Genomic DNA, 72,089 nt, shown 5'->3' on the forward strand with positions numbered 1-72,089 from the left:
CACTATAGGTGTGTAGGGATACTAGCTTGACTCTTATACCAAATGTTGAGATACCACTCATATGGACCAACTAGCGCTCGAACCTAGGGAGTTCCATTTATTGTTGAAGTTCTCTTCCAATGAAGTTGGTGGCTCCTCTTTGTCCAACCCATGTCAATCCAAGTGTGGCTTATTTTGAATAACCTCCTCTCGTTAAGTCATGTTGCAAGTTCTTGGGACTCCTAGCCTAGCTTTGATACCACATGTTGAGCTATAATCATATGGACCAGTTAGTACTCAACCTAGGACCTTCTATTTGTGCTAGAGTGTTCTACCAAATTGAGCTAGTTGCCCCTTTGTGGCTAGTACATCATCAATTCAAGTGTGGATTATTTCCAACAATAGATGAATGCTCAACTAGAGATGACTTGATGAGATGGTCATTTTTAATGTTGCTATTATGCTCCTTGATTCTAGTTTTGAAGGGTTGTCCTATATCATTAATATAAGGAAGGCCACATGTGCAAAAAAAATTATACACACTTGAGTTAAGGAGGAATTCAACAAGGTCTATTGGAGATGGGATGTAATCATGGAGGGGGAAATTAGTTTGAATGCATAATTAATGCCTCTTGAAATGATAATCTTAGAGATTTTCTAGGAGAGATAGTAAATATCATTGAAATTGTTGTTTGCCCATTTCAAAAACAAACTCACCATCCCTATTAACTACTTCCTACCTTGTGTCCTCTTTTCTTTCTTCTTCCTCTAAATTTTCTTATTCCTCATTCTGGTTGTGTGCTAATTCTTGTTTGTTTCCCTTGTTGTCAATTATTTTCTCTCCTCTATCAGATCCCTCTCCCTTTTGGTATGCTTTAGTTTTGGTTATTTATCTGATTTTCCTTGCTACCCTTTTCATCTTGTTACTTCATCTTTGATATGTATATAGATAGATATATTCTTCGTCTCTATATATACTCCCTCTCACATGTTTTGTTGTATGGTTGCTTAAATTATTTATTTAATTTACTAGTTCTTTTTTACTTTCTATCAATTTTTCCTTTTTTATGTTTTTGCTTTCTTTTTCAATATTATTTTCAATTTTCCCTTTTTTTTAGTATTTCATCTTCTTGTTACATAATGATATATAATCTCTATGATTATCTATACTATTATGCATTTTTTTTTTAACTTTTACTATTATTATCTTTACTTTGTTAATTTATTTATTATTTTTTAAGTTTCCAACCTTATTTTTATTGACATATAGATTCACAACATCTTTAATTTTATTTATTTTATTTTTCAATTGAGTTTTTAAGTTTATTCTTTTTTAATCTGTTAGGATCCTTTTTCTTATGTCCCTATTTCCTTTTTATTTTTTATCTTCTCAGTCAATCTGTGTTCTGCTTGTTTTGTATATATACTCGAGTCTTCCAATTTTCCAATATTATTCAAATCTTGATGATGGATTATGTAGTATGATCTAAAAATTCCAATTCTTAAACGATTTGATATACTTTTATCTAGAAAAAAAATTAAAACCATTTTGGGTTGTGGAAACATCATTTTTTTGATGAGACGGTTTATTTTTTATTATGGGTAAAATGGGTTTTAAAGGGGCCTCAAAAATCTTTACAACAAAAGACATCCAACATAGTAAACAAACAACAAGAAGTAGCCAAAAAGATAGATTACCTCAAAACAACAAGCAAGCTTTCACAAACTAGAAGCAACCAACAATAAATACAATTTCAACCAAGTTGCCAACAAAACAAGGATGACCAACTACACCACCTTTAAACCGTTCCTAAGGCTCCCAAAACTCAATACTTGGGTGTGGGAGGCACAAGCATGTTTAGGACGACCTCTTTTCCTTCTTTGGACAATCATCCATGGTATATTATTCTCCAAAGATTCATATCAAGGTGAGAGGGGAGGGCTATCCTTTACTACCCCCAAAGGTGATGAAGTGGTTTGTTTTTATTTTTCTCTATTTGGATTAACTCTACGTTGTGTCATTTTCATTCACAACTTTGTTTTGTGGATGGTATTTGCAAGTTTTGTTAATACCTTTCAAGGGAAGCCTAGTTGGAATATACCATATAGTGGTGTTGTGTTTGATCTCAAGTTCAATCACGCTTTCCATATTAGATATTATGCTTCTCAAAGATTTTTCGAAGAAATTCTAGCTGTGAACAAGAGTAGAAATTCTAGTGTATTTTGCATGAGGGTGTTGATGGGAAAATACTTAATCTCAATCTTGAGGCATGTGTATCACAACTTATGGTGCATGAATAGACTCTTTGTGCCCATTCCTTCTCTTCAATAATGTTTTGTGTGCATGTGATTTCAAACAATGATTATATTTTGTTGGGTGTTGTTGTACACAAATTGTTAAGTCCTCTATTTTTCCTTAGGCTGCTTCTTTCTTTCACTATGATTATTTATTACATTTTGTCAATCTATTGTTCAATATGTAGAAAACCTTATGTTCAATATTAGGAATGATAACCCAAGAATTATTGTCGAATAATTATATTAAGTTTTTATTTCTATTTATATTTAATAAAATAAATTTCAACTTATAACCTAAATTTAAAGTTTAGAGAGAGAGAAACTAACTTTTGATTACTCATTTCATGCCAACAATTTAAGGATATCATGTGTTCTTGGGGAGTTATGCTTAGGGCTTAGCATGTCATTTGATTATTATCTCCATCTTTATATGTCTTCCCTATCTACATCTCCTCACCTCTCCCTGTATCTCCTCTCTTCTCCATCTATCCTTCCCATTGTATCTATCTCTATCTCTCCTTATTTCTATCCCTCTCTCTCCCTATCACTCCCTCTCTCCCCATCACTCTTATTTTGTATCTATGTACTTCTCCACACACTCTCTCTAACTCATACACACACTCACATACTCCTTATTTCTCCCTCCCTATCTCTTTCTCTATATCTTTATCTTTCCCTCTCTTTATCTCTCTCTCTAAATCTCTCTATTACTTGTCTTTGTCACTTTTTTCTCTCACTCTTGCCCTCTCTCTCTCTCTCTCTCTCTCTCTATATATATATATCTCTCTCTCTCTCTCTCTCTCTCTCTCTCTCTCTCTCTCTCTCTCTCTCTCTCTCTCTCTCTCTCTCTCTCTCTCTCTATATATATATATATATATATATATATCTTCTTCTATCTCCCCCTATTTCTCTCACCCTCTCTCCATCTCTAGTTCTCTATTTTTCTATCTCTAGTTCTTTCTATTTATCTCTCTCCCTCTCCACCTCTCTCTATATCTCCTTTTATCTCTATCTCTATCATTATATCTCACCATCTATATATTTATCCCTCTTCCTCTATAGACCTCTTTATCTTTTGCTCTCTATCTCTCCCTCTATATCCCCCTAAATTTATATCTTTATCACTCCCTCTATGTCTCTTTATCTCTCTATTTATTTTTTCCCTCTTCCTCTCTCCTCCTCTATCTCTAGACATGTCTCCCTCTATACATCCATCTCTCTCCCTCTCTTTCTTCCTCTCCCTATTTTTAGAACTCTATATTGATAGCTCTTTTCTTCTCTATATGTATCTCTCCATATTTCTTCTTTTGCCTATCCCTCTATCTCTATCTAGTTATCTCTCTATCTCTCTCTACCACACACACTCTTTCTCTATTTATTTTCTCTGCCACATCTATGTAATACTCTCTCCTCTCTCTTTTTATCTCTCTACATCTCTCTTGCTCTTCCCCACTCTATATATCCCTCTTTTTATCCCTATCTTGACATCTCTCTCCCTCTCACCCTATTGTAAACATAACATGAGCCTGTTGGTAATGGAACTTGGTTATCTTCCTACTTCAAAGGTTTTATTTTAGTTATGATTAGATCCATGTAAGTGGATGCAAAGTGAACTTGAAGCTATCTCTTCTCCATTGACACCTTTTGTTGCACAAACAACATCATTTTCTAAATGGCCATTTAATTGATCTCTTGTACTACACAAATTTATGCAAAAAAAAAACCATTTTTTTCCAAATTGACCTTCCACACCTCTTTGGTATACCCATTGCACACCAAGGTGCAATTGCTAGTATTAATATTATGATGAATATAAACAAATATTAGTTTACTAATCATACAATTGTGTATACTTAAAATATAGATTATAGATGATTGTTGTTTTGTCAAATTACTTATACGTGTTTATAATTCATTTAAATATTATATTAACGACTAATTTTTTTTCCACGTTCTATTCGTATCAATCATTTACACTTATTTCTATGGTTGAATTAAATCTCAATTTAAATAATGAAAGTTTATATTTAACGATTATAATTTTTTATATCTATATGATAAAGTCTCCAAGATATCATCAAAGCAAACAGAGACCTACAAAATGATCTCTCAACATTTTTGACATAAATATCTCAAAATATAAATATGATAGTTTAAATATATTAAAAAATGTTGTATAAAATTTTTAGTCTTTTAAATTTATCAACAACAAAAAGATAAACCATTAGAAGGATGAGATATTTGTGCAATGTATAAATGAAAATTGGAAGAATTTGTTATAAGGATGAGATATTTGTGTAGTGTATAAATGAAAATTGAAAGAATGTGATTTTGATGGATGAGACTTTTACACATAGTTGTTTAAACTGAGACGATTTGTTGATTTATTATGCCGAGAGGCATCTACAATGACATACAAATATTCGTAAACAAAAAATTGATTTTGGATGAATTTGACGTGTAGATGAGAGGTAAATGCATGCATGTTCCAATTTCTCTATAAGTATTATTTTATTATTCTGAATAAAAAAGAATCATTGCCACTTGTCTCTAAGTATATGAAACTGTTACATCTTTGATGAGAGTGAAAGATTGCATCATTATTCAGCCCCATGTCCTTGACAACTAATAAACATGCAAGACAATTATGTGATATCTCTCGGCATTATTTTAAATATATGTTCTTTAGAATATAGATATACTAGTATGTACCCTTATTCAAAAAGGCAATGACTATTCTCCATATAAAAACTGTACAATTGTTAAAACACAAATTTTGTATGGAAAATAGACAGCTCCATTCAAAAATAAAAACATAAATCTTTTTTCCATAAAATAAAGTGAAAAACTGAAAAAGAACTCTCGGGAATAAACTGTAATTTTTAGCGAAAAAAGGGAATTGAATCAAAACCCAAACGCGGGTTACCATCAATCGACATGATGTCGCTTCCAACGACCATTCATACACGTAATGACTGTTAGTTGGATTCACTCGAATTCTCAAACCTAACGTTACTCTTCACACGTGTGTACCAGTATACATCCAAATATTAAAGCTCTCTTCCTTTAAGCGACACAAATCTCGTTTATATATTCACCAGATTCTGGTCAGGCAATTACGCTACCTCACAACAAAACAATAGTAAATGCTAGATCCTACACCTTATCTTAGCAGTATTGTCAACAAGGTATAATCCCAAATGCTAAAAATATTCCTACACTCTTTCTGAAATATAAATAGCAAAATCAATTTTAAAAGAATTCGCAAAATCAAATTTACATGAAAAATTATGTAGAAAACTCTTGGATATTCCCCTTCGAAGAAAAACTCCGGATCTTAATCGCTTATCCTCCTCCTCCTGTTGTCTTTACTTCAATTCAGCTCAGGGGTATTCTAAATATTTTGAAAATTTTCAGTATAGCGAACTGGGTAGAGAGAAAAGAAGAATTAAAGAGTTGGGTATTGAGTACCTTTCGGAAATTTTCATTACAGTAGCGTGGGTATAAAAGTGAAGAAGAATTAAATATGTGGGCAGCTACTTGCTGTTGTGGTGCGTGCACGTCTATTGCAGGAGGCATCTCAAAAAGATCTGCGCGGCTTGCCTATTGTGGGTTATTTGCACTTTCACTCATACTTGCATGGATTTTGAGGGAGGTTGCTGCTCCTCTCCTGAAGAAAATCCCATGTAAGATTTTTAACCATTTTTTCCCAAATGCATATTTTGCAATTTTTTGTTTTTCAGTTTTTTCATATCGGTTCAATTGCATATATTCTGGTTTATCGCTTTTTCTACTTAAAAGCTTATCCTAATCGCTCACCTACAATCTCCCAAAGTTTTCATCGTATTGAAATTTAGCTTTTGTTCATAAAGCTGAGCAGTTCAACATCATCTTAATTTTCTAATTATCTCATGTAAATTTTTTTATACAGTAGTATGTACTTTTATAGGTTCAATACGACCTTGCCTGTCGGAGGGTTTTTCTTCGAGAGCAAGCTGGTTCATGTCTAAGGTTTTTGAACTGTGTGGGGGTTGAAGGGGGTGTTCTGGGTTCACCCGCACCCTCACAAGGTCCAAACCTCTGGAGGGCTGGTGACTGGTAGAGTGTCCATCAGTGCTCAAGCGATGCCTGTAGGCTTGAGACCTAGTTGGTACATGAGTTGCAACATAGTGCCAATATAAGCAATCAGATATGCTTAGCCATATTGCGAATCTGAGAATGGGAGTTGAAGGTCTAATGCAACTCTATTAAGGTTCCTTGTAAAAGGAGAATCGATCAATGATAGAATTCCCAACATTGCCAATGAGAGATTTTAGACATCATTGCAGGAAATGTGATAGCACCAGACAGGATCAGTGCAGTGCACCCGAACACACTAATGAAGGAGCATCTGGTTCCATGAGCGATCTTCCATCACCAAAATTTAAAATAAAACATACAAATAAGTTCCAGAGCAATAGTTTTCAGTAGTTGCACAAAGGTTTGTAGTGGCTGCACAACTGTTCTTGGTTGCATAATTTCATTTGACTTTTTGTCAAACACTTGGCATACAAATTCCTCAAGCCATTTCAATTAGAATGAAGTAAATGGAGTGCAAGCGTTTTTTTCAAGATTATGTGGCAAGATTCGTTTGGAATAAAATGGGAGTTTCAAACTCAAGTAATAATAGTCCCAACATGAAGACAAATCCACTTGGAAGATGAATGGTCAGTCTTTGATGATTGGAGATCATTACCCATTCATTCATGAGGACATATGCAGAGACATGTGCAGGTCATTCTTGAACGAAAATGTGCCCTAAATCATGGTAGAAGGGAATATGCTGGCAACAAAGGAAAAGCAATAGAGTAGGGGTGTAACAGAGGAAGAGGTTGACCGTCTAGAATATGAGAGACATTAGGGCAAAACAAAGATTAAACAAAAGAAGAAAATGATCTGTTTATCATCCTTCTTGAGGCGTAGAATGGTCCTATGTCATTTTCCTTCTTTTTGTAAAAGTTTTAGTTCTTGTCAACATGACTGTAAGCCAAATAGAAAGGCTAAAAGTAATTTCAAATCTGTTCTGGCATCCTCCATTCCAAAGAACGGCAACCGGTAAAAAGCAAGGAGTCACAACAGAGTAGAGCAACACCAAATAGAGCAAAGAGCTAGGCAGTCACCATATATTTGATCTACTTCTTGGTTTTTCTAAAACATTTTCCAGACCTTTGTTTTTTCTTCACACAAATAGAATCTAATTAGCCCTCTGCCTTAAAGAAAATCTTTCTAAGGTAATAGAGTTTTCTTCTTTCTGTTCATCCATGCAATTCTTTTGTTCTAATTAATTCTAATATAAAAGGAAACTGTACACTGCTCTAAGATACATTTTACCTAGTTTGCAAATATGAAATGCATTTGGATGGGTAGGTAGTTACAGTTATGTTTTACGGCATGGAAGTGAAAGTGAAAGTTTTTGGTGGAGTCATTGTATCAAATGGCTAGCATGTCTTGACTTGCAACCCGTAGATGCATACACCCTAATCAATAATCCTATTTAGCGTATAGTAGAAGGACATTGGAACATTTTGGAAGCTAAACCTGCATTTGCTTTGGTTTGAAATTGTCCAAAGCCTTAAGTAGATTTAGCTATGCATTCCATCTGGTTGTAGACATCCCCAAAAGTCTTTTTTCAAGGGACAATTTATTAAAGACATTTTGTCAAATAGTTGAAATCCGTGTTGATTTTCTTATACCCACCCACTAGACCAGTACGGCTACTTGTAGCTAAAACACAAGCAAATCTCACATTATCAAGGTATGTTCTGGGGAACCTCAAGCTCAAAAAGTTAGAGACATCCTTGCCTCAGTCATACATTGTACAATGCCCACCGTGCAATATACACATTCATTGACACTACAGTTGATTTGGGTTTTTTATGCGCCCAGATTGTAACGCTTTGAATCTATTATTTTTGTTGCTAGATTTATGTTTAATTTAACATTTTAAATTTTATTTGCATGGAAAAAACTTGATGAATCTCAAGAAAACAAAAGATAATAACAGACATATATATGTGTGTGTGTGGAAATTTCGTTTCTTATCTGCAACCCCTTGGACACTATTCTCCCCAACAATACTATTGCATTTGCTGTTTCTGATTCTCCTGTAAGGGCCTTGCTGGTGAAGGTGAGGGTTGTTCCTTCTTGCATTAGGATGACACCCAGTCCACTTCCCAAATCATCACTTTCAGTGACAAATGACTTGGAGAAGTTAGGCATAGAAAGAACCGGTGTAGTGCACATAGCTTGCTTGAGAATTTCAAAGGCCTTTTCCACCACTTCTGATCACTGAAAGGCATCCTTTTTCAACATGGCTGTAAGTGGAGCTGCAATTTTCCCTAAGTCCTTGACAAATTTTCATATCTTACAGCATGGTGTCAAAGCTAGGAGATAGGCATGTTCATTCCATATGTGTCTTGGCAGGTCATGTTGGAAGTTCATTCCGCATTCTATAGAAGTTCAAAGCTGTGAAAGGCCAGTGACTCAGTGGTGGAACACTTAGGAGTGCCAATAGGGGCTCCTAGTTTTGCATATAGCCGGTTGATGTCTCATGACATCTTCTCCTATCTGTTATCTTCCCAATTTCATATTCTTTCCAAATCTATATGCTTTATGATCAGGGTAGTAATGTCACAGCTAGAATTAAAGAATTTGTTTTATAAAAATTGGGTGTACAAACTATTTAAAAGTTTTGACCCAAATGCAACCCTTCTACACAGACCTTCTAATTCATGTTCTTTTGGGGCTATGCCACAGAGATCAAACAATTGGCTGGACTTAAGTCAGTTGCAGATTTGTATGGTACAAATACAGCAGAGTAAGAAAATCCATGGTGTGGGTTGCAACCTTATGTCTACATGTTGGCAAACCCAGAACTATGCTAAGTTTGACTTAAAAAACAATCAATGCCTTATTCTGAGGTCAATTATTTCCTCCAGGCCTGGTCCCTAAATAAGTAATGTTGTTATTAGACTTAATATTGTGGTCTGTAATATTGAAATTTCTTTCAAAGGCTGAGAGCAACCTCCCACAAGATTTAATTATAATGCTCAATATGTTGCAGTTAATTTTTAGGAATTTGTTTGATTTCACACCATTGACGTGTTGATACCAGTAAGTAAACTTTGAGACTCAAGGACTATCTAGATCAGTCAATCCTTGCATGAGTATTAAATAATTTTTTAGTTGGCTTCAGAAGACAAAACTGAACTCTCTCTGCCATAAAGAAGCAATAATATTGAATTATTTATTTTTGTTAAGATTCTAATATTATTTATGAGGTATGTATTTACTTATGGAGCAACCAAAACTCGCTTTTTCCATTCCAATCCTTCCTATTTAATCCCTACCATTTTATTTGGCTTTCTGTTTGGTATTTCAAGGTGGTCTTGTGAGAACTTCCGCTATAAGAAAAGGAAAGGTTAATTGACAATTTGCATTCCTTGCAGGGATCAACAATTTTACCAACACGCCTTCAACGGAATGGTTTCAGACAGATGCTGTGTTGCGTGTGAGTCTGGGAACTTTTTTGTTTTTTGCAATATTTTCCCTCATAATGATTGGGATTAAGACCCAGAATGATGTTCGAGATGGCTGGCATCATGGTGGATGGATTGTGAAGATGATTTGTTGGTTTGTGCTGGTAGTCTTGATGTTTTTCCTTCCCAATCTCGTCATAAGTGTCTATGGTAAATACTAAATACCATACTTAAATCACATTTTAAATGTCAGTGTTAATGAAATCAAGTTGCATTGTGGAAATCTAATAATTTTAATCAAGTTGCATTGTTAATTTTATCATCATGGATTGTGGAAATCTAATAATTTTAATCAAGTTGCATTGTTGTTAATTTTATGAATAGATACAAGGAAATTATAATTCATTTTAGTAGATGACAGTATACTACATGTTAGTATTGTCTATATGAGTTTCAGTAGTTTTTCCCCCTTAATGAAGATTTATAAAGCTAACGGGTATAAGTTATTCAATGGCAGCGACATTGTCAATTTTTGGTTCTGGCTTCTTCTTGCTGATTCAAGTGATAATGTTGCTTGATTTCACACATACGTGGAATGATGCATGGGTTGCTAAGGATGAACAATTTTGGTACACACTTGTTTTTCAATTATTTAAACATCTGAAGTTTGCAGTCTTCCTATCTTCTTGTTAATAGCTATAACTCTTGTATTTCAACATAACTACTGAGAAGCAGTTGCTATCCTAATCGTACTCAGAGATTCCAGAATCTTTGTAATTTATGTTTTAGATTGGACTGTGTAAACCAGTTCTTTTCTAGTTGTAATCATATATTTACTTGCAGGTACATAGCATTGCTTGTTGTATCACTTGTCTGCTACATTGCAACATTTGCATTTTCTGGGCTACTATTCTACTGGTTCAATCCCTCAGGAAATGACTGCAGTCTCAATATTTTCTTCATTGTAATGGCATTGATTCTTGCATTTGCATTTGCAGTCATTGCATTGCATCCTAAGGTACAGTGACTCTTGCTATTGATTTTACAAGTATTTAAAGTTTCAATATGTCTGAACAAAAGATTTCCAAATCAAGAACTATGCTCTGTTTGAACAAAATATGGCAAATAGGATTTGTTTTTTCTTATTGATGCCAAGAGTACTTACAGCTTCGACAGTTTGTGCTTCAACTTTCACAAATCTTCGCTTTTATTTAAAGGAACATGGTTGCATTGGTTCTTATGAATTCAGCGAATTATGGGAACAAGCCATCCTATCCATCTGCCTTCTAAAAGTCAGCAGCCACCTTGAGATATTCCCAAATACTCGATAAAAAGATCTACTTTTTCTTGTGAGGACATTACCAAGTTGGGACTGGTCAAAGCTGTAGGGAGATATGAATCGTGTATTCTGATTACTCTTTAGAGTTTGATTTGTTGGCCCTAGATGCCATTTTATCTTGGGTACAGGCTAATCTCCACACAAAATGGCACTCCAAAAAACTTCAGATCTGCAAAACACAACATTTTTTTGTCGGATTTTTTTGTGGTTTAACAGCAATGGGGATGCAGAGTATGAAGATTTGACTTCTCAAAATTTCGCAGAAATCTGTTACGTTTTGCGATTTTTGAAAACTGTACGACATGTCATTTTGTGTGGAGTTTAGCTGCTTCCTTTATCTTGTGGCCAGTCTAAGCTTTTCGAATGTACTCTTCCAACACTAATAGCTAAATTTCAGGTGAATCCCACTTAGAGAATAAAAAGTAGTCCCTGAATACCTCTTTTATGTGCTGATGAGTTTAAAAAGTAATCCCTGAATACTTTTTTTATGTGTTGATGATCAGGATGCAACAAGGCATCTATGGTTGGATGCTACATAACTGAACTTTTTACTTCTCTTCAATGAGAGTCATTTGTAACTTGTTCACTGTACAATTGCCTTAAGAGAATAACAGCTCTCCTCATTAATGAGAAGTCAAAACTTTAAGTTATGTAGCATTAAGCAGTGCTATGGTGCATCCTGATGGCTGGATAGCTATTTCCTCGATATTTCATGCATAGATGAGCCAATGGTTTGTGTTTGTTTTTATATTTCTACCATGTAGTGCTATTAGTAGTGATTGGCCATGGACCTAAAAATGTTGTGGTGTCATATATATCTCTTTCTCTGCAGGTGAATGGCAGCCTTTTGCCAGCCTCTATAATTTCTATATATTGTGCCTACGTGTGCTACACTGGACTTTCAAGTGAACCCAGAGATTATAAATGTAATGGGCTTCATAAACATACAAAAGCTGTCTCTACCAGTACTCTTATTATTGGGCTGCTGACAACGGTTCTGTCCGTTGTCTATTCTGCAGTCCGAGCTGGATCTTCGACTACATTTCTTTCACCACCATCTTCACCACGGCGAGGTACATCACAAGGTATCATGCAGTTCATAATACTTGTCCCATGGCACTTGTGCCCAAAGTCGGAACATGTAATCTTGTAGACATTAAGTATACATAAATCTTAAATTGGCATCTTTTTCAATTACCTGGCATGCTTAATGCTGGTTTTGTTCCCAGGTTCGAAGAAGCCTTTACTACCATCCAAAGATGAAGAGGAAGGCCAGAAGGAAGAGAAAAAAGATGAAGCACAACCAGTTGCCTATTCCTATACCTTCTTCCATTTGATTTTTGCCCTTGCCAGCATGTACTCTGCAATGCTTCTTACTGGTTGGACAAGCTCAACTGCAGACAGTGAGAAGCTCATTGATGTGGGTTGGCCTTCTGTTTGGGTCCGGATCTGCACAGCGTGGGTCACTGCAGGCCTATATATTTGGTCCCTGATTGCTCCTCTTATTTTGCCTGATCGGGAGTTCGCCTGACTTGAGTTTTCAAACCTTCGTTGTGGTTGGCCACTGTGCCATAGACTTTCTGATCAGATTCTAGTAAGCCATTCATAGGGATCTTATATTACATCATATGAGATGGCATGGGAAACTTATATACACGGAGACCAAGTGTGTAAATTCCTAGATTTGTTTTATATGCTTATGGCTCTCACCAAGCATTTGAAGATTGTATATAATAGTCTTTTAGATGGACTTGCAAGTTTTTTCAATTTTTGGAGCAATGTATGCTATTTTTAATGTCCTATTGTATTAATTTTTTTGGCATTGTGTACTATTTTTTTTTTTTTTTTCTGAAATTGAGGGTAATTGTTTTTTTTTAAACAAAATTGTGTCCATTTGTAATGTTGAAAATTGAGTACAATGTCTTCTATCTTTATGTTTTGGGTTGTTTTGTAGTGTTTTAAATGTAATAATTAATATGTATACGGCATACTTTTGTGTGAGTTTAGCTATCATATTCCGATCCTCGTATCACTAATCCCAAAGTTTCATTCTTAATCACTAGATTTGTGTTATGCTGATTTATACGCTTATTTATTTATTTGAGATTATAGTGGAATGTGAAGAGCTCGTTTAGGTTAAAAGAGCCTAAAGGAGAAATTATTTCGCATTGTTTGTTTGCGACTTCATCTTAAGTTTGTTGTATGCTTGAGTGTTTATTTTTTAACTTTTGTTTAGAGTTATAAAGTCAATCCATTAGGGGTTTAATTGAGGAAAACTTGACCCTTGCAATATGGAAAATTGATGAAAAGCGTTTGTAAACTTTGTTTATCCTTTCTTACATCCCTTAAGGTTTTGTATTTTTCCTCTTATATAAAATGGTGAATATGACTTTCCTGCATTTTTCCTCTTACAGAAAATGGTGAATATGACTTTCCTACAGCCTTTACATTTTTTTAATTTTTTCTTACATTTATTAAATGGTGAAACCAATGTTTTTAAACCTTGTCAAATTTGTTCTTATTTCTTCTAGGGTTTTAGATTTGATATTTTTTATTGTTACATCTTTTTAAGAATTTATTAGGGAATGGATGTAATTCGGTTTCATTGATTTATTTATATTAGGATTTAGATACTTATTGCATGTTTGATTTCTACACTCTTATTTATGCGTTATTGACACGTCTTATCATGGACTCTCATAGACCCTCACATTTATTGCCTATTCATGCTTTACCAATTTCGAGTCTCCCTACACTTTACTTCATTTAATCCTCTTGTCCACGGTGTTTTTATGTTTTTTATATTATAGATGGGGAGGTCTCTTAAAATTGTTGTCATTTTTGTGATCTCTCATTAATAGTTTGTTATGCTTTCTTCTCATTTGAACACATTTACTTCCCTTGTCCATGAGATTCATATAATTTCTTTCACACTTATCATGTATAGTGATAATAATGTGTATGAGCATGATGATATTTTACCTTTGGGTGCATTCCTTCTCATGTTTTGGTTCATTATGACAATTAGGTTGCTTTCCATTCTAATGCCCTATCTAGGAATAGCATTTTAATGATGAGGTTACAACTTCCTTATTTCTTCATGACATTGTTACACCTTGTGATGATACCACCCTTTCATGTGATGGTGATATATCTTATGAGCACATTCTTCACAAAGCTTATGTTCACTTTTAATGTTCACTTACAAGTTTTACTCGTTCCTCTCTTGCTTCTTCTTGCCAAGTGAGGATCATATTGATGTGGATATGCATGCTTCACTTCCACATGAACTTGCAAGTCCTTAGCTTCCTTGTGGCTCTTGGTCTACTAATGCCATGTTTAGGGTTAGAATGGTGATAAGTCTTTATCTTGTCATGATATGGTTGATGGATCTTTGTTTCATATTATTTGATTTATTATGTGCATTTTTCTAATGCACATGTGATCGATTCATTTGGTTGTATTGAAGATGCAAAGGTACACAGTGGAACATATTTATCTTCATAGTATGTTTATACAAATGAGAGTACCTTGATGCATGCATTTGAGGCTAACTTGATTTAAAGAGCTAAACAATCACTTGATTTGTGTCATGCTTATTATACATCCTTCTATGATTTGTCATGTACTTTCATATATTATTTTACTATTGGGTCCCTAAACCTTGTATTACTCATGAGCCTCATTCTTTCACTACTACGAGTCCTTAGTAGATCCCATGGATTTGTCCATGTATCATGATGATACACCATCTTTTATGGAGACGCTCCTTTGGGTTGTTTTGTTCTTTTTCATGATGTATTCCTAAATGTATGCATATCATCAAGGCTAACTTGATTTAAAGAGCTAAACAATCACTTGATTTGTGTCATACTTATTATACATCCTTCTATGATTTGTCATGTACTTTCATATATTATTTTACTATTGGGTCCCTAAACCTTGTATTACTCATGAGCCTCATTCTTTCACTACTACGAGTCCTTAGTAGATCCCATGGATTTGTCCATGTATCATGATGATACACCATCTTTTATGGAGAGACTCCTTTAGGTTGTTTTGTTCTTTTTCATGATGTATTCCTAAATGTATGCATATCATCAATGAGTGACAATCGCATATATTATACTTAATATATGTGATTGTCACTCATTGATGATATGCATTTCCCATCCTCCCACTTTTGCACATGTTACACATATAGATATGGTATAAGTACACTTTTACATTCCATTATGAGTAGTTTAAATGACTTGAAAAAGTGTTGATGATTATGAACAAAGATTTAACACAAAAAATTGTATCAATGCATTATTGTATAATCCCTTGACATATAACATTTTAATTTATCCTTCGTCAAGTGGATTTATGGCACAATGTTTTATGACATATGATGGTAGATGTGATTATACACTTACAATATTTCAAAACTTGGTGTATCATTTATATTCATGAGGATTAACCACTTGATAAAGTGTACCAACAAGGTTGGTTGGTCATTCAATCATGTGGTTTTATTCATTATCAAATGCTTCAATCACTTTCACAATCACGTTGAACCTAAGATGTGTAACTAAGCCCATGTCCAATGGAAGCAAAAAAGATAGAGCTAGTTAGAAATTTTACTACTAACATGAATTTTACCTTAGAAGATGATGAATTTTAAAGCATGTTTACTTCCACTCTTTAAAAGCAAACTGTATGTCTAGCTTCATTATTCATTTTCATTTTACTATACTACTTTGTGCAAATGTGAGTGTGCTTTATTGGAATATCTTTTATATCATCAAATTTGTAATGATTCCCATTATGATCATAAAGTTAAATCATTGTCACAATTAGATAATGAAGGCAATGAGGATGTCAAATTAAAGAAATTTAGAAAATTCGTTATATTGGAGGAGCCTCTACATATTGTATTAGAGCTAATTTTGAAACAATTTTATTACTTTAGCTTTGGATTTTCATGTCCCCTTTTTAATTAATTTATTGTGGCATGGACATTATTCCATTCCAAATATTTTCCCTGGGCTAGGGTATAGAAATTGAAAAATAATCATATTTAAAATTTGATCATTTTGACTTGAATCGTTTATTATTTATGATTATAAAAGGATCAAATAATTATTTTAATATTATTAATTTGGAGTATTTCTTCAATGGTTAGAGTGGGATTTCTTATGAGGAGGTTTTTAACCTTTTAGATTAAGTGGCAGCCAATTATTAGTAGATTATTTGGCAGATTTTATGACAACTTGCATGTGGGGAGTTATTTTCTAATTTTAGTCAAGAATCTTGCAATGGTTATAATGGGGGTTTATTTTAGATGAAAATAATCTTTTATTTATTTTTTCAACAAGGGGTCACTTGGATTTGGTCCTCTATTTATTTGTAGGCAATTTCACATTCTAACATCTCTTTTCACCTTATTAAAACTCTACCAAAATTTGTTTGGACATTTGTGTTTAACAAATAATATTCTATAGATGAAAATTCATTGAAGATTGGTGAGAATGGATGAAAATCCATTGGTTTCAAGCATTAGAGGATAAAACTCCTTTGGTACATGATGACATTTTCATACATGGATTGCAATTGAGCTCCATCGGTTTGTAGTTTCAATTAGTTTTTTATGTGTTTATATGGAGGTGTGGATTGAAGTTTGGCTTTAGTTTGTTGTAATTTTTTGTTGCTTTTTGATTCATCTTTTTTTGTATATTAGTTCCAAGACCATTCTTTTGGATCTTAGCTTTCACAATACAAGTTGGTGCAATTTGGTAGTGTTACAGGGGGTATTCCAATGAGATTGTCAATTTATTTTTAGTTGTTCTTTGTTGTTCAATTTTGTATGGGATATTGTTGAAGATTCTATGACTATCATAAAAGTTTTCTATAATGTAAAAATTAGATTTACATCATATATATAAGCTACGAGAATTTATGGTTAATTTAGTGCATTTGTAATGTCAACAATCTAATGAGTGCTCCAATTTTTCGATACAATTTTGTTCTTTGATTTCAAATTATTGTTGTTGTTCATGTTAGATTTTTTCATTGTTGGAACAACATATTTCATGTATTAATATCAAATTTAATTTATAGAATTTTTTGGAGTTTTATCCAAAATTTGTCAAATCGGGTGCATAAAATTCTAAAGGAATTGCTAAATCTTTGTGGGTATCTCAAATTGTTTTAAAAAGTAATTTTATGTGGGATTCACACATATCATTTAGAAACTGATATTTTGTACTTTGATATATTTAAATAAATAAAAATAATTATTTTACATGAAAAAATTTAGTGATATTAGAGCTAAGATCTTGTCACCTTGCAAGATAAAAATTTAAATTTTTATGTGAAGACATTTGAAGAAACCATACTAAAATTTATGAAAGGATTTTAAAAATATTGGAAGAATTTCAATACATGGGTAAATGATCCAATGATAAGAATATTATTGGAAATGGAAAAAAATTCATAAGTGAAAGAATTTGCCAAGGAAATTGAAAAAGTGAAGGGTGCATCAAAACAAAAATCACAAGAGAAGGTCAAAGAAGAAGAACAAACAAAGATGTAGGAAAGTGAGAAGATACAAACAATGGATAAATACATCTTCAAATATTTAAAAGTTGAAGGTAAATATTCTTTGTTAAAAGAAAATATTTTATTGGTTTTTAATGCTTGCATGTGGTAGCAAAATATAGATGAAGTGAATAAATAAGAGATTTCACTTGTTGAATGTGAAGGATTCAAGTTGAATGAAGATGTGCCAAACCATGCACTATCTTTCAAACTTCTAGATGGTGAGTTGTGAATTTGGAATCATGAAAATGGAGGTGTTGAGGATATCTTAATAAATTATCTTCTATTAAAAGAGGTTGGTTATTTTGATCATTGAAAAATGTATTTGAGCAAAAAATGCTAATATCACTTTACTATGAAATTGCAAGACAAAATATGTTCTTCATTAATGAAACAAGGAGTATATAAAATAATTTTGAGAAAACCACTCCAAAAATTTTTGGGGAAAGGCTTGTTCAAAATTCATAACAAACTGTAAGAGATAACTACTTCTCTAACTACCAACTCGCCACCTAAACAGGTGATTAACCTATAGAGTAAAATAAATGGTATAAATAACGGTAAAATATGAATTTTACACCAACACCCACCGTAAGCACAACTTAGGTGGTAACTGTAATGTGGGGAAAATTAGGAATTAGGGTTTAAGATAATTAAACCACTAAATAGCCCAATTAACACACATACATTGAAAGAGGGTTGAACCCAATAGATCTAGGCTCAATCCTTGTGGGAAAGAGACTGAGATTTTGATTGGATTCAATTGGGTTGTTATGATTTAGCCTCTTTCTTAAGTTGAATTGGATTAATTGTGAAATTAAGGCAAAACAATGAATCATTGAAGCAATCTGACAAAAATAATAAGTTATAGATATCCCATTGATCCACAAATGTGGATTTGGGCAAAAGAAGATGTGTCAAACCTGTTCCTAGAAGTTTGGCCTGATTTTTCGTGACCATGTAGCACAAATTCGCCTTGGTCCTTCGAATTTTCCATCGTCAAAAGATGACTTGTTCATCACTATTGACTCTGTTGGATTTCCCGAGTATAGCTCAGCACTTGTTTCTTGTATAGAAAGAAAAGGAAATATTTTGGGAATAGGGGTTTGCCTTGCCTTAGGTCAAACCCTAGTTTTGGAATTAACAATGAAATTGAATTGATAAATGTAATGAAAGACTGAAGTAAAGTATTTTCCTTTTGAGGGAACGACTGAATCTAAAATGTAATGTTGAAAACCACAATGTTTACCTTGATGAAGTTTTGTTTGTCTTCACACAAAGAAATTAGAGTTTTATGTAGGATGTCTCCATAAAACATTGATCATGAGTGCTATCTTCAATGCTTGAACTTGACTTCACTTCTGCTTCAATGCTTGATGAATGACTGATTGCTTGCTCACTTGAATTTGCTAGAGTGTAGATCTTGATTTCAATTTGTTAGTTTAAAAATGAGAGGGGTAGACCTCCTTTTATACTTGATTGTTGAAAATCAAATTGAATTTCTACAATAGGCTGACATAGAATCCAAATTCTCGTTCATTGATCGTTGGGGGAGGCAATTTGGGGCCCAATTTAGAGGCCGAGGCTGATTTGAGATTAGGGCATGGCACGTCCTGGTCCTAGAAATCAGGACTCCAAAAATGGGGTGAAACTGGGAAATTGATGAAGATGTGGAATAGGTAATTGGTGTGAGCAGCATCAACATTGCAATCAGGCTTTGAAAGATGGAACGCCAAAATGAGACCTAAGTGAGGAAAAAATTGTAGGCAAGTACTTTTTAGAATGCTACATTTAGCCCCCACTTTAGCGGGAATATGGGACTAAATATAATCACGGTAAAGTACAAAGTTGCATTGAAAAACTTCTATCAAGATATCAAAGAGACAAGAAACACTAAGCCCCCGGGGACTTAGGATCTAACTACTCTAATATCGAGATAAAAGGGACAACATAAGAAAGGAGAAGGAGAGAAAATACATGACTGCGCTAGCCTAGTAATATTTGCTTACTATGAGTCATGAAAAATAAAAATACCAAATTACAAAGTAAAAGGCTCAGTTTACAAAGTGTAATGGGTGGAAAATTAGGGTTTCCACTATGAGAGGGATGAAAACCGCTAATTTACCATTACATTCAAAAGAGGGGTGAATCCAATAGATTCAATCACAAATCAGTAATGATAAGGATTGGATACTAATTGGATTCAAGGGGTTGTGAATTTGTTTGCCCTCTTTTGTGAGTTGAAATGCTGAAATTAGGGAAAAGTGTTGAAAATGAAGGTAAATATGCAGAAACAGTGAGCTACAGTCGTCAAATTGAGGCACACACCTGGATCTGAGAAGTATATACAGATTCGGACCTGATCCCTGAAAAAGCTCCAAAATGTCAGGACCGGAGCACCTGTCGCTCTAGTCCTCCTAACTTTTCACACGCCAAAAAGGGGTTGATTTGTCTTTGTAAATAATGCCTATTCTGAAGATTGCAACTTCATACCTATTTCCTGCACATAGAAAGAAAGGGAAATAGGTTGGGAATAGGGGCTTGCCTAAGTCAAACCCCGGTTTAGGAATTAACCTTGATTGAAATATTGCAAATACTGAAATAAATAATGGAAGGTTATACCTCATATCTACAATGACTGATAATGATGCTTTGCTTCTTGAATGTAATCATATATATTGTATGAAACGACATGCACATGACAAAACCCTAATCACACACACATGCTTGCAAATGAAAGATGTAGTGTTGCTCAATTGATGAATTAAGAATATGCAACCTTGAAGACCTCTAGAAATGCTTGATGATTATAAATTCGCCCTTGTATCATGATCTTCTTATTAATGCATCTTGTATATATCAAAATGAGAGGGGAAAACCTCCTTATATACTTTCCCATCGAAAAATGTATTAATTTTCTTACATAGGCCGACACGAGAAGGGGTTTCCTGCCCAAATTTGAGAATGCAAGAGGGGGCCTAGATAAGGACCAAAGCACCACGCCCTAGTCCTACCCTATTTTGGAGTCGAACTAAGGGGCCATGTTGTGCATGAGATGAACATGATGAAGGCATAATCAAGACTTAATTAGGCATTGGGGGATGCACACTAAGGTGAGGGCCCAAAATGTGGACTAAATTGTAAGAGAGTGCAATTTAGGATGCTAAATTTAGCCCCCACTTTAGCAGGAGTATGAGCTTACACAAATACTCACGGTAAAGTAGATGGAAGAGAGATGAAGAGGAGGAGGAATGTATAGAAAAATCACAAGGAGTTTTTGAGGAACCAAGCCCCCAATCTAAGGATCTTAACTCACTCAATCATATGCAAGGGCACACAAAAACATGACAAAAACAAAAAGATAAACAAAGACAAAAAGACAAACAAAGGCAAAAGACAAAAAAAGACACAACACACTAAAGCTAAGAACTAAAACAAGACCTCAAGTCAACTACCGGAAGAGACCTCGATATCAAAATGTCTCAACAACTAATATCATTCTTGAAAATTGTCATCACACGAACACAAGTGCTCACATAAAAGAGCAAAGCAAGCATCATCCATGAACTATCAATATCAAAGATACAAGTTCATGAGAAGAAGAAGAGAGAGCATCAATACACACTAGATGTGCTTTTCCAGGTGGTCCATGAGAAGAATGATGAGAGAGGACATAGATACCTCACCCCTAGATATTTTTATCTAGGTGATCCATGTTGGGGAGGAGAGTAGGAATAGTCTAGCCCTATTTCGCTAGTTCCACTCATCCTCGTGCGTGTGTGCAAGTGATGTCTGGTTTCAAGTATATAGCACCTCGTATAAGAGTGTGTTTCCTCTGGTTTCAAGCATGCATCAACCTATTTAAGACATGTAATGCAAATGCAAATGCCAAGAGGCGACTGTGTAAATTCCAAGAGGCGAATGACAGATACATGCCTGGTTTCAAGGACATCTCGTGTAAGAGTTTATTTCCTCTGGTTTTGGTGATGTGTAACCCCATTTAAGACATATATCAAATGTTGCGTATGGTTTCGGGTATGAAGTATCTCGTATAAGAGTTTGTTTCCTCTATTTTTTAGAATGAACACCTCGTTTAGTACATGCAAAGATGATATGAAAAATAATGGTACAATATGATACAAAGGGAGCGATATGGGTGCCCCCCCTTAAGATGTCAACATATCCCTATGTTGATGTCTTAAGGAAGCTTAGAAACAAGGATATGTAACCTTCAACACTAAGGAGATATCCTTTAGAAAATAATGTTCATAAATCCGAGCTAAAGAGGGAATACTCTTATAAGCAAGGATAAGATAGTTGAAAAAGAGATATCTTGCAATAAGTGTAAAGAGGATCCTTGGAGGAGAAGAGATCTTTTCTCAAAAGACATCTACCTCCAAGAGGAGTTTTTGAACAAACATAACATCTTCTACCAAAAGAAGGGAAGGAGAACAATAATGCATACCTCCCTCCTATTGTTAGGTGAAAGGGATTCTTGATGAAGGATGACACACTTTTGACCCAATGTGAGGGGTAAGTTTATGAGATGCACATTTCCAAGTGACGAAGAGCTTGTAGCCAAAGACATACACCTCTTGCATAAGAGATAATCTTTGAGAAAAAAATAACTTCACACAAGGAATAACATCGAATCATAAGCACACACCACTCAACAAAGGAAAATTGGACCCTTATAAAGGGTAAGAGAGGAATCATTGCCCCCCAAGAATAAGCACAATGAGAAGAATTACACAACTTCCAAAGAGAGATTATTCATAAGAGGCGTACCATTTCAAACAAAGAATAGGTCCTAACCAAGGAACACACATGTACTCACACGAAGGATAATTCTTTGCAAGAAAGGACATCAAGTTATGAAGAATGCAACACAAAAGAAGAGGTAATATTCAAAGAGAAAGAGAAAGAAGGAGGATCACAAACTCCTCTAAGGAGAGATTATTCATAATAGATGCACCATTTCAAACAAGGAATAGGTCCTAACCAAGGAACACATGTATTCTCATGAAGAATAATTCTATGCAAGAAAGGACATCAAGTTATGAAGAATGCAATCCAAAAGAAGAGGCAATCTTCAAAGAGAAAGAGTGAGAAGGATCACAAACTCCTCTAAGGAGAGATTATTCATAAGAGACGTATTGTTTCAAACAAGGAATAGGTCATAACCAAGGAACACACGTATTTGCATTAAGGATAATTCTATGCAAGAAAGGACATCAAGTTATGAAGAATGTAATCCAAAAGAAGAGGTAATCTTCAAAGAGAAAGAGATAGAAGAAGGATCACAAACTCCTCTAAGGAGAGATTTTTCATAAGAGACGTACCATTTCAAACAAGGAATAGGTCCTAACCAAGGAACACACGTATTTGCATGAAGGATAATTCTATGCAAGAAAGGACATCAAGTTATGAAGAATACAATCCATAAAGGAAATAGTGAAACCTTAGAAAGAGGAAGGATAATATTTTTGCCCCCCAAGCATAGAGACAAGAATAAATAGACTATTATGTTGCTCACTAAGTATGATTGGACCTAAAATTGTACCACCATGAATGAAAATGAGCCCCCAATAAGTAAGCTAACAATGTCACATAGTGAGGAGCAACATAATAGGAACTTGAATGTTATTTGGAATGATTATAAGAAATGTGTCATTCATTGTCACATGCTACTTTTATAATACCTAAATCAATATATTGTTGTATTTTAATTCTCAAGGCTTGACACTCATTAGTATAATGGCCATGAATTTGATGATACTTGCAAAAAGAAGAGTTTTCAAGATGTTGTCTACGTTTTCTTCTTCTTTTAGGCCAAAGAAGAGAGATTAAATTGGCATGCAAAAGATTGGAAAAAACACTATCTTGTTGTAATACCATATTGGAAAGAGAAATTATGGATTTACTAGACAATGGAGTAGGAGATGTCAACAAAGGAAGAGGTTGGAGACCCAACTTTTCATTAGAAAAGTGTGATTTCTCATGACTTTCAAGACTTTGTTGTGCACACCCTAAAACTTGTCCATTGCATCCATGTGTAGGATCAAGAGAGGGTTCACTCCTAGGTGGAATTGGATTGAAGTTTAAAGAGGCCCAATCAATTTCTATACATGTGTTAGGATAAAAAAATTGAGTATCAAATTCAATCATCTTATATTTTCTACAAAAAGAAGGCTTGAAATCTAATGACCCCCAATCATCCTCCAAGAGTTCTCCTTTAGGAACTTCTTTAGTAGGAGATGGTGTAATTGTTTGAATTGGATAGAGGATTGTAGGAACTAAAAAAGCATATCATGCTTCAATTCGTATGTTTTCATCAGTGTCCAAAGCAAACACTTCATTATTATATGTGTAAGGCACTACATGATAGTCAAGAACAATTTTTGGTTTTTGTCGAGGTTGAGATATATCTTGATCAAGGTGGACAACAACCTTAGGGTTCTTAGCAATATGAATTTCATTGATTTGATCTTTGTTAGGTTCTTCATTTTAGGGAGAGAGAGCATTGGAAACATTATAATGATGGGAAATAGGATCATCCTCTTTCTCTAAGGTATCTTTGTGATTAAGACAAACATTAGAAAAGGGACTATCATATGTCATTAATGCTTCATCTCTAGGGGGAAGATCATGAAAAAGAGGTATGGTATTGCTAGGAAAAGTAACCACAATATCATCCTCTTGCACCAAATAATCCTAATGGGGGAGGTACATTTTAAGAGAAGGATGAACATCATTCTCCAAAGATTCATCTTTAGGGGGAGATCTTTGAAAGAAGTGTCCATATTCTCTTTTTGCACCAATGTGACCTCAGTAATGAGATCAATGTTGGGAGAGGATTGATCATAGCTATGAATGAAAGGAAGAACTAAGTTATCATCATATGCATGAAATGGAACACCATGAACATATTTAATGTAATGAAATTGAACTAGCAAAATAAGATAAAAACTCCATCTTCAAGAAATTCACTCAATACATGCATTGAATAAAGGAGGGAAATTTTGAATTTCAAAATTGAAATTTGTGGTTAAACAATGCAAGATTTTGTGCAAGTGATTAATTAACCAATTAAGCAAGCATTTCGATTTGTGAATTTGAAAGATAAATGCCTCTAGATCATAGCATAACATATCATGAAAATGGATTTGAAAATTTAATGCAACCTAAAAATCAAATTAATAAATTAGGGTTTTATAAATTAAACCTCTTAATTTATGTAATTTAATTAAAATAAGATCTATGAGTGCAAATTTGATAATTAAAATGTTCCCAAATCAGATCTTGAAAATTATTGATCCAATTTTTGACAACCCACAAATTCAATTTCAAATTTAAATTAACCTCTTAATTTTTTAAATTTAAATGGAAATCGAACTTGTAAATGAAAATTTGAATTTGAAATTTGAAAACACCAAGATCTAAAATAATTGATCCAAATTAAGCAACCCACAAGCTCAATTTTAAATTTAAAAATTAGGGTTTTTTATGAAATTAACCTCTTAATTTTTAAAATTTAAATGGAAATCGAACTTGTAAATGAAACTTTGAATTTGAAATTTGAAAACACCATGATCTAAAATAATTAATCCAAATTAAGCAACCCACAAGATCATTTTAAATTTAAAAATTGGGGTTTTTTGTGAAATTAACCTCTTAATTTTTGAATTTTAAATGGAAATTGAACTTGAAAATGAAATTTTGAATTTTAAATGCCTAAACAATTCAGATCTGAGAACTTAAATCATAAATTAAGGTGTAAGGATTCAGGTTCACCAAAATGTAGTGGGTGAATAATTAGGGTTTCCACCATGAGAGAGATGAAAATTGCTAATTTGCCATTACATTCAAAAGAGGTGTGACTCCAATAGATTAAATCACAAATCAGTAATGATAAGGACTAAATAGTAATTGGATTCAAGGGGTTGTGAATTTGTTTGCCCTCTTTTGTGAGTTGAAATGCTGAAATTAGAGAAAAGTGTTGACAATGAAGGTAAATATGCGGAAACGGTGAGCTACAATCGTTGGATTGAGGCACACACCTAGATTTGAGAAGTATATGCAAATTCGGACTTGATCCCCAAAAAATCTCCAAAAATGTCAAGAGTGGAGCACTCGACTCTATGGTCCTCCTAACTTTTCGCACGCCAAAAGGGGTTGATTCGTCTTTGTAAATAATGCCTATTCTAAATATCACAACTCCATAACTGTTTTTGCACACAGAAAGAAAGGGAAATAGTTTGGGAATAGGGGCTTGCCTAGGTTAAACCCCGGTTTGTGAATTAACCTTGATTAAAATATTACAAATGCTGAAATAAATAATGGAAGGATATACCTCAGATCTGCAATGACTGATAACGATACTTTGCTTCTTGAATGTAATCACATATGTTGTATGAAATGGCATGCATGTGAAAAAACCCTAATCACACACACATGCTTACAAATGAAAGATGTAATGTTGCTCCACAATTGATGAATGAAGAATATGCAGCCTTGAAGACCTCTACAAATGCTTGATGATGAATGCTTCAATGCTTGATGGTTATAAATTTTCTGATGTATCATGATCTCCTTATTAATGTCTCTTGTGTATATTAAAATGAGAGGGGAAAACCTCCTTATATACTTTCCCATTGAAAAATGTATTAATTTTCTGACATAGGCCGACACGGGGACGGATTTCCCACCCAAATTTGAGAATGCAATAAGTCGCCAAGATAGGGCCCAATTAAGGAGGACCAGAGTGTGGCACCCTGGTCCCAATGAGAACCAGATCGCCACGCCCTAGTCCTACCCTACATTGGGGCCAAACTAAAAGGCCATGTAGTGAATGCAATGAAAATGAAACCATATTTGCATGATGAAGGCATAATTTGGACTTAATTAGGCATTGGGGGACACACACTAAGGTGAGGTCCCAAAATATGGAGTAAATTATAAGAGAGTACAATTTAGGACACTACACAAAGTAACTTGAGTATGAAAACATGTCATAGTGTGTGCAAAAAGTGTAGCATTGAGCGAAGTGTATGCCCCCATGTTAAAGTGATTGCATACGCCTTATCAAGAGCAATTGCTTTAAGGTAGCATGCATCCAAAAAACAAGCACCTTACCACAATGAGATGCCACCAACAAAGGAAAAATCAAAGGAATTTGGGCACAAAACACATATTTAGCACATAAGGGATCCACTAACTCTAGGGTCAGTATGCTCTTATAATAAATAATATATATCAAAAAAAAAAATTGTATTGAATTGACCTCATCCCCCAAAGGTAGTGGAACTACAAGCGCAATGGAAGAAGGGAACATGTGTCTTTTTTAGTCAACATGGAAGAGAGCAAAAGAGATCTCAATGCTTTGCATCGTCCCCAAGTAGACAACATAAGGGACAACATATAGAAGAATTGAGATACAAATAGAAGAATATCACAACAAATTCGGCCTCTTTATTATCTTGCACCAACAAAGTAACAAGGGTCATCTAAAGAGAACCTAAAATAATAAAAAAAATACATCACAAGGGAAACACATTACGAACAAGTGAACACACAAGAGAGGATCTACGACACAAATGAAGCTAATCAAGGAAATCATATGCCTCCCAATCTTGCAGAACATTATTTGGGTATGGTGGACAAGATGCAAGTGGAGCCACTTCAAGCACACTAGATAGAGCTACTAAAAGTTCCAAACAAGGACCGTGCTTTAATGATGAGTCACTTTGTTTATCACTAGGAGCTAGGGTTAATGGTTTTGAAAAATGTGAAGATAAGTCATGATTAACATCAATAAGCTCATACATATCATCAGAATCATTAGAATAAACATTGTTAGCATGAACAACATCATCATCTTATTGGCTTGATGATGATTGTAATGAATTCATCATATGTTGCCATTGATGAAACACATACACACACATATATATTCATATTGTCTACCAGTGTAACTTCAAAGTTGTTTATACTACAACCGGTATACTAGAGGTTTATTTCTAACCAGTACTTGGTGACAACTGGTATATGCATGGAGACAACCAGTGGATCAACATAACTCGATAGCAACATGAAGATCCAGCGGAGATTATCATAGGAGCATCAAGGATAATGGTTTATTTGTTTAACTCCAACCGGTATTGATTGTTCCAACCGGTATTCACTGATTATGTGATGAGTTATCACAAGTCGTGATGAGTTATCCTCACCGACAAGATTTGGTGGTATTTTTGTGATGAGTTATGATCACTTGACTAGATACACCGCACCTAGGTAATTTCGTTATGATTTCTAGAGGCTGACATGAAATCTAAAATGTTTATATATTTACATCACAATGAATTATTTATGTATGAGCGAAAGTGATATGCTATGTGTAAAGGAAGAAGTGTTAAGTCTCAAAGTATGTTGGTAAAGAGGAGTTAAGTGTGCAAAAGAAGATCTATACAAGCAATTTGTGCTATCACTAGATCACATCACCTGTTGTTTTCTAATCACTACAACAGTCAAATCCCCTAATCGGGTAAGCTCTAACAAGCTTCATTGTTCAAATCCTCTAACCGGGTGATCCATTAGTTTGGATTTAGAAATCTTCCACCGAGGTTACTCCTTACAAGGTACTACCTTTTACAGGGTATAGCTTTTAACTAAGCTTTGGGATCTTTAATAGGATTCGCTCCTAGCATAGCATTTTGTAGACCCTAATGTGAGTCACATCTCACCGTGGCTTTTACCTATTTGGGTTTTCCACGTATAAATACTTGTGTTATGGTGGATGTTTTACTTATTGTGGATGTTGTTATATCATTTTTTATTGCATGCATATTGTTTAACAAACTTGTTAAGTTTATCTATCGGTCAGTGTTTAAAGTAGTACTATTTTTTATGTCACTGATTCACCCCCCCCTCTCAGTGCTTTACAATTCTATCAATTGGTATCAGAGCCTAACTTGCTTAAAACCTAATCGCTTGGAAGTAAACCCTAAAGCTATCATGGGGGATATGAGCTACTTTGAGATGGCTAGAGAGCTTGAGGCTAGTAGGAATGAGCTTGAAACCCTAAGGGTTAAACTAGAAGCTTCTCAAGTCAAAAGAAGAGAGCTAATTGAACAGCTGTTAGAAATATCTGATAATAGTTCTTCAGATGAAGCCAATATTGATGATTTAGCTGAGGAAGTTGAAAAACTAAACAGTGAAAAGTTAAATCTGAGGAGAGAGCTAGAAGGTCTTACTATCTGCATGAGTCAGGAACTGGAAGCTAGGAGAACTGCTGAAGATCTCACAAAAGAAAGAGATCATGATATTGCCGAGATCAAGCAAGAGAATTCTACCTTGCATGAGCATTTGAATGCAAAAAGAGAAGATAAATAGAACCTACAGCTAGATCTTGAATTAGCATCATCTCTGAGAGAGAACCTGTCAAAACATAATGAAGATCTCACCAGACAGCTCACTGAAGCAAATAGGAAATTGGATAAGTTCAACAGAAGTTCTATCTTGCTGGAAGAACAAATTCAACCACAAAGGATGAATGGTGATACCTCTGGACTTGGTTTTCACACATTTGAAAAAGGTAAATCCTCTGGTACCAAGAGCAACACTCTTAAGAATAAATTTGCTCCTAAGGTCAAAAAGCCTACCGAAAAGAAGGTCTTTAAACCTGTTTGTTTTGTTTGCCATAAACCTGGTCACATTGCAAATGTTTGTAGAGACAAACCTAATAGAAATGCAAGCTACAATACTTATGCTAGGTATGTGTCCAAGAAATTTGAAGGTCATTGCTTCACTTGTAGAATGTATGGACGTAGATCAATTGAATGCAGATATGGAGCAAATAATCCTGTACCACATATGCATTCAAGACCAAATAGCAACTGGATGAGAAATTTTGATAACCGGGTCAACATGAACTGGAAAAGATCCTACGGAAACCGGTTTAGTCCATTTGAGATGGAAAAGGTAACAAATGTCATTTGTACATCTGTAACAACTTTGGTCATGTGGCTATGAATTGCAGAAGAAGAACTGGGAGAGGTAATGCGGGACCTTGGAAATCATCTGGTATGGCCTGCTATCACTATCACAAACCGGGACACTTGGCAAAATTTTGTAGATCCAGAAAGAGCGAACCAGTAAACCCTTCTAAAGATCAGAAAGGAAAGCAGAAAGTTAATGTTGAAGAAACCAGAGAAGAAATGAATCAAGTATGGAAGAAGAAGAGTGATGACTCACCTAGAGAAGAAATTGTGCCTTCACCAAGTGTGGAGAATCCTGCACCAGTGAATTAAGCCTTTTTAATATGGCTACGGGGAACTTAATGGTAAAACCACCTCCGAACCCCTTGAGATGAATAAGCGATAAGAGAATTTAAATGCATGAAATTTTGATAACTTTTTTGTCAATCGGTTATCAACCGGTTTTACATCTATGTATCATTAAGCGGTGTAATTAGGGTTTGTAACCCTAACGGGCAAGCATTTAATGCAGTAGGTAAAAAGGATAAAAGCGAGTTTTCACTATTATTTTTTACCCTAACTCATTCGAGAAAGAATTTTTGAGCGCTTGCAAAGCTAAGAAAAGATTGTTGGCTGATATTTGTCAAAGTTGCATTGTGATTTGAGTAATAAAGTAGATTTGAAGTTTGGAGAAGACTAAATTGGTGTGCACTTGAGCATTCAACCGGTTAAAGAGGCACCGTGCGTGAAATAAGGTATTTATTTGAAAAATCCTACTTCAAATCTAGTTTATCTGGAATGCCATCATCTTCTAAACCAGTAGAGAGATTAATGATTACATTTGAACCTATGGAAGTTGTTGAAGCAGAACAAATTGTGTCTTATAATGCTTTATCACAAGTTCCTAGTGGTGAAGTAGTGAAAGGAGATTTGTCCAGCTACATTGATTGCAAGGTTGAGGATTTTGGATCATTGTCAATATATTCTCAGTTAAAATCCCTTTGCGATGAAAATGGAAAGATTCAAACAAAATATATTAGGGTTTATGAAAAAGGTTTTCATAACACAACTTACTTTCTTGAAGATTTTTTTTAAAAAGAACATATCTGAATTTTTTTGAGTTGAGTTCATGGAGAAAACATGTATTTAGAAAGGACTCATACTATAACCAAGGAAGCTATTCAAGCTGTAACTGGTTTTTACACAACAAGTGAAGTACCTGTGTTGAGATGTATTTCAAAAGAGACATTATACACTCTAACCAGATCAACATCTGATAAGCGTTCTTTTTTGTCAATAACATCAGGGACCCATCGGTAAAGTTGGCTGCTATGGTTATAGGCTACCGGGTATTTTACTCTAGCAGATTAAATAGTGTTCCATCAGCAACGGTGCATACTGCTTACAATATAATAATAAAAAATGCTAATTATGACCTATGTGAGGCCATAAGGAGCCAATCAATGTTAAATCTTCAGTATATCAAGAAGGACAACAGTCTAAAGTTTAAATTTGGACAGTTATTGATCGGTCTATTCTTTTATATCCAAAATTTCCTACCGGGAATAGGTGATCTTGAATGGTCTAAGGATCTCCCGGTATCTGCCTAGATTAAGAATAGTATCAAGGTTGTGAAGAACACCTTTTCTACTGCAATGAACAAATACTTCAATGAGTTTCAAAAGAAAATGAGCATGAGATTAAGATTACCTGGGGATGTGGTAAAATATTTTGCTAAGGACATTGTTTTCATAGTTACCACTAATTTCTATTTAATGGAGGCAATTGAGCCTAGAGAAGAAGAAATGGAAGATATGAGTTATGAGGTCAACTGTGACTTACTGATTGGTTATGCTAATAACTTGTTGGCATCTCCAAAGGATAAAAGGAAGGGAAAATTGAATGTTGTTGAAGATCAAACTGCACAAGTCAAAACCAGTATTGTTCCTACCGCAAGTGGTAAAGGTAAGAAAAAGAAGGTTGAGCAACCACCTTCGGTGATAAAAAATACAAGAGTGACACGAAGTGTCCAAACCAAAAAGGAACCGACACCTAAATTTTATGCAAAGAAGGAAAATAATCTAAGAAAAGAGGTCGGAAACTAATTCTCCAAGCAGAATATGAAGGTACTAACACTGAGGAAGAACCCAAGAAGATGAAAGCTACCGATAGAATAGAAAAGCAAGTGAAGGAAGTGTCGAAGGCAACTGTGCCTTTTGATATCTCAACTTACAAGCCTGAGACTATCTTTGAGAGGACAATGAAGACATTAGGGAGAAACAGATTTGACAATGTCAAAGAACATTTTTATTCTTTCACTGAAGATGAAAAGAAGAAAATCACTCAACAAGTAATCAATCATTTATGTCATTATAATAGATTACCACATGATCTTGAAAAGGATATCTCTAATTCTTCGTATACTATTCTTTTGAATAAATGGTAGGAAGCAATAAAGAAAGAAAAAAGAATCATAGATGATGTATTTGTACAATATTTTCCTGAATTTTCAAAGGATGAGTTGAATGAAATGGTTGATAAGTATAAAGTTCATTTTGCTTATAAATCGAGAAGATTGAAGTTGATCAATGGAAAAGTGCAACCTGTTGAGACTGAGACTCATCAAATTGCTAGTAGTATCAGACACTCAGAAGATCTTATACATTATTCTAAGGATGAACAAGATACTGGTGATCGACCTGAAATGGATGAAGAAGAATTTGTGCAAGTTGATGTGGTCTATCATGTCAAGAAGAAGGATGACACTATCATCCAAGTTGTTGATGATATTCAGAATACAATTGATCTATCCGGGGACATCATTGTACCAGATATGCAGCCACTTGAAATCACTATTTTACAAGTTACTTTAATTGAGAAACTAGCAACTCAACCAAGAGTGGATATTCCACCTGCAAAGGAACAACCTGAGAAACCCCAATCCCCATCGGTTTCACAAAACATTCAGAAGGAATCTAATGAAAATGTTGACACACAAATTTTTGAACAGGAAATGGAGAAAGGACAAGAGAAAGTGATTGTTAAGGTAACATCTTCTGAACCGACAAAAACATTAGTCATAAAGCAATCTAATGAAGATGATGATGACTCATTAGGAATATCAAGGCCTATAATTGTTGATAATATGAGTGCATTTGAAATGATGAAGATTGCAACTGTCATGCAATCTAGAGCTCACAAGAAGAGACTTAAAGAGCAAAGAATGGAAGCTGAAACAATTCAAGATGCAATAGATATTTTATCCAATCTACTACCGGAAACTTCTACATGACATCTGACAACCCCTATTAGCAAACTTAGTCAGTTGAATGCTGATGCATCTGACCAAATTAAGTCACTTGAAGAAGCAACACAAACTTATGCTGAGAAGAGTTACAGGAAGAGGCATGGAGAGCAGCTTATGAAAGCAATTGATATAGGAAAACTTGCTCTATCTTTGAATAAGGATTTGTTAAGTAAAGCTATTCAAACAGGAGGCAAATATCTTGCTTCTACTTCTAATGTTTCATTTTTTTATTCTGATATCAATGTAAGGCAAACTAAAATAGAGCAAGAGCTAGAAAAGATATGCAATGCATATGTACCACTTCAAGACTCTATTTTTGCTTTTAGCAAATCTATGGATGATTTGCACAACAGTTTGTATACCTATGATCTTGAGAAAGCAAAAAGACTCCAATCACTAAAGGAATTGAAGAGTCTCCTCACATCCCAAGTGGACATACTACAGAGAGCCTACAAGAATGCAGAAGTTATTTTAGCTACTCCAGAAACCTGTACACTTGATTTCATGGAAGAGTTCCATACAGAGATTATGTCTACACTTGAGTACACTAAGAATGTGTTGGAAACATGGAAACATGCCCTATCACAGTTGAAGAGGAACTTTAATGTTATTTTCATGAGACTTGTGAATGCATGAATCTTAATTTAGTTTTTCAAGTTTTTGTATATGTAAAACATTTTGATACAAAATTTTCTATATATATCAAAGAAACGGGAATCACCATGAATCGCCTAAAATCAGTGAGTCCGAGTCTGAGTCATGCTCACCGAGTCTCTGGGACTCGAACTCGGACTCGTTCGAGTCTGGCGAGCAAACTCACCAAACTCGCCGAGTTGGCGAGTTTGGCTCAAACTCGCCAAACTCAGCGAGTCCCAAGCCCCAAACTCGGCTACTGCCTAGGTCAAGTAAAATGACAAAAAAAAAACATTTTAAAAAGTTTTTTTAAAATGAATGGTCTCATCTTTGTTCACTACAACCTCCGCCTGAGAATGAGAAAAATTAGGGTTACAACATGTCAGCCAATAGAAAAATAACACCTGACGCCTTTATTAAATAATATGTTTTTTTGGCCTCGCGGGGCACTGCCCCTCGACCCTACCCTATATCGCGACAGGGAGTGCGCAAGGGGCACTGCCCCTTGACCCCACCTTGGGGGCGCTGCCCCCAAACCCCCATCAAAAAATATGGGGGGAAACTGCGTCGATAGAAGCAGGGAAAATTTAACCTCCAAGTCTGACACTGATTGGATAGACCAGGTCGATATAGAGGCTGAGACTGTAGCCATGGCAGAGGAGGAGCAGAGAGCATGAGCACAGATAGGAAATTCAGAGGCAGATAGTGACACAGATGTTCTTGATGTTGGTGAGCATGGCATGGTGTCACGGGGAGCGGCTATGGCTGTCAAATCATCCAGGACCTACCTTAGACGCCTTCGCAGGGGGCCGGGGTCGGAGGGTGCTGCCGTGCAGATTCCTCTGAGCCATAGGCTTGTAGTTGTATTTACCTTTAGTATTTGTATAAAACATTTGATGATCATCATATGATGACATGGATTTTTTATTCCATGAGTTTTGTAATATTGTATACATTTGACAATATTTATATATCTATGTTTGTTATTTCCTTCAGCTACAATTCGCGTTTATGCTTATGTGATTGATGTATACTTGTGTATGTAATCAAATGAGCCGATTTTGATGATGTTATTGTGTTTGTAAGGTGTATTCAATAAAGGGTTCCTGAAACAAGTTTTAAATCTTTAAAAATCTCTAAATTTCTTGAGTTTTTCACTTTCTCGAGTCTAGCCGAGTCTGGAGCTGAGTCTGACGCCGAGTCCCAAGTCCGAGTTCGAGCCGAGTCTGAGTCATATATATATATATATATATATATATATATATATATATATATATATATATATATATATATATATATATATATCTTTTCAATTTGGCATTGTTGTCAAAGGGGGAGTAGAAATATGTATGTGTGTTTTCGAAAATTTTGTATTATGTATGTAGTAAGGGGGAGTATGTGTATATGTGTATTTTTTTTTTTGTAAGCACACGTAGCAGTATTACTGTAAAATTTTCTAAGTGTTGCCATCAATGCCAAAGGGGGAGATTGTTGGCTTGATGATGATTGTAATGAATTCATAATATGTTGTCATTGATGAAACACACACACACATATATTCATATTGTCTACCAGTGTAACTTCAAAGTTGTTTATACTACAACCGGTATACTAGAGATTTATTTCTAACTGGTACTTGGTGACAACCGGTATATGCATGGAGACAACCAGTGGATCAACATAACTTGGCAGCAACATGAAGATCCAATGGAGATTATCATGGGAGCATCAAGGATAACGGTTTGTATGTTTAACTCCAACCGGTATTGATTGTTCCAACCGGTATTCACTAATTATGTGATGAGTTATCACAAGTCGTGATGAGTTATCCTCACCGATAAGATTTGGCGGTATTTTTGTGATGAGTTATGATCACTTGACCAGATACACTGCACCTAGGTAATTGTGTTATGATTTCTAGAGGCCGACATGAAATCTAAAATGTCTATAAATTGACATCATAATGAATCATTTGTGTATGAGCAAAAGTGATATGCTATGTGTAAAGGCAGAAGTGTTAAGTCGCAGAGTATGTTGGTAAAGAGGAGTTAAGTGCATAGAAGAGGATCTATACAAGCAATTTGTACTATCACTAGATCACATCACCTATTGTTTTCTAATCACTACAACAGTCAAATCCCCTAACCAGGTAAGCTCTAACAAGCTTCAATGTTCAAATCCTCTAACCGGGTGATCCATTAGTTTGGATTTAGAAATCCTCCACCAAGGTTACTCCTTACAGGGTACTACCTTTTACAGGGTATAGCTTTTAACTAAGCTTTGGGATCTTTCACAAGATTCACTCCTAGCAAAGCATTTTGTAGACCCTAACCGGTCAATTATCTATTACTACAAATAGTTAACTTGTGAGTCCCATCTCACCATGGTTTTTACCTATTTGGGTTTTCCACGTATAAACACTTGTGTTATAGTGGATGTTGTTATATCATTTTTTATTGCATGCATATTGTTTAACAAACTTGTTAAGTTTATCTATCTGTCAGTGTTTAAAGTAGTACTATTTTTGGTGTCACTGATTCACCCCCCCCCCCCCCCCCCCCAACTCTCAGTTATTTACAAGTCCATCACATCTATATCATCATATAGATTAATAAAAATAGGATCTCTAACATTAACCATCATTTTTCTTAAGCATTTTTTATCTTGGTGATTTAGGTTGAAATTCCTCTCTAGGGTTAAGTGAAGGCTGGACAAATGGGATCAAGTCAACATTTGGTGTCTTTGAGGAGGAAATGTTTTGGGAAGTAACTTCATGAGCCTTATCACAATGTCTTTGTCAATGTTCTCTCACACAACAATTCCTTTTAGTTTTAGCCAAGACTTGTGAAGGTTGAGGATCAATGGACATAGGCTTATTGATTTCTTTTAAAGGAGGAGGGACGAGAGAAGATTTACTAGGTCGAGACATCTAGGAGATGTCGAGCACTTTCTTTTGTAAGTTGTAGGAGGTGGGACTAAGGCATTTATGGGAGGAATAGAAGGAGTAGGAAGAATACCATGTTCATTATGGAGAGGAGGAATATCCATAGGTATAGGATCTTTAGGCTTACTCAAGAACATGATCATCTCATTTTTCCACTTCTGATAAGACAAGAAAAGGATGTCACTTTGAGGTTTAAGAGGTTCAACTTGTTGAGGCCAAAAGTAATCAAGGGTGAAATTACCACACTGTGTTGTGGGTTGGTAAAGGCTATGATTAATTATTATGATAATGCCATTATGAGGGAATTTCAAACATTTGTGGATTGTAGAAGGATTAGATTTCATGGAATAGAGCCAAGGATGTCCCAACTTCACATGAAATTGATACGATGTAGGAATGATAGAAAAAGTCACATCTAAGCACTTGGTACCAATATCAAAAAGGAGAGTAATAGAACCAATAGTAGGGCAAGAGAAACCATCATACACCTTGACCATAACATCGGATTTATCATATGTAACTTGATGCAATTGTAAAGTATAAAGATATGCTTCAGTAATCACATTCACCATACACACTGGATCAATGAGAACTTTGTTTGGTGTGGAGACTAATTAGTCTCCAAGTGGGAGATTGTCGATATGTGGCGACTGATCATGCAAGTATTGTACACTCGTTATGTATCGTTGAGATTGTTTGAAAAAAAAATGTCTTTTTTTGTTGAAAAAAAACCAACATTGAAAAAACCCTAAAAATAACCGACTTTGAGTGTTTCCCTAAAAATTGCTTGTTATAAGCGGTTGGAATGTAAAAAGGCATTGAAATGGTGTTGTACTGATTTATTGGATAATAAGAAAAGATTGGACGGTTGTATTTTGTGGATGTAGCCCATCTTTGATGAACCACATTAATTTTTGTGGTGTCTGTGTTATGCATTTTTCTTCATCTTTTTGTGTTTGTATCTGCATATAATTATTAATTTTTATTTTCTCTGGATCTACCTAAACCCTAAAAATTGGTATCAGAGCCATGTATTTCTGTAAATTGACAAGGACTTTCAAATTTGAGTTGTAGCAATGGAGGAAACCAAATTCAAGGTCAAGAAGTTCAATGGCCAGAATTATCAGTTATGGAAAATGAAAATGGAGGATTACCTGTATCAAAAGTATCTATGGCGGCCACTGGAAGGAAAGTCAAAGAACTTGACCTCGATGTCAGATGAAGACTAGGATATTTTGGATACAAAGGCACTAGGAACCATTTGGTTGTGCCTTGTACCGTCTGTAGCATTCAATATATCAAAAGCAACAATGACTTCAAATCTAATGACGACACTGGCTAACCTGTATGAGAAACCCTCAGCTTTGAATAAGGTATTTCTTATGAAGCATTTGTTTAATATGAAAATGAGTGAGGGAGGATCTGTACAAGATCATTTAAATGAATTTAATACAGTTACCAGCCAATTGACTTCTATAAAAGTTATCTTTGATGAAGAGGTTAGGGCTCTCTTAATTTTATGTTATTTGCCAGAAAGTTGGAATAGGTTGGTTATGGCTATAAGTAACTCTGTCTCTGGTTCAAATACTTTAAAAGTTGATGATGTTGTTGGTGTTATCCTAAGTGAGGAAATGCAATGAAAAAGAACAAGTGAGACTTCAACATCATCAAGTATTGTCTTGAATGTAGAGAACAGGGGAAGATCAAAGGAAAGAGGAAAAGGCCCTAGGCGTGAGAAGTCACGAGGGAAATCAAAGAAAGGATGCTCTCAATCCAGAGGAAGAAAGGATTGCTGGTACTGTGAAAATCCAAGACATTTAAAAAAAGATTACTGGTCTTGGAAAAATAAACAAGGAGATGCAAATGAAGATGACAGTAAGGAAACTAATGTTGCAAGTAATACTTTACAAGATGCCTTGATTCTATGTTTAGATAATTTTAGTGATTCTTGGGCAATAGATTGAAAGGCTTCATTCCCTACTACACCCCATAGAAAATATTTTATAGATTATGTTCAAGGTGATTTTGGACAAGTATATTTAGGTGATGATGAGCCCTGTCAGATTGTTGGAAAAGGCAAGATAAAAATCAAGTTGTAGAATGGAAATGACTGGTTGTTGTAGGAGGTAAGGCATGTTCATAATTTAAGAAGGAAATTAATTTCTGCATAACAACTGGGCAGTGAAGGCTGCATAGTTACCTTCACAGAAAATGTTTATAAGGTCACTAAACGTGCATTAGTAGTAGCTAAAGGTGCAAAGGTAGGCACATTGTATTTGTGTACTAGTAATACTTATTCTACATTAGCTGCTATAGAAAAAGTTGTTGCAAAGACAACTACAATAGATGTTGCAAGGACAGATTCAAAACTGTGGCACCAAGACTTGGGCACATGAGTGAGAAAGGGATGAATATCCTTCACTCTAAAAATTTGTCGCCAGGATTGAAGAAGATTGATTTGGAATTTTGTGAAAACTGTGTTTATGGTAAACAAAAAAGAGTCAAATTTCTCAAGGTTGGGAAAGAGAAGAAGAGTGAGAAATTAGAGCTTGTGCATTCAGATGTATGGGGACCGGCTCAGGTATCATCTCTTGGTAGCTCTTGTTATTATGATATTTTTATAGATGATGCAACTAGAAAAACATGGGTATATTTCCTAAAATAGAAATCAAGTGTTTTTGAAACTTTTAAGAAATGGAAAGCTTTGGTTAAGAATGAGATAGGAAAAATGTTGAAGTGTCTCAAATCTGATAATGGAGGCAAGTATTGCAGCAAAGCATTTGAAGATTACTATTCCTTCAATGGAATCCGAAGGCAGAAGACAATTCCAATAACCCCACAAGAAAATGGTGTGTCTGAGAGAGTGAATAGGACCATCATGCAGTGTGCAAGGAGCATGAGATTGCATGTTGGATTGCCCATACAATTTTGGGCAAATATTGTACATACTGTTGTTTATTTGATAAATAGAGGACCTTCAAATCCTTTAGATGGTGGCATTCCAAAGGGGGCATGGACTAGTAAAAAGGTAAACTATTATTTTCTAAAAACCTTTGGTTGTGAGGCTTTTGTCCATGTTGATAAATAAAACAGAACCAAGCTTGATGCTAAATCTAAAAAATGTACCTTCATTGGATATGGAATGGATGACTTTGGTTATCGGTTATAGGATTTTAAAAATCATAAAATAATTAGAAGTAGAGATGTTATATTCAATGAGAAGGTCATGTACAAAGAATAGATGCATGAAAAGAAGCATGAACAGGTCAAAAAGGAATATGTGGTGCTGGATGAGATTCCTGGATATAAAATGCCATTGGTACCTGATGCTAAGCAACAACAAAATATCCCACAAATTCCTGCAAGTGTTAGATGTTCTAGGAGGTTAAGTAGGCCTCCTAAAAGATTTTCTCCTTCTTTGTATTCTATTTTATTAACTGATTTTGGTGAACCAGAAGGATATGAAGAAGCAATGCAGGTGGATGCCAAACAACAGTGGGAGCTAGGCATGAAAGAGATAATGGATTCCTTGATGAAGAATCAGACTTAGGACTTAGTCCCATTACCTGCAGGAAAAAGAGCCTTGAAAAATAAATGGGTTTATAAGCTAAAGGAGGAGGATGGAGGAAAGAAAAGAAATAAAGACAAACTCATGGTTAAAGGTTTTGCATAGAAAAAGGGTATAGATTTTGATGAAATATATTCTTCAGTTGTAAAAATGACTTTAATTATAACTGTTCTAAGTCTTGTGGTTGTAGAAGACTTGCATCTTGAATAGCTAGATGTTAAAACAACTTTTCTCCATGGATATTTGGAGGAGTAAATCTACATGCAGCAACCACAGGTATATGAGGTCAAAGGTAAGGAAGAGTTAGTCTGCAGGTTGAAGAAGATTCTATATGGCCTAAACAAAGCACCCCGACAATGGTATTTAAAATTTGATAGCTTCATGGCTGAACAAGGTTACCACAGATTTCATTCTGATCATTGTGTTTATTTTAAAAGATTGGATAATGGCAGTTATATTATCCTACTACTTTATGTTGATGACTTGAGTGTTGTTGGGTCTAGCATGTAGCATATAAATGAACTTAAACAGAAATTGGAAAATTCATTTTCTATGAAGGATTTGGGTGCAGCTAAGAAAATCCTTGGTATGAGGATTTCACAGGACAGGAAAAATAGAACATTAACTTTGTCCCAAAGTGAGTATATAAAGAAGGTGTTGAAAACATTTAACATGCATAATGCAAAAGCAGTTGCTAAACCTTTGGCTAGTCATTTCAAATTGACTAAGGAGATGTGTCCAAAGATACGGGAGGAGGTAAATAAAATAGCTAACATCCTGTATGCATCAACTATTGGTAGTCTGATGTATGTGATGGTCTGCACACGGCCAGATATTGTACATGCAGTGGGAGTTGTGAGCAGGTACATGAGCAATCCAAGAATAGAACATTGGAATGTTGTCAAATGGATTCTCAGGTATTTGAGAGGCACTTCTAGCGAGGCATTATATTTCAAAGGATCAAATGCTACTCTATGAGGATATGTTGACTCCAATCTAGTAGGTGATATTGATACAAAGAGGAGTACTACAGGGTATGTTTTTACTATAGGGGGAACTACAATTAGTTGGATTTCTAGACTACAAAAGGTTGTTGCACTTTCAACCAGTGAATTTGAGTATGTAGCTGCTACTAAAGCTAGCAAGGAGATTATTTTGTTACATCAATTACTAGATGAACTAGGCTAGATGCAGGAGGATAGCCCATTGTATACTAATAGCCATTGCAAAGAATTATGCTCTTCATTTGAGGACAAAACACATTCAGCTCAAGTACCACTTCATATGGTCTGTTTTTGAGAATATGCCAGTTACAACTTGATAAAATTCACACAAGTAATAGTCCTACAGTGATGCAGGAGCATTCCTAGTTCTTGGCAATCTTTCATCAACCAAAAATATTTTATTTTCAGTTTTGTTCTTTGTTCATTTCAGTAGTTCAGTTTTTGAGATTTCACTGGATTCCTTGGCTTGGATTATTTCTTGTGTGGAGCTAGATTTGGCTTGCATTCCATTTCTTCTACCTTGTTCCTGAACCACATCTCATTTGGATCTCTTTCCAGCAAGTTACCGCTACCAGATTGGCTAGCAGTTTTATGTTTCTGGACCTATTTGAGCTTAACGGCTAGTTGGCATTCCCGAGTCTTGTGAAGAAATTCCTTGATGTGCGAAGCCAACTGATCCCTTACTAGATGATCTTTGATGCTTGACTGACCTTCCTGTTGGTCCTCACTTTATGGTGATTCTTTTCCAAAGGAATTTATTTCATATTTTGGGCCGACCTATTTGCAAGTTTCATTTTCCCACCTTAGGGAATGAGATCTTTCTTGGCCGACCCAGGTGTTTTCGGATGCTATTTATTATTGTATATGATCTTAGGATAGGAGTAGTTTATAGTCTGATCATTAGATTGTCATTTAGATCCGATCAGTGATTCTGGATTGATGCATATAAATGTAATTCTGTAATAAGGCAATTGGCCAGCATGTAAGACCACATGTTGCCGACAGGTGTAATTCATTTAACGATATGATCCACACGCCTGATCTAGCATTCTCTCTCCTTCCTATGTTGTTTAATTATTTTTGCATAGTCTGGACTGTCCTTATTGAGGATCCTCCTCGCCATCACTACACCAAGTGGTATCAGAGCAAGGTTACATCCTATCGATTTTATTGTAGGGTAACGGATTGCAGATTCGGCCTGTAGCTACAGAGGACTTGCTTCGATGGTGCAAAGAGGAAATATGAGAGGTAGAGCTCAGAGAGATGCAGACCTGGCGGTGATGGATATGTTGAGACAGATTGTGGCTCGCTTGGAAGTTGTTGAAATGGCCCAAAGAAAAGGATGACATATTGAAGATGTGAGTGATGATGAAGAAGAGCAAAATATTGAAACAGAAAATGGAAGTCAGCCGGAGTTGGTGCAAGATGATGAGAGGTTGATAAGAGATTTGACTAGTGTGAACAGTAAACTGCATTTTAACCCACCAGAGTATAGTGGTAATTTGGATTCGAATGATTTGATAGACTGGATTATCGAAATGAAGAAATACTTTGATTTTGAGGGTACCAGTGAAGAGAAGAATGTGAAGTTTTCTTGCACTAAGTTGAAAGGACATGCGTCATTCTGGTGGGAACATTTGTAGACTGATAGACAAAGGAAAGGAAAAGAGAAAATCAAATCTTGGGATAGAATGGTGAGTAAGTTGAAGGCGAAGTTTGTACCAGCAGATTGCCAAGTTAGTTTGTTTCGGAAGTTGCAAAATCTGAAACAAAAATAATCTAGTGTAAAAGAGTATATCGAAGAGTTCTACAAGTTGAATATCATATCCGAACATGTTGAGGGTGAAGTTGAAAAGATTGTGAGGTATGTTAAAGGGTTGCGAATGTCTATACAAGATGAGATCATTTGGTGAAGTTGAAGAGTGTGGAAGAGGCTTATCAATATGCCCTGAAAGCTTAAGAGAGGTTGAATAAGAGACATGAGAAGAAGCAGAGAGGAAGGGGTGGAATATTTCAGAGAGGCAGAACATTTACTAGAGGTGGAAGATCTTTCATAGAGAAGAACAAAGGAAAGACAAAAGACAAAGGTAATGGCAATTCATACTGGAGAGATGATAGGAATTATTACCAGAATGGTGGACAAGGTGGTTACCAGAATGAGGGTTTCAGGAGAGATGATAAGAGGAAGTTCACCGGAACTTGTTTTAAATGTGGTGGAGAAGGACATCAAGCTTTCGAATGTAGACAAGGAAATTCAAATAAGAGGACTAAGAATGGTAGAAGAACTGCTTTTGCTAAGGAAGAACCTACCGGATCCCTGAACAAACAGGAAGATGGAGAAGCTTTGATGATAAGGAGAACCTTGTGTTAGAATGAGATAGATCAGGAACCATTACAAAGGAAGAATTTGTTTCGGACAAGATGTAAGGTGGAAGGTAAGTGTTGTAAAGTCATAATAGGTAGTGGAAATTCAGATAATTTATCCTCGGAGGAGATGGTGAACAGGTTAATTTGCAGAGGTTGAAGCACCCTAAACCCTACCAAATAGCATAGATTCGAGATGATCACAAGATATTAGTAAGTGAATAATGTTTGGTTAAATTGAAAATTGGAGCATATAATGATGAAGTTCTGTGTGATATTATTCTTATGGATATATGCCATATTCTGTTAGGAAGACCTTGGTAGTATGATAGACAAGCTATGCATGATGGGAGATAGAATATATACATTATTATTGAAAATGGGATGAAAATAAACTTTGTTGCCTTTGGAGGAACCACTAAAGAGTGAGATTTGCACGAATGTTAGAATCTATTTGGTCAATGGAAGGAAATTTTTGGATGGATTGAGAAGTGAGAATGTGTGTTATGCATTGATTCATAAGGAGTCTGATTTGAAACCGGGGGAAGGACAACTAGAGGAGATAAAGGAGTTGCTGACAGAGTATGAAGATATCATTTTAGATAATGTACCTGATGGGTTACCCCCTATGAGAAGCATCAGTCATTGCATGGATTTTATTCCTGGAGCTAGTTTACCTAACAAGGTAGCACACCAAATGACACTGACAGAAAATGAAGAGCTAAATAGACAAGTGCGGGATTTGTTGAGGAAAGGTTTGATCTGAGAGTTTAAGCTCTTGTACAGTACCTGTTATATTGGCACCTAAGAAGGATGGAGAATGGAGGATGTGTACTGGTTCTAGAGACATAAACCGGATTACAGTGAAGTACCAATTTCCTTTGCCTAGGATGGATGACATAATGGGTTGTTTGAGTGGAGCCAGATATTTTACAAAGATAGATTTTAAGAGTGAATATCATCAAATCAGAATCAGAGAAGGAGATGAATGGAAGACAACATTTATGACAAATGAAGGACTGTATGAGTGGTTGGTAATGCCTTTTGGATTGACTAATACACCAAGTACTTTCATGAGGTTGATGAATAAGGTATTGAAGAAATTCTTCGATAAGTTTGTGATTGTGTATTTGGATGACATCTTGATTTTCAGTAAGACAAAAGAGGAGCATTTGTGGCATGTGAGACAAATTTTGCAGAGGTTGAGAGAAGAGAAGTTGTTGATAAATCTGAAGAAGTGTAGTTTCATGAAGGAGGAACTTGTGTATTTGGGTTTTGTGATATCTGTAGATGGATTGAAGATGGACCCTGAGAAAGTGAGAGAAATTGTTGAATGGACTACACCAGAGAGTATTGGAGAGGCAAGATCATTTCATGGACTGGCTAGTTTCTACCAGAAGTTCATTAGAAATTTCAGTAAAATTTGCAGCCCTATGACTGAGACAATGAGAGGAGACTAGAAGGATTTTAGGTGGATATTTGGAGCAAATAGAAGTTTTGAATTGTTAAAAAAAAAGTGACAGAACAACTTGTGTTAGCCTTACCGAATTTCAGTAAAGTATTTCAGGTAGATTGTGATGCAAGTGGGAATGTGATTGGAGAAGTATTGACCTAGGACGGAAGACCTGTAGCTTATTTCAGTGAAAAGATGAATGATGCAAGGAGAAGATATTCATTGTATGATCAGGAATTCTATGCCATAATTCAAGCCTTGAAGAAGTGGAGACATTACTTGTTGCCTAAGGAGTTTGTGTTGTATACGGATCATCAAGCATTGCAATATCTAAGCAATCAGAGTAAGTTGAATCAGAGACACATGAGATGGGTTGAGTTTATGCAGAGTTACAATTTTGTTTTGAAACACCGAAGTGGGAAGTCAAATAAGGTTGTTGATGCCCTAAGTAGAAGAAGGAATTTGATGGCAGAGATGAGAGTTGAAGTATTGGGATTTGATGAATTAAAGACCATGTATGAGGAAGACCCAGATTTTGTAGAACCTTGGAGAGCTTGTAAAGAACCCGTTGTGACAGATCGAAGTAGATGGTTGGATTATTTCATTCAAAATGAGATGTTGTTTAGAGGAAGTCAGTTGTGTATACCTCAGAGTTCTATGAGAGATAGACTAATTAAAGAAAAGCATAGTGGAGGATTAGAAGGACATTTTGGTATTGATAAGATAGTGGCTTTGGTGATTGAAAATTACTTTTGGCCTCAGATTCATAAGGATGTAAGAAAATTGGTTCAGAGTTGTAGAATTTGTCAAGTTGTAAAAGGGAATAGTCAGAATGTGGGATTGTATAAACCTTTGGCAGTACCAAAGAAACCTTGGGAAGACTTGAGCATGGATTTTATAATGGGATTACCTAAGACTTGGAGAGGAAATGATTCTATATTTGTGGTAGTGGATATATTTTCAAAGATGACACATTTCATACCTTGTAAGAAAACAACAGATGTTGTACATGTAGCAAACCTATTTTTCAAGGAAGTCATGAGATTGCATGGGTTACCTAGGAGTATTGTTTCAAACAGAGATACTAAGTTTGTTGGTTACTTTTGAAGGACACTTTGGAAGAAGATGAAGATGAATTTGAAGTTCAGTTCTACATTTCACCCACAGATAGATGGATAGACAGAGGTAGTGAATAGAAGTTTGGGAAATTTGTTGAGATGTTTGATTGGAGATAAACCCGGAAGTTTGGATTTGATCCTTGCACAAGCAGAATTTGCATACAATAATTCAGTGAACCGGAGTACAAGAAAGACACCATTTGAGATCGTTACTGGAGTGAATCCTAAAGGAGTATCAGAATTGAGAAATATCAGTCATGAAGGAAAAAGGAGTGCTGAAGTAGAAGCATTTGCAAATCATATGAAGTCATTGCATACTCAAGTGAAACAACATTTGGAGGATATGAACCGAAAGTATAAGGAGAAGGCAGATGAGAAAAGGAGACATAAGGTATTTGAAGTCGAAGATGAAGTGATGGTATATTTGAAAAAAGGGAGATTTCCAGTGGGAACTTATAATAAGATGAAGATGAAAAAGTTTGGACCTTGTAAGATCTTGAGGAAATTTGATTCAGGTAATGCATATGAGATGGAGCTACCAGATACCTTGGACATATCACCTATATTCAACATTGCATATCTTTATAAGTGTCATTAAACTAGATCTTGTATTGACAGTGAACTAGATTTGGAGAAGCAGTTCCTTGAGAGGAAACCGGATGAGATTGAAGAAATTTTGGGTAGCAAAATCAGTAAGAGCACGCTTAGTAGATAGTAAAGAGAATATCTTGTGAAGTGGAGAGATCGACCAGTTGAGGATTCTCCTTGGATTTCTCAAGATGAGGTGGACCGTATTAATTTTCCTTTAGTCCCATCAAAGTGAGGGACTCACTTTTTCATTAACTCCGGATGTCTGATGCAGGAGAAGCCCTGGTTCTTGGCAATCTTGCATCAACCAAAAATATTTCATTTTCAGTTCTGTTCTTTGTTCATTTCAATAGTTCAGTTTCTGAGATTTCAACGGATTCCTTAGCTTGGATAATTTCTTTTGTAGAGATAGATTTGGCTTGCATTCCATTTTTTCTACCTTGTTCCTGAACCACATCTGGTTTGAATCTCTTTTTGGCAAGTTACCGCTGTATGCGGGAAAAGCGGGTCGATAGAACTCAATATGTGGAAAACGGAGCTCTATGGAGCCTTGCTCACACACCCACAGGACTTCTTGGTGCAAGCTATGGAGTCATGAAGTATAACTCAGCTTCCCAAGGTTGGTTCCATGGTTCTCTATCTTGCATGGTCCCTCAAACCAATGTTTTTGCTCTCAGATCACTGAGCAAAATGGTTTAGGGATGGCAAATGCAAGAACGAGGGATGCTTTTGTTGATTTTAATATGAGATACATCCTAAGCTATGCATGATGCTACAAATGCAATAAAATAGCTATAAGATGACAAGGTTAGTAAATAAAACTATCCTAGCATGCTCTATTAGTTCATGATTTAAGCTATATGATAAGGAACATACTCTAAATTAGCATATTTAGATTAATTCCTGATTTAAAAGAGAAGCTAAATGATGAGTATATGAAAGCTTGAATGGATTTGAGTATAAGTGAGATGCTAAAGTCTTGGATCATATGAAAATGGAGGAATGAGAGCTCTATTTATAGCAAAAATAGGGCAATGGATGGTCAGGATTGAAAGAGGCAATCAAGGGTTGAGTTTGAAAGTTGAGAATCCATGTTTGCAATTGGCACCAATGAAATGGTGACAATTGTCAACATAAGACTGGGTTGAGAGGAGAGGTAGGAAGCATTAAATGCTTGAGAAGACCTCATGGTTACCCTAGGGGTTAAGGGTTAAGGTTAAGTTAAGATTACCCATTGGATAAAGCTTTTACCCAAAGGATAAACTCTTGTGCAAAAGTTTAAGGATAACCATGGTCAAAGCAATAAATGCTTGATGAGACCCTTGGGTTACATGGAGGTTGAGTTTATGGAAATTCTTTAACCATGTAAGAAGGTTGAGTTAACCATTAATGGTTATGAAGACTTTGGGGACAAATTTGTAAGAGTCCTTCCAAATTTGGGGGCATTCAACAAGTTAGCTTGTTGAATGGATAAAGGCTTTAATGCATTTTGAAGACTTTACTCCAAATTTGAGAAGTGACCTCCTCAATTCAGGGGAAAGGGATAATGGATGGGTTTTGGGTTAATTGATTAGGTTTGGAAGAATTCTAGAAGAATTAGGAATAGGATTTAGGATGCAAGTGGGAGGTGTAGGATTTTGCAAGTGGGTGAGGGAAAATAGGTTTTATTAAAATAAATTTCTTTATTTCAATTTGGTTGTAATTAAATAAATTAGATTTATTTAATTTAGGATAACTATTTTAATTAAATTTGAATTTAATTAAAAAGTGGATAGGGGCTTTAATTGAATAAAATGAATTATCCTATTAAATGGCATAGTGAATTTAATTGAGTAATTTACTTAATTAAATCGAGGAATGCGGATAATTTAATTAAATTGGATTTAATTAAACATAGAAATGAACATAAAATATTCATTTAGGAATATGGTCATTTTTATACGTCTACATTTTGCCCCTCTTTGAAGTGACGTGTGTGCACATGTTATTTCAAAGAAAATGGTGTGTCGTTGCGATTTTATGATCGATGTCGTTTTTATGATTTTTAAGTCGTGCCCCAGATTCGATATTTGATGGTGATGCCCCCTCGGGAGATGAATCAATATTTTGAAAAGTTTGATTTGATTGGATGATTTGCATTTGGTGTGTATGATTTTGGCTATGTGAAACGTTGAAATCGATTCATCTCCCGATAATTTACATCTTTAGGGTATAGGGGAGACCGCGAGAAAATTACATGCCCATTTCCCTAACCCTAATTTCATTTTTCTCCTATAAAATGGGAAAAGTGCTTTGATTTGATTCATTTGTGCATTGTTGACTTTTGAGAAAGAGATTTTGGAGAGAAGTCAAAATGCCCATTCCTTATTCCAGGCATCGTTTTGAGCGCGTTCGGAGGTATTGGAGACCTGTCGCATACAGACCACCAGTAAGTCAACCTTTTTGACCCCTTCTTGAGTTTTTATTTTGTCGTTTTGGTCATTTTTTTGGAATTTTTCACGCGGGGTTCACGGTTTAGCGCATAGGGGTCTTAGATTAGCGCATACGAAAACTGTTGTAGCACATTGGGGTTTAAATTTTGGGTGCTTCCAAAATTTTAGGGTAGCGCATCTATTTTCTAGGTTAGCGCCTTGGGTTTCTAGGTTAGCGCATGGTCTTGGATTAGCGCATTAGGGACACAGGGTAGCGCAGAAAGTGAAAAGGTTAGCGCATCGGGTTAACCTAGCGCATAGGCTGCACAAAGACTCGCATGCGTAGGGGGAAGTAGCGCATAGGTTAGATCTAGCGCACAGGGTTAAATAAGTAGCACAGCCGTAGGATAAATTAGCGTGTAGAGTTAGGCTAGCGCATAGGGTGGATAGGATAGCGCGTGAAGAAAATAGTTTAGCACATGGATGGGTTTTAGCACGTAGACAATCTGTTTTAGCGCATTGGGAAAAATTTTGTGAGATAGGGCGATTTGCGAATGAGAAAAAGTGATAGGACAAGGCCAGTTTTGTCAGGATAGGTGTAATTTGTGCGTTGATGTGTCTGCTGTCATGGTGTTTGTTAGTTTGTCCAATATGAGTGTTGATATAACTTGTTTTGATTTGCGATATTTCAATTTATGCATAGATATTAATGTGTTGTTTTGATCAAAGCATGATTTGTTTTTGCACTATGTTTCAAGTTCATTGTGTGGAGCCTAATTTGTGTTACAAGCTGATATGGGTTGGAAACTTGATTTGTTTGTCAAACTGATATGAGTTGGAAACTTAAGTTGTTTTACAAGCTGATGTGGGTGGGAAACTTGATTTGTTTTACAAGTTTATGCGATGTGGAGACTTGAGTTGTTTTACAAGTTTTGATATGGTTTTTGATAACTTGAGTTATTTTACAAGTTGATATGGAATGATATGATGTTGAACTTGATGTAGATGAGCAAATTGTTTCATATTTTTGATGTGATTTTTAATTCTGATATTTTTGGTTTGATGTGGAAACTGATATTGGACTTGTTTTGTTGTTTGACAGGAGCGATTGGGAGTGGTTCAGTCGCGCGAGCGGTTTCCTATACCTTGGACATTGATACCACGGTTGGCATAGGCTGACCTTGACATTATTGAGAGATGCGGCCTGAATTCCCTATTGGATATGCCTCGGTTCACTGTGAATCAGGGTTTACTTACAGCGCTCGCAGAGAGGTGGCACAGTGACACGAACACCTTTCACTTTGCTACGGGTGAGATGACAGTCACGCCAAAGGACTGTTACAGGTTCCTGCGTATACCGGTAGTAGGTTCACTACTACCTTACGAGCAGTCGGAGGAGGGCGGGACAGAGGCACTTCGTCGTATATTCCATGATGAGACAGTTTTTGGATATGAGTTCCCCTGGCAGGAGTTCTTGGACTTGGATTATGCACCTCTTCCATCAGTACTGGCAAGGTTTATAGGTGGTTTTCTATGTCTTGACTGCAAGTCGAAGGGACTATCTATGGGATGGGGGCTGGTACTAGAGGATATGGTGACACAGGGTCGTAGGTTCGCATGGGGATTGGCTATGCTAGTCCATCTATACAGGGATTTGCACGATGTGGTATACCTGGGTTACAACAGTTTGTCAGTCGGCATGATGCTCCTACAGGTATGGTGCTGGGAGCACATTCCTATAGCTAGGCCATTAGCAGACAGAGATAGGCCCGTTGGACGTGCCTATGCATATGGTTACAGGGGTCTAGTTGTCCAATGGAAGCTGGGCAAACTGGAGCATTGGAGGAGGGTTTTGGACGACATTGATACGGTCACTTGGTGATCGTATACAAGTTGCGAGGTATGGGCGGAGGATGGGTTGGAAATGCCCTATGTTTTAATGACTCGATACCTGATAGGGAGGACCCCGTCTGTGATTGAGAGATTCGTGGTCACCAAAGTTTTGCGGCAGTTTGGTCGGCAGCAGGGTATACCATAGGGGCCTTGCTTGTATGCGCGTCGGAGGCAGGACATACCAAATTGGGGTCCGACTATTGACAATGTGGTGGCTGTAGAGGAGTTTGTTAGCCTAGCAGGCTAGATATGGGATTATGCCCTAGAGATTTTGGATGTTGGGATGACAGATGAGTTCGCTAGATTGTTCGCCGCATGGGCGGTGGCGAGGATATCAGATCCAGAGGAGATGTGGTCTGCGTTTGATGATGATGAGGATGAGGGAGGTGGAGATGATGAGTATGATGGAGATGGTGGAGGAGGACGAAGAGGGAGAGGAGATCAAAGCAGGAGAGGAGACAGAGGGAGGAGAGGAGATAGAAGGTTGGAGAGAGCAGTTAGACGAGTGATGATGGACAGAGGGAGAAGCGGGTTGACCATTGGAGCAGGTGGTGAGGGGATTGCGGGGGAGGTGATAGCTGCAGTGGGAGGGACTAACGAGGTGACATGGCTAGTTTAGAGGAGGAGGATTGATGTGCTACCACCCCCGGCACCTAGGATAGGCAGATGGAGAGGGGATACCTCTTCACAGGTACCCCTACGGGTCCGGATCCCTACTCATGTGGAGGATGCATAGATTAGGACCCTACAGATGATGGTACAACAGTTGCAGGTACAGCTACTGATGCATCAGCGGCAGATTGCTCAGCTGACTACTGAGTGAGACATGGAGATAGAGCGGCGAGGTCGAGCGGAGGAGCTTGCAGCGAGTGTACAGAGAGCAACAGCAGGTGGTCCAATGAGAGACACCCTAAGAGAGCTTTCTTTGAGAGCTCAGGAGGCGGAGTACTACCGTCATCATTATGAGGCTGTGGTACCTAGGGATCGCTGAGTACAGAGCTTTACACAGTCGAGATCTAGTCGATCTCGGGAGACCGGGTCGCTGTCAGAGAGCCGAGGTGTGACAGGGCCATCGAGACATGATCCTCCTGGAGATCCAGGGGCGGGGACTTTTGTAGTGAGACCGTCTCCGTCAGGAGATAGTCATACTTGAGAGACGTTGTCTCCGTTGTATTTTGATCATTGTATTTGTTTTTACTGCGCACGGACATGACAGATTTTGTACATTTTGATCATTTTTTGAGATATATATATATATATATATATACGGCACCATTTTCTTTGATTGTGTGATGTGTTATATGGATGCATGTTCTATGTGCTCTTTCTTTACTTTATGATGATGCAATGCTTAGATAGATAATATGATGCATGATGTATGAGGTATGCTTTGATATGTTGTAAGATGTATCTTGAAAATGAGATGTATGATAATGATATGTTGTGAGATGTATCTTGAAAATGAGATGTATGATAATGATATGCAACTATGTTAAAATGATATGCAACTATGTTTTTGGAACATCCTCATTCTGCATTTGCCATCCTGATATAACCATATGTTATTTGCTTTTGAGATAAGTATCATCATTGAGCATTGATTTGTTTGGAATATGTTGAAAATTTATACAAGCATAATGGTATAATTGAACCAAAATGACCTGAGAAAAATTTACATGATGTTTTGATGTTGCAAGATGGCACAAGCATCAAGGTATAATTGAACCGGGATGACCTGAGTGCGTATTGCGTATAAACAGACAAGATTAAACCATTTGTATGCGTGAAGTGGAATCATGCCTTTAGTGATATTCAATGTATCATGTCTCAAGACAAGTATTTATACAGTACAAATGATCGCCTCCTAGACAGAAGACTAAGAAAATATTGGAGTTGCCCCATGATCTCTAGCTTTGAAGCTTTTAGTGAGAAAATGCAGAGAATCCGATAATTTAAAAAGTTCAAATGCAAAAATAGTCAAGATTGTATGCTATAATGCAACATTTATTACTTCAGAAAATCATCCATCTTTGGTATGTCTTGTGATGCTTTGTTTTGTTTTTGCGATGAAGTTTAGCTTTGGTTGTTGGATGCGATGTTTCTAAGTTTTGCAGATAGTTTTGATGTCTTGAATGCGTTGCAAGTTTTGACGATTTAGCGCCTCTAGCTGAGTGTGCCTCTTGACGTGAATATGTACAGTGATTTCCAAGCCATGGTGGAATGTGGTAAGAGTATATATATGGATATACTAGGATAGTGACTATGCTAAGTATGTCCTGAATGGATATTTGCTAAGTGTCGGGCGATGGCCGATAGTGTTTTATGGTGAAGATAAGGATGTGGATATAGATAGAGGAGCCGTCCTCTCACAATAGCACCTGTTACCAGGTTTTCACCGGTTGCTTTTATTGTACCTTTTTATTTGCTTTTTTTGGATTTTTTAATTTTTTTGCTAGTTTTTGCTTTTTCCGTGCATTTAGACTACTCAAGTGTAGTATTTCTTCAGATGAATGTTGTTAGTTGGTTCTTCGAGCACATCTCCTTCTGAGGTTGTGAGTTGATAGGCACCTGATCCATAGACTGATATGATGACATAGGGACCCAACCAATTAGGTTCAAACTTCCCTTTCTTTTCTCGATCTTGTTGATTTCTTGGATTTTCTTTGAGGACTAGGTCACCAACTTTGAAGTTGCGAGGGATGACCTTGTGATTGTAGCTCTTGCACATGCATTGTTGATATGCTTTGAGATGAGTGTAAGCATGCTTACATCTTTCATCTAATAGTTCCAGTTCTTGCAATCGGTTGACCCGATACTCTTCATCTAGAATTAAGCCTTTTAGAGAGACTCTGAGAGACGAAATTTCTACCTCCAGTGGTAAAATAGCTTCAGATCCATAGACCAATGAGAAAGGTGTTGCTCCTGTAGGTGTACAGATGCTGGTTCTATATGCCCAAAGTGTTGGATTGAGTTGGATATGCCAATCTTTTCTTGCATCATTTATTGTTTTCTTGAGAATCTTCAGTATTATTTTGTTGGATGCTTCTGCTTGACCATTTCCCTGTGGGTAGTATGGTGTAGAGAACCGATGTTGTATTTTGAATTGTTCACATAGTTCTCGGACATCTTGGTTTTTGAATGGGCGTCCATTATCGGTGATGATAGAACTTGGAATACCATATCTGCAAATCAGATAGTTTAGGATGAAAGACGCAATTTGTTTTCCAGTCACTGTGGTCATTGAGACTGCTTCTATCCACTTGGTAAAGTATTTTGTTGCAGTTATAATGAACTTGTGTCCATTTGAAGATGAAGGATGAATTTTGCCAACCAAGTCTAACCCCCACTGACAAAAGGGCCAGGATGTTGTAAATGGTTGCAGTTCTTGTGCTGGCGCATGTATTAGATTGCCATGGATCTGGCATTTAGGACACTTCTTGGCGAAGTGGTAAGAGTCTTTCTCCATTGTAGGCTAGTAGTATCCCATCCGTAGAAGATTTTTATCAAGAGTAGTCCCACTTGAATGTGTTCCACAAATACCTTCATGAAGCTTGTGTAAAGCGGAATCAGAATCATTACGATCAAGGCAACGAAGAAGAGTACCACCTAGACCTCGATGGTACAAAGTATCAGTAGTAAGGGTATAACGGGTAGCTTGTTGGATAAAATTACATTTCTGGTTACAAGATTGGTCAATGGGTAAGATGTTGTTCTTTAGATAATCATATATCGGTCCATACAAAGGATAATCCGAACTAGTTAAGGCGTAGACGACATGGGATTCAGAGTGGTCATAGGCTGGGGGGAACAGTTCCTCTACCAGGAACTCGTAACGCCTCTGTTGCTCTAGAATTTGTAGTAATGAAATGATAGTAGACATGACATCGGCTACTTTGTTGTTCAACCTTGGTATCTGCTCGAAGGTGATGTGTACAAAATATTGTTTGAAGTCATCCACCATTCATTTGTAGGGTAGTAGCTTGTCATCCTTTGTTTGATAGTCATTGTTGATCTGATTGATGAATAGTTGTGAATCTCCATAGACCATTAACTCTTGTGATTTTCCATTCTACGGCCATTTTGATGCCTATAACCAATGCCTCATATTCAGCCACATTATTCGTGCATGGGAACATAAGCCTATATGATCTTGGTATAGTGTGTCCTTCAGGAGTGATGAAAAGAATGCCAGCACCTGAACAGTGTTGGGTGTAGGATCCATCAAAGTATAGAGCCCATTGCGTGGTAGAAATAGCAAGAACATTCTTGTCCGGAAATTCAATCTCCATAGTTTGTTTTCCTGGTAGCAGTGCTTCAGCTAGTTGATCTGCAATTGCTTGTCCTTTGATGGCTCTTCTTTCTGTGTATTGGATGTCGAATTCACTGAGAATCATGACCCATTTAGGCAATTGTCCAGTAAGAGTTGCTTTGCTGAGTAGATATTTGAGAGGATCAATTTTTGCTACTAGCTTAATGGTGTGTGCTAGCATATAATGTCGGAACTTCTGAGATGCGAAGACCACTGTTAGACAAGCCTTCTCAATGAATGTGTAGTTGAGTTCATAGCCATTCAATGTCTTGTTGATTTAGTGTATGGCTCATTCCTTTCCTTGTTGATCTTCTTGTGCCAATAGTGCCCCCAGCGATATATCTGTTGTTGAGATATATAGAATAAGGGGCCTTCCTGCGACTGGTGGTACTAGAACTGGTGGATTCATCAAGTACTGTTTGATTTGATAAAAAGATTCTACACACTTGGTCTCCCATCTGAAAGGTACATTCTTATGGAGCAGATGATTGAATGGTAGACTTTTATCAGCTAATTGAGCGATGAATCGCCTAATTGATTGAAGTCGTCCTTGTAGAGATCTGAGTTGACTGATATTCTTTGGTGGTGGCATTTCCATAATGGCTTGTACCTTTGTTGGATCTACTTCAATACCCTTAGTTGAGACGATGTAGCCTAGTAACTTTCCTGATGTAACCCCGAAGACACACTTCTTAGGGTTGAGCCGAACTTGGAATTTCTCCAATCAATCAAAGATCTTTGTTAGGATGCCGAGATGTTCTGTTCTGGTGAATGACTTAGCTAGTAGATCATCCACATAGTCTTCCATGAATGTGTGCATCATGTCATGAAAGATTGTTGTCATTGCTCTTTGATAAGTAGCCCCTACATTCTTTAAGCCAAAAGGCATAACATTCCAATAGTACGTTCCCCAAGGACAGGTGAACACAGTTTTATCTTCATCTTCCAGGGCTATTTTGATATGATTATAGCCTGAGAAACCGTCCATTAGTGAGAGTATTGCATGGCCCACTGTGAGGTCTACAATTATGTCGATACTAGGCAGAGGAAAGTCGTCTTTTGGACAGGCTTTATTGACATCTCTAAAATTAGTGCAGATTCTGATACTGTCGTCTAGTTTTGATACTGGTACTATATTGGAAATCCATTCGGCATAGTCAATGGGTCGGATGAATCCGACATCTAATAGTTTCTTTAGTTCAGCTTTGACCATGAGTGCCACCCGTGGATTCATCTTTCGTAGCTTTTGTTTGACTGGTTTAACTCCTGGAGAGATGGACAAGTGATGCATGATTAAGTGTGGATCTACTCCGGGCATATCGGCATATGACCAAGCAAAGTTATTTTTCTTTTCTTTAAAGAAAATGATAAATGTTGATCTTTCCTCCTCTGTCAGAGATTCTACAAGGTGTATGTTTTTGACTGCTTCTGTGGTACCAATGTTGATTGATTGAGTGGGCTCAATCAATATGGGTGATCGCTCATGAAAGTGCTCTGGAAGAGTGTCAAGTCTCCCATCTTTAGGTGCCTTAAAAAGGTTTTCACCCTCAGATGCGTCCTTTATTTTTACTTTTTTGTGATCTAGAGCTTCCATTGATTGGTTTTCAGTGTCAGATCCTTTACTTGGTTCATTTTTGCGACTGAGAGACTTGGCACTCCCTGGTTTGCAGACATCGTTACTTCATTTGCTGGTAGAGCTTGCCTTCGGTTTAACGGTACATAGGTAATGGATAATAGATTCATCGTCTGGGAAAATTGGTATATCATGTATTTCGGGTTCGTCCCAGTCAATGAGGTTAGGAAAGACAAGCGGTAAGGAATCGTTTGGTGGATCAAGTTCTACTACTGTAAGCATTAAGACAGAGGTTTCATCGTGATCGGTCTTGGTTTTAAAGAAGTCAAGGTTTTCGTCGAGGTCTTCGATGGTATTATCTTCTGTATAGACTTGTTCATAATGCTTCTGTTTGCTTTCCTCGGTGTCATAGATATTTTGTGGGCCAAATTCAAGAAGTCTATCTTTTGCGTTATGCTTTTCCTGAGAAAGGGGTATGGTGCCAATATTATTAGGGATATTTGTAGTAGCATTTGAGCAGCTACCCCATTCATATTCATTGGAATCAGTCTCTGAGGCATCATCCCAGATTCTATCAGTGTTGTGAACAGGTATGTTGTATGGTGAAAACAGATCCTTGATGATGGATACCATTTTGATAGTTTTTGTTGATTCAGTGTCAGATCCTGCTTCTACTTTCTATATTTGTCCATAGACTGTGCCTCCTCAGGGAGGAATAACGATATCCAAAGATGATATCATTTGTTCTTGAGATATCGGTGCTTGAATATGAGCTACCGCTGTAAATATGGCCTTCTTGTGGCTTAGAAGCTTTTCCTGATGTAACTTCTATTCTTGACGTTCCCATGCCTTGCGGATTGTTTCTGCTGACTCAAATAGCGCTTCCTGCCAGGATTCTTCTTTGTACTTCTTCTTTGCTTTCCATTGAGGTTTTGCAGTTATGCGTGGCATCTTTCTTAATAGGAGAGTGAGTTTACAACCCAATCCTATTTTGTCTCTACTGGGTTGTGAAGGAAGATCTATGGGTTCTGTGACTCCTTCTTTGCATTTTCCAATAGGTCCTTTACCGTCATATCCCATTTGCTGCATGATTAAGTATCCTTTTCCATATAGGTGTGTTGGTAGAATAATGTCCAGAGCAGCTGCTCTATTATCTTCTTCCTCATCTTTGTATAACCAGCTCAGAATGTCCTTATCTTCTGATTCATGTGCTAGAGTCCCCAGTTGGATGAAGGTACCATCAAATTTGGTGATGGGCTGAGTTACCAGATGCGTTGATATAGTACGTAATCCATGAGATCTGGGTGATGTTGGTAATTTGGCCAAACACAGGGGTTCCAAAGACTATTCTCTCATACCTTGGTCTTTGATTTGCATTTGTTGCTTGAAATCTCCAGATAATGATTCGGGCTTTGTTGTCTGTAGATCTGATGTTGAGGATCTCTGTTTTTCTCTATTATGAGGAACTAAACTGTCCTGGGCTGCCCCCATTACATTGCAATGTTGAAATGGATTGTGATAAGTAGATATGGAGATCTCTTGTCTGTTATAAGGAAATTTGACACAGTGGTGATACGTAGAGGGTACTGCTTGCATTTCATGTATCCAGGGTCGCCCTAACAAAATATTGTAGGTGAGATCTATGTCTAAGACCTGACACATAGTATCCTTTTGCACTGGTCCAACTTGAATGGGTAACATCACGGTTCCTTTAGATGACCTTTCCTCATCATCATATGCCTTTATGGTAATCTTCTTACGGGGATCAATAGACTCTTCTGAGAAGCCTAAGGCATGGATAAGCTTTAAAGTACATATATTAAGTCCAGCTCCTCCATCTATTAAGACTCTTTTTACTCGGTGTTTACAAACGATGACTTCAATATGGAGAGGAGTGTTATGCGGATGACTCAAGGAAGTATTATCATGCTCTGAGAAGGTGAGATTATGAGGTCCTGTCATATGGGCAACCATGGCTTGAAATCTGTCTACGTCCAGATCTTGAGGTACATTGGTTTCCAATAGTGCTTGTTCCAATATGTTTTTGTGTTTGGGTGACAGTTTCAACAATTCTAGTATAGATATCTGAGCTGGAGTTTTGCATAGTTGGCTAACCAAGTCATATTGGATCTTTGGTGTAGTAGTTGTAGGCGCGGTATGTCCTTTTAAGACATATTTTTTAGTTTGGGTTGTTACATTGGCAGATTCATGATCACGCTGATCTCGGATGGTGATGACGTTTACCTGATGATCTTCAGCTGATAGATGATTTATGGTGTTATTGTAGATATGGTTGATACGAGCTCCGCGTGTATCGTTCAAGGTTGAAGCTCCATCTTTGTTGTAATTCGGAAGAGGATTTTTAAAGGCTCTGTGGTCACCATTTTTTTTGAGACCATCTACCGTTAAGTCACCTCGATCAATCATGTCTTGAACAATGTTCTTCAATCTCATGCAATCATTCATCCGATGACCCTTGTTACGATGGAAATCACAATAGTGTGAATCATTCCACCAAGGTGGTTTGATTTGGGGTTCATAGTTGCTGATTGCAGGTAATGAGAGAATCTTTTTTGACAGAAGTTCTCTGAATGCTGATTCTAGTGATTGCCCCAGTGGTGTGAAGACATGCTTTTGGAAATTGTTCATGTTGTCGGGTGAATTGTTGTTAGGTCCTGGATTCGTGTTTTTGTTTTGAGTATTGTTGGTGTTGTTTGTGTTGAGTTGTCCTTGATTGGTGTTTGGTGTATATGTGTTAGCGTTTGGATTAGCACCTTTAGGATTTTTTGTAGCCTGAGGATTTCCGGATAATGCGAGCACTGGTTGCTTAGATTTTGGATCATGCATTTCATTGTTGCCTTCGTTTTTGTTTCAAGTCCAGAATCGAGACTTGTCCAAGTTGTTGTTGTTCTGGTTATTGTAGTTTGATGAGTTTGTTCCTTCCTTGAAGAATTTGAGTGTTCCCTTTTTGACACACGCTTCCTCTACTTGAATGTCATTTTCAATCAATTTAGCGAAAGATGGTATGCATTGGATTTTGAGCCTGTAACTCATTTCACCATTCAAGTTATCGATGAAGATTTCCATTTTCTCCTTTTCGGGAATATCTCAAGGATATCGTGATACCATATGTCGCCAGCATTGAAGGAATATCATGAATGTTTCGTTGTTCTTTTGTTTGGTGTTGCAGACGTCTAGCATGGTTATAGCGTGTTGAATGTTATAGGAGTATTGTGTTATGAATTTGTTAACCAATTCATCAAATGATCTGACAAGTGGCGTAATTTTGGATAACCATTCCATTGTTTTCCCTCCCAAGCTTCTTGGGAATAACCTCATCAAATAGGTGTCATCATGAGCAAACTCAAGACTCATGGTACAGAATTCTCTGACATGATCACGAGGATCACTTTTTCCATCGTACTTGTCAAATTTAGGCACGTCTGAGTTTGGAGGAAAAGGGATCATGTGCAATCTCTTGTCAAAAGGATAAGGACAGATTTCGTTTAAAGAGTACCGTACTGTTGTCCCTTGTTGCATGTCTTGCATTTGTCTTTGTAACATTTGCATTTGTTGAGTAAGGGCAACCAAGGGCACATTGTTTTTCTGAGGGAAAGGTTCTTCCCTTGTATTGATCCTGGGTTGAAACGGTGTTTGGAACGGTATGTTTTGCTCGGGAAGGTATTGTCTTGGTGTATGTTGCTTCGGTATGTTTTGATCCGGGATGTTTTGTCTTGGTGTATGTTGCTCCGGTATGTTTTGATCCTGGATGTTTTGTTTAGGGTCACATGCTTCTCTTTCCCATTGTCGTTCTTGATATTAGTAATGTTGAGGTTGCGTTCTAAACACATTTGCATCAAGGTTTTCAGGGAGTTTTACTCCTTTACTTGTGAGCATGAGCAAATATTTTTCTTTGTCATTTTTCATGAGCCTTTCTACCATCTTTTGGAATGAAGTGCTTTCCTGACATTCCTAAAGAAGTTCTTCAGACATTTCAGTATCCTCTAGGTGTGGACCTTCAAAAGGATTTGACAACCTTCGATTCATACTAGACTCTACGTGTGTCTCACTTTGTTGGTTTTGTTGAGAGCGAGTAACAGGCATTTTAGTAGAAACTTTCAGTGACGAAGGGGACAAAATCCTCTTCGATATGTTGCTCGGGGGTTGGTGGTTCAGGTCAGGGTGTGTTATAAGTGATACACTTGTCAGGTAATAATGTCGGATTAATCCTTCCTCCACAATTTATGATTTGATTAAAAGCGGATTTTTGACAATATGCCCTAGTCTTTAAAGGCTCTTTGTCAAATTCGTTGGATTTGTTTTGGATATAACATTTGACGTGATGAAGGAATACTCGATGAGATTTGAAGAGTTGACGATTGATGTATAAAAACTTACTTCTCTTGATGAATTTGGAAAAGCTAGGTTGTTGTTTCTTCAACGTGATGTTACGATAAAGATTCTTTCTTCTCAGAATATGGGGATTAGTCATGCATAAGTGATCAATGGTTTCCTTTGATTTGTTTGGATTTAGTTGATCTTGTTTTTGAAAATTCAAGTCTTACTCTATCAAAATGAAGGTTTAGATGCCCCTTCACGACAAAGTGTGCCAAATGATATGGATAAAAGCCTCCCGATATGGAGACTTGATTTGACAACCTGAAATTTTTAAACAAGTGTTTTTTAGATGAAATCCGTGAGATGGTAAAGGATTCTTTTGACACTCGTGATGAGGTTTCTGGATTATGATAGGATAGATATGTTTTACCGTGTGATCAGTTTCGGATTCTTACAACGTTTGTTTTGACACAAACTTTGCTCAAGAAATAGCTTTTAAAGTTTTGTTTTTGCTACTCTGCTTTGATGGAAAATGATGCTGATGGAAAAAGGTTTCTGAAGATGTTCTCAAAAATTTTAAAATTCCTCACTGTTTTGCCCACTGTCTTTTTACTTTTGGTCACGCGCTAAAACAGAGACAGGATGCGCTACCAAATTTACTTCATGCGCTAAAAGAAAGACCACATGCGCTAGGCTGCCCCCAGCCACGCGCTAAAGTTTTGACTATTTAAAATTTTGTTTTCTCTATTTTGAAAGGTTATGTGATAGCATGGGTTTGTGACGTGCTAACTGTTAAACCTGATGCGCTAAAGTTTGGTTTCCACGCGCTAAGTTGATGCTTCAACGCACTAGATTGTTTTCCTGATGCGCTAATTGTTTAACACTGTTTTGGACTCTGGATAAAACGCTACTGTTTTGAACAAATGTGCTAACTTGATGCTTGGATGCGCTAAAAAAAATACTCTACGCGCTAAGGAGTTGTCCCCACGCACTAATCTGACCTGATTTTTCCTTTGGTTGGTTTTTCTGCAATTTTTTTTGGATTTGATTGTGAGTTTTTCAGCCTTGATGGATGATTTTCTGAAGTAGTAAATGCAAGCACAGCACAAAGAAGACAACCATTTTTACTTGATCTAACAAAAAGTGTATGTTCTATGAAGATGTGTTCAAATCCTCAATGTTTTAATAGGTTTGGATATGAAAAATACACTTCAGAAAGACTCTTTATTCAAAGGTCATAAATAACATCATAGCCCACTAGTCTCGATACTCCGTCAGCTCAAACAGTCGTGTCACCCCCTAGAGGGCGCCCATTTTTTTGCCTTTTGCTAGAAATTAACCCAAAGTGAATTGCTTCACAATTGAGTAGGTATCTTGGGAGATATATGGTGAGTAATCTTAGGGGCAGATTCTTCCCCACCCTTGCACTATGATGTTATAAATGTCTGGTTACTGACTCGGTTCAAAGTTTCTATTTCTATGGCTTGTAATCAAGCTTCCTGTTCGACCGTCAGTGATAAAATCCCTCAGGAGGCTTCCCAACCTTTAAAACAAAGGCTTTACATATCTCGAGGATACTGGGGGAAGGCTAATCGCTGCGCGCAACCGTTGAAAAGGACTTTCGTCACTTTCCACTTTTGATTATAGTGGGTTGGAATACTTAGCATCAAAGTCATTTCCCACTTAGGTCGTTCCCTTCACACCAGCCATAAACGACTTTAAGAGTTGATTTCAACTCCTCGGGAAGGCAGGCCTACTAAAGGATGTAAATATTTGAAGTACAAAAAGCTTAAGAGTGGTTTGGCTTTTTGATCACCCAGTCAAGGGGAGAGCATATACCTTCCACTTTCGAGACAAGGCAAACAAGGTTCTTTTTAAGCCTTCAATTCAGTGATTTGCTAACCTCTACTAGGAGATGTTGCTCCAAAAAAGCATGGTGTTAATTTTACTTCCCCAAATCAGTGATTATTTAATCTAAGGAAATAACCGAGTCAACAAAGCGAAAGGTTCGATTTTGGTCAACAAAAGAAAAATCGGTAAACAAAAGGGGAATAACTTCCCTCTTTGATTGCAACAAAACTTTTTAGGTGAGGTTCTTTCCTTTGCACAAAAATTGAAGATGAATCCTTTTATACACCGAAGGACGGTGAGGTTCTTTTTATAGCTCTATTTTTGTAAAAAAAAAATTGTCTTGTTCTTTTTAGAGCCCAAAAATAGGTTTTCTCCTATGAAAGCAAGAAATGTTCGGTTTAGTGATTCTTTTTATAGCCCAAAGGAAATAAGTGAGTTCGATTTTTTTTTAAGAATAGAAGAAGTTTAAAAATTTAAACTAACTTAACTAAGTTAGTGAAAATCCTAACTATCTTAAATTTTTTAAGTTTAAGCTCCCATCTGCAACAAATTTGTTAGATGGTTGGTGGACTTCCACAAGTCTATTTCTTTATTCCCAGTTACAGATTTTGAAACTTTGATTTATGTCTATTTTTGGATGCGCTACAGAACAAACTGTACACGCTATCCAATAGTCGTGATGCGCTAAAAGAAAGTGGTGACGCACTACACTATTTTTGGGATGCGCTACTCTGTGTGCCGAAAGCGATGTTCTGTTTTTCTCCCGCATCGAGACCTACAGGAAAAATTTAATATGCTTATGTGCTAATAAACGGACTTTACGTGCTAGGTGTTGGACCCCAAGCGCTGAACAGTGAACTGGATGTGCTAGGCTGTTAACCAGATGCGCTAGGGAATGATTCCCACGCGCTGATTCTCATTTTCCGCGGACCTGCAAAAGTGGATATATTTCAAAACCGATTAGATATATGTGGTAATGCCCCATGGTGGGCGACAGAAATGTATGCGGAAAAAGTGGGTCAATAGAACTCAATATGTGGAAAACGGAGCTCTATGGAGCCTTGCTCACACACCCACAGGACTTCTTGGTGCAAGCTATGGAGTCATGAAGTATAACTCAGCTTCCCAAGGTTGGTTCCATGGTTCTCTATCTTGCACGGTCCCTCAAACCAATGTTTTTGCTCTCAGATCACTAGCAAAATGGTTTAGGGATGGCAAATGCAAGAACGAGGGTATGCTTTTGTTGATTTTAATATGAGATGCATCCTAAGCTATGCATCCTAAGCTATGCATGATGCTAAAAATGCAATAAACTAGCTATAAGATGACAAGGTTAGTAAACAAAACTATCCTAGCATGCTATATTAGTTCATGATTTAAGCTATATGATAAGGAACATACTCTAAGTTAGCATATTTAGATTAATTTTTGATTTAAACAAGAAGCTAAATGATGAGCATATGAAAGCTTGAATGGATTTGAGTATAAGTGAGATGCTAAAGTCTTGGATCATATGAAAATGGAGGAATGAGAGCTCTATTTATAGCAAAAATAGGGCAATGCATGGTCAGGATTGAAAGAGGCAATCAAGGGTTGAGTTTGAAAGTTGAGAATCCATATTTGCAATTGGCACCAATGAAATGGTGACAATTGTCAACATAAGATTGGGTTGAGAGGAGAGGTAGGAAGCATTAAATGCTTGAGAAGACCTCATGGTTACCCTAAGGGTTAAGGGTTAAGGTTAAGTTAAGATTACCCATTGGATAAAGCTTTTACCCAAAGGATAAACTCTTGTGCAAAGGTTTAAGGATAACCATGGTCAAAGCAATAAATGCTTGATGAGACCCTTGGGTTAAATGGAGGTTGATTTTATGGAAATTCTTTAACCATGTAAGAAGGTTGAGTTAACCATTAATGGTTATGAAGACTTTGGGGACAAATTTGTAAGAGTCCTTCCAAATTTGGGGGCATTCAACAAGTTAGCTTGTTGAATGGATAAAGGCTTTAATGCATTTTGAAGACTTTACTCCAAATTTGAGAAGTGACCTCCTCAAATTTAGGGGAAAGGGATAATGGATGGGTTTTGGGTTAATTGATTAAGTTTAGAAGAATTCTAGAAGAATTAGGAATAGGATTTAGGATGCAAGTGGGAGGTGTAGGATTTTGCAAGTGGGTGAGGGAAAATAGGTTTTATTAAAATAAATTGCTTTATTTCAATTTGGTTGTAATTAAATAAATTAGATTTATTTAATTTAGGATAACTATTTTAATTAAATTTGAATTTAATTAAAAAGTGGATAGGGGCTTTAATTGAATAAAATGAATTATCCTATTAAATGGCATAGTGAATTTAATTGAGTAATTTACTTAATTAAATAGAGGAATGTGGATAATTTAATTAAACATAGAAATGAACATAAAATATTCATTTAGGAATATGGTCATTTTTATACGTCTACAACCGCTACCGGATTGGCTTGCAGTTTTATGTTTCCGGACCTATTTGAGCTTAACGGCTAGTTGACATTCTTGAGTCTTGTGGGGCAATTCCTTGATATGTGAAGCCGACTGATCCCTTGCTAGATGATCTTTGATGCTTGACCGACCTTCCTGTTGGTCTGAAATTTGTGGTGATTCTTTTCCGGAGGATTTTATTTCATAATTTGGGCCGACCTATTTGCACATTTTATTTTCCCACCTTGGGGACTGAGATCTTTCTTGGGTGACCCGAGTGTTTTTGGATGCTATTTATTGTTATATCTGATCTTAGGATAGGATTATTTGATATTTTGATCATTAGATTGCCATTTAGATCCAATTAGTGGTTCTGGATTGATGCATATGGATGTAATTCTCTAATAAGGCAATTGGCCTGCATGTAAGCCTGCATGTTGTCGACAGTTGTAATTGATTTAATGATATGATCCACGCCTGATCTGGCATTCTCTCTCCTTCTTGTGTTGTTTCATTAATGTTGCATGGTTTGGACTGTCCTCATTGAGGATCCTCCTCACCATGACTGCACCATGCAGATATGTTCATGAAGGTAGTCCCACGGGAGAAGTCGATTTCCTCCTCAGCTTCTCTCGACATTCTTGACTGAACATCGTAGAATTAAGGAACAATAGAGTCCAAGAGTTTTATCCAGTGGGAGTTGCAAGTTCAACAGTGTCATCCAGGATCAGTTTCCAAGTGGGAGATTGTTTGAGGTGGAGCCTGATCAGTCTCCAGGTGGGAGATTGTTTATATGTGGTGATTAATCATGCAAGTATTAAAAATAACCCTAAAAATAATTGACTTTGAGTGTTTCCCTAAAAATTGCTTGTTATAAGCGGTTGAAATGTAAAAGGGCATTAAAATGGTGTTGTATTGAGTTACTGGATAATAAGAAAAGATTGGACAGCTGTGTTTTGTGGATGTAGCCCATCTTGGCTGAACCACATTAAATTTTTGTGTTATTTATGTTATGCATTTTTCTTCATCTTTTTGTGTTTGTATCTGCATATAATTGTTCATTTGCATTTGCTCTGGATCTGCCTAAACCCTAACACAATCCTCGTGAGAGTTTATCTTTGATCTTTGCAATGATATATAATGGGCCATCAAGTCCAATAATAGTCTCACTAGGATCAAAAGTAATGCATAGATCTTTAGGAGGTGTAGTTTTATCCACAAGATTCACAACATTGTTAGATTCCATACCAAGATCATTGGGAGAAAAGGCATGAGATTCAAACTCAACAACATTAGTAGAGTGAGAAGGCAAAGGATTAGTGAATATTTGGAGGTTTTGATTAGGAGGATTTATGGACTTGTTTCCCTTTTCATTCACACTATCCACAAATATGGTATTGTTATCAATGCAGTCTTGGATCTTACTCCTTAATGTATAACATTTTTCAGTATCATGGCCAGGTTGACGATGATATTAACAAAAGACTTTGGGATCATGGTAAGATGGAAAAGGTTTAGAAGTATCAATTGGACTGATGGGAGGAAGTTGCAACACATTAGCATTTATCAACCTTGACATTATACTATGCAAAGACTCAGAAAGAGGAGTATATTATTTTCAAAAGTATTTGGATAAAGGGGCCACACTTGATGTTGTGGTTGCCACTTGAGTGTTGATGTTGTCATTTATCTTGATGCAACCCTTCTTCAATTTAAACTTCACAAATTATTTTTGAGCACCCTCATTGTTATCAACTGGAGTCATTGAAGGAGATTATTCAAATTGACTCACTAGAAGATGATAATTATGAAGTACTGCACACAATTGTATAAAGTAAACTCAAAAAATAGAAGTTTATCTCTAATGGATTTTTGTAAATTTGAAATAAAAAGTATTTGAACATCATAATCAAGCACTTGATAATCAATTTGAGAATGCAAATGTTTATATCTACCAATAAAATTAGTCACTTTTTCTTTAACTTCTTGCTTACAATGAATCAAATCAGTCGAAGTAATTTTAGGACCAATATTATTTTAAAATTTTTGAATAAAAGCATTAGCCAATTGTTGAAATAATTTAATATAATAAGGAGAAAAAGAATAATACCATTGCAAGGCTTTATCTCTAAAGGTTTGAATAAACAATTTATCCATAAGTCTTTGGTCATGAGTAAAATCACTACACAAAGTTTGAAATGTCTTCACATGAGTCAAGGGGTCACCTTTTCCATTGTACAACTCTAATTGAGGGACTTCCATAAGTTTAGGGGGGACCGCACAGACAATATCATCAAATAATGGGCTCGCTACATCACATGTGGGCACACTAAACTTGGATTGAGTAATAGAAGACAATTGTTGTTGTAGGGTTGTAACGGTTTATGCTAGATTATTGATGGTTGCTTCAATGGATGGATTGAAATTGGACAGGTTGGAATGTGATGAAGGAGTAACATTGCTATATGTAGGTGGAGGTTTAGAATAAGGAGGTGGAACACTATGGTATGTTGGTATGGGAAATGATTGGGATACAAATGGAAGACTCGTGGAAGGAGGTATGTAATAATATTGATTAACAAGATTCCCCCCATGACTAAGATGTGTAGGATAAACATTTTATGTGAAATTACCCATAATAGAAGATGTAAATGTAGGTACACTAGGCAAGGATGTAGGCATAGGAATGGAATGATTAGCTTGACTAGTAGGTTGAGAGTAACCAAGTACTTCGACACAACTTTTGATTGGAATAATATTAGTGTCAACAATATGAGAAAGGTCACACAACAAATTAACACTAATGTTATCATGTTGCACCATTCTCTTTAATCCTTCAATAAAAGGTATTGCCTCACTTTCCGGATATTGTTGACTCATCCATTGTTGAAGATTTTCAAATCCATTGTCAATCTTCTCCAAATGGCCATTAGTTGGATTAGAGGAAGCACCAACATTCTCATGGAATAAGTGATCTAGTTGAGGCTCCATACCCTTAGTGATTAAGCCTTGGGAAGCCTTAATTCTACAACTTCTTCTCACAAGAATATTATATGCAAGACCAATGGTAATAAAATTCATGCACAAAGGAGGGAAATTTGAATGCACAAATTGAAAACTATGATTAAGCAATGCAATTTGTTGTAAAAATAATTGATTAACAAATTAATTAAGAAATTTGAATTGTGATTTTGAATAATAAATGCCTTTAGATCATAACATAACATGTCACAATAATCTGATCTGAAAATACACTTGATAAATTATGCAACCCACAAGTTAATTTTAGAATATAAATTAAGGTTTTTGTGAATTTAACTTCTAAATTTATGAAATTCAATGTGAAATAACAATTATGAGTGCACATTTGAATTAAAATGCATCTAAGATGAGATCTAAAACAATAAATAAGAATTAGGCATGTAAGATGTCGGGTTCACCAAAATGTAATATGGGGAAAATTAGGAATTGGGGTTTAAGTTAATAAAACCACTAAATAGTCCAATTAACGCACATACATTGAAAGAGGGTTGAATCCAATAGATCTAGGCTCAATCCTTGTGGGAAAGAGACTGAGATTTTGATAGGATTCAACTAGGTTGATTATGATTTAGCCTCTTTCTTAAGTTGAATTGGATAAATTGTTAAATTAGGGCAAATCAATTTGAATTATTGAAGCAATATGACATAAATAGTAAGCTACAAATATCCCACTAAGCCAAAAACTTGGATCTAGGCAAAATAAGATGTGTCGAATATGTTCCCAGAAGGTTGACCTAATTTTTCAAGACCAATAGCATAAAATCACCCTAGTCCTCTGAATTTTCCATCATCGAAAGCTGACCTATTTGTCACTATTGACTCTATCGTATTTCCCGAGTACAGCTCCACACCTATTTCTTGCACATAGAAAGAAAGCGAAATATGTTGGGAATAGCCTTAAGTCAAACCTCAGTTTTGGAATCAACCATTAAATTGAATTGATAAATGTAATGAAATAATAAAGTAAATTACTTTCGTTTTGAGGGAAAGATTGAATCTAAAATGTAATGTTGAAAACCACAATGTTTACCTTGTTGAAGTTTTGTTTGCCTTCACACAAAGAAATTAGGGTTTTATGTAGGATGTCCTCATAAAACATTGATCATGAATGCCATTTTCAATGCTTGAACTTGACTTCACTTCTACTCCAACGCTTGATGAATGATTGATTTCTTTATCACTTGAATTTTCTAGAGTGTAGATCTTGATTTCAATTCGTTAGTTTAGAAATGAGAGGAGTAGACCTCCTTTTATATTTGACCGTCAAAAATCAAGTTGAATTTTTACAATAGGCCAACACAAGATCCAAATTACTGCTCATTTATGATGACAATAGGGGGCAATTTGGGGCCTTATTAAGAGGCCCAAGACGTGGTACGTCCTAGTCCTAATTGTGGACTAGGGTGTGGACTAGGGTGTGGGACCAGGGTGTGGTACATCTTGGTCTTGGAAATTGGGACTCTGTAAATGGGATGGAACTGGGAAATTGATGAAAATGTGGAATAGGTAAGTGGCATGAACAGAATCAACATTGCAATCATACCTTGGAAGACATAATGCCAAAATGAGGCCTAGGTGAGGAAAAAATTGTAGGCGAGTACAATTTAGGATGCTATAGGAATAAAATATTGGGTCTTAAAAATAAGGCCTAATAAGGTATTCAAGTACAATGAAACCTGAAAAAGAAGAAAAACCCTATGGGAGAAAGCTCCCCTCCAAATGAGGATAAAGGAAGAGGACTAGAATCCCCCCCAGAGACGATGTTATAATAAAGTGGATTGTACCCCAAGAAGATCTTGTGCATGGATGAACTTTCTCTCAATAAAAGATTTGGTGAAGATGTCAACAACCTACTCTAAAGATTGGAAAAATACTAAGTCAGTGATTTGACCATGAGTGAGATCCTGAATTAAATGCATATGAATCTTAAAGTGTTTTGTCTACTAGTGTTGTACTTGATTCTTGCTGATTTGAATAGTACTCTTATTGCCACAATAAATGGTTGTGGTTTATTTGAAGGAAATACCAAACTTAACGAGATTACCTTAAAGCTAAATAGCCTCATTGGATGTATTAATAGCTCCTCAATATTCAGCCTCTATGGAAGATAAAGCAAACAACATGTTTCTTTTGCTAGACCAACTAATAGGATCAAAACCAACTAAGGAAATATAACTGGATGTAGACTTTCAAGTCTCATGATCAATAGTCTAATATGGATTTGAATAACCAACAAACTCAACCTCTGTAACACATCTACAATGAGTCCCAAATTTGATAGTGCCCTAAAGTTAACAAAGGGTCTTCTTAAAGTTTCCTTCCAATATAGCTCATTAGATTCCTTCATAAATATTTAATCCATGCTGACAACATATGGAATGTTAACTAGGCATCTAGTATGAATCAAATAAATGGGACTTCCAACAAGTCAGTGATATAAAGTAGCATCAACCAAAGGTGTGGTATCATCAGCCTCAAGTTTGACCCCAAAGAGAAAGGGAGTCATAGATGGATTGCGTTCATCCATGTGAAATCAAGCAAGAAGATCAAAGGTGTACTTGGATTGAGCACGAGTAGTGCTTGTATCAAATTGTGAAATCTTAATGTCAAGGAAGTAATGCAATAAATCCAAGTCAATTATGAAAAACCTGTTATCGAGAGTTGACTTCACTACTACAATAGCATATGAAGAACTACCAATAACAATAATGAATAATTTTATCATAAGAAGTACATATTACAAATTGAATGACATCAAGTGAAACCAAAAGCAAGAAGGAAGGAATCCATCATGGCATACAAGTCCCTAGGGGTCTGTTTGAGTTCATAAATAATTTTTATAAGTCTACACACTAAAGATGAAGCCTAAACAAACATTGGTGTTTTCTCCATGTAGATATCTTCCCCAAGGTCTCTGTAAAGAAAATAACTCTTCACATACATCTATTGCATATCCCATCCACATGTTGCGACAATAGCAAGTGTGAGTCGAATAGAACTCATCTTGGCCACGGGTGCATAGGTCTTTGTGAATTTAATGCAAACAACCTATGAAAAAACTTTTCCAACCAACTATGCCTTGTAATTATTAACCAACCCATAGATATTGCAAACTTGGTTTAATATACCACTTACATTGAACCATCTTCCTTCCCTTAAGAAGAGGAATCAAATCCCAAGTATGATTTTTAAGGAATCATATTCATCCTGCATGTCCCTATCCCACTTAGGTATGCATGATGCCTCTCAAAATGTCTATGCATCAGAGGACGAAGAAAAAGAAAGCATGTTTCCTATTTTGATAATTTGGTCATGTACTTCTACCATTTGCAAGATTCCCTACCCAAGTATATGCACTATCAAGTGCTTGTCTAATCAAAAGAGGGTGAGAAGCCAATAACTTAGGTGTTGAAAAATCATCCTCCAAAGAATGTGGTTGAGATGATGAAGGAAGGCCCCCATCACTATTATCACTATCATAATTGGAAGAAGACTCTACCTTAAAAACTAATGGGAGATGATTAGAGTTGTCATAAGAATCATTAGAAT

The 72,089-nt window shown here is 36.3% G+C and overlaps 1 protein-coding gene across 2 annotated transcripts; it reads left to right on the forward strand.

The window, feature by feature from the left end:
• The first annotated feature begins 5,350 nt into the window (after positions 1-5,350).
• On the forward strand, positions 5,351-12,928 carry LOC131049404 (uncharacterized). Of its 2 annotated transcripts, none has more exons than XM_057983448.2 (6): positions 5,351-5,963; positions 9,765-10,004; positions 10,312-10,423; positions 10,638-10,812; positions 11,966-12,218; positions 12,363-12,928. In XM_057983448.2, exons 1-6 carry the CDS (start codon positions 5,804-5,806, stop codon positions 12,662-12,664), a joined length of 1,242 nt encoding a protein of 413 aa, XP_057839431.1. In that variant the 5' UTR covers positions 5,351-5,803; the 3' UTR covers positions 12,665-12,928. The 2 variants fall into 2 exon arrangements, with proteins under 2 accessions (XP_057839431.1, XP_057839432.1); XM_057983449.2 differs by having other exon boundaries at positions 11,966-12,206.
• Positions 12,929-72,089: the final 59,161 nt, after the last annotated feature.

This window comes from Cryptomeria japonica, chromosome 1 (assembly GCF_030272615.1).
Source record: "Cryptomeria japonica chromosome 1, Sugi_1.0, whole genome shotgun sequence".
NCBI lineage: Eukaryota > Viridiplantae > Streptophyta > Pinopsida > Cupressales > Cupressaceae > Cryptomeria > Cryptomeria japonica.

What these genes read in the sequence shown, in the direction of transcription:
- LOC131049404 (XM_057983448.2), top strand. Translation starts at nt 5,804, where the DNA reads ATGTGGGCAGCTACTTGCTGTTGTGGTGCGTGCACGTCTATTGCAGGA. An exon ending in TCATTGCATTGCATCCTAAG is followed by an intron (nt 10,813 to 11,965) that starts GTACAGTGACTC and finishes CTTTCTCTGCAG; the next exon opens with GTGAATGGCAGCCTTTTGCC. An exon ending in ACGGCGAGGTACATCACAAG is followed by an intron (nt 12,219 to 12,362) that starts GTATCATGCAGT and finishes TTTTGTTCCCAG; the next exon opens with GTTCGAAGAAGCCTTTACTA.